The sequence below is a fragment of the Anas acuta genome, chromosome 2, assembly GCF_963932015.1.
Source record: "Anas acuta chromosome 2, bAnaAcu1.1, whole genome shotgun sequence".
Taxonomy (NCBI): domain Eukaryota; kingdom Metazoa; phylum Chordata; class Aves; order Anseriformes; family Anatidae; genus Anas; species Anas acuta.
This window is the reverse complement of record NC_088980.1, coordinates 128,453,908-128,525,313: the sequence shown is the minus strand read 5'-3', so window position 1 is coordinate 128,525,313 and position 71,406 is coordinate 128,453,908. Positions and strand designations below refer to the sequence as shown.

Here is a 71,406-nt window from a genome sequence, read left to right as displayed (position 1 = left end):
TTTGGTAATTATCTATACTAATTGCTAGTAATTTCAAAACCCTGCAGTGGCTGTAGTGTGCCTGTGAATGTTTCTGCAAGCTCTGCCTTGCAGAGGTAGAGCTGGTGACCAGGAATACTGGCAGGTGCTCCAGAATGTTTTTCATATCTCAGGATCCAGCTAATATCCCCAGACTTTTTTTCTGGTGTTCAGTTCAAGTTTTTGCTTGGCAGTGACCAGAACAAAATAGGGTTTGCCTGTGAACTTCCTCAGGTACATAAAGCACTTGTTTATTTGACAGTGCTTGCTTCAGGCTCTACTTACTTGCTGTTGTTCAAAACCACAAGGTGACAGTGACTTGTCTGAGCTGATGGTTTCATACAGGTTTACAGCATCGTAGTAAATGTTTCCAAGAACATGAGATCCTTTTATCTAGCAGAGTGCATATGTGTACATACATCAGTGTATAGCTTTTTCCCTTGTAAAAGGATGGTTTTGACACGTTTATCCTGACACGTGAAGCAAAAATATTCTGGTAAAATACTAATCAGGTGTCACAAAAAAGTAAACGTTCAGTAGAAATGAGGGCATGCTTTCTCGCTTAGTTCAAGGAAAGTTGAAAACAAAGACTGGGAAAAAAAAAACAAAAACAAACACATGAAGTGGCAGTGGGCTGGTGAATCACAGGAAGAAAGGTTGTATTTTCTGACGGAATATCAGCAGCAACCTCGGAACATTTTTGTGAAATGTTTATTTGAAGAAAACAGGGATGCTTTGAAAATCTTATTTTGAGAGTCCATCCTTCTTTTGAATGACTGGCTGTTGTGATGATGAATCACATGTGAATGGAATTTAAGCAAAAGGAGACCCTCAGGTTATCTCTCTGGACTTCACTGCATCACAAGATGTTACGTTTCAGCAGGTTGCCCTGAACTGAAGTAAAGCATCTCGTTGGCTGAAGCCATCAGTGGCTGAATAGCTTCCTTGTTTTGTGTGTTTTTTTTGCTTGTTTTTGTTTTCCCCATGTGTTTAGTCAATATTATTGATAAAGTAGTGATTCTAGTTTGCATTTGTTTGACCTCAGTTTCCTGCAGTTATATGTATTTTTCCCAGATAGATTTAAGCATGTTTTAATACCAGTATTTTCCTTCAGTAAAGGAAATCTTCAATCTTTCTAATAACTTAACAGGTCAAGATCTCTAAGTGGTTAGTTAGTTTTCTACATGTTCTTTGTCCTGTCTTTAGTAGCCCTTAAGGAAAGGTAGGCAGCAAGATACTATACAGTGGTATTGTACCATCCCGTGCTCTGCTCAGGGCAGAGCTCACAATACCTCTCTACATTCACTTTCTGCAACCTTGTGCATACATATGAAGCTAATTTGGGGCCTTTTTGCCCCAACAAGCCACTGTACCAAGCTGTAAATTGCTCTGTAAAACTGTGCTGCCTTTGCCTTGCAAGCAGTTTGGTAATTTTTGTTTAATTCATATTTCCAAACAAGAATTTTGTTTTGCAGTGAGGAGGGTGGTGGTTGCTTTTCTCAGGTGGCAGGTGATAGGTTGCAAGAAAATGGCCTCAAGTTGCATCAGGGAGATTTAAATTGGATATCAGGAAAAAAAATCACAGAAAGGGTGGTTTTTGCGTTGGAACAGGCTGCCCAGGGGAGCGGTGGAGTGCCCATCCCTGGAGGAATTTAAGAGATGTGGCATTGAGAGACATGGTTGTGGTTTAGTGGTGGGCTTGGTAGTGTTAGGTGGTAGCTAGACTTGATGAACTTTTGAAGGTCACAGAAACAAAACCTCTTGACTAATAAATCTGAAAACACATTTTGAAGTTCTGATAGTATGAAAACGAAAGATTTTAAAGCTTCTTATAGCATTCTTTGGGAGCGCTGTGGTTCAACTCTAGCTCTGTCTTGGAGTGTTTTATATTAATATATTTTGTGTAGAAGATAATTTACAGATTCCTTTGATTTCTGTTTTGGAAAGCCGTCATTAGAATGTGTTGGGAGATGTTAAAAAAAAAAAGAAAAGATGCAAAAATGTAAAATAATCGAATTAAATTTCTTTTAATCATGCCCTTAGCATAGGAATGCAAAACCAGGTTTTATAGCTGCCTTCCTGTTCCCTTCAGAGGGGCAGGCTTACGAGGGGTCAGATGGGTGGTGTGGAGGAACGAACGGTGGGTGAGGATGGTTGTAGCGTGCCCTGGATTTATCTTTGAATTTCACCACTTACTGTTCCAAAAAAAAAAAGAACAAACACAACGAAAATGGAAAAACAGTAATGAAATAGAAGGAATATAAGCTAACATACTCCTTCTGTCTTTCAAAACTGCAGCCCTGTATTTTTATGATATGAAATAGAGGATATGTGTGAGTGAATTTTTAAAATGAGTGAGAAATACTAGGCAAGACCTGGTAAGGCTCAAAAATTTCTGCAATTTTATTCTTTTTGAAGCACTGTTCCCAAAAATGAAAGGTTTATTGCTTTGAACTTTAAAATAATAACTTGTGTAGTTTTAATAGAAAAAGGACTGCTTGCTAATTTGTGATCACATGCAGCATTAAACATTGGATAGTTTGACAAAACGCTTTAATGTTTGCACCTGTAATTTAGAGTTTGAATAAAATTCTTCATGCCATTTAGTAATGAGGATGCTTCCTTGACATGTGAAATTGCACACCTGCAAAGCTAGTGTCCCATTTTCATGGTAGCAAATGGTATAATTAGGATCAAAAAACATTTTTAGTTATAGCCTCCTCATTTTTACATGCTCATTGCTTTCTAAGTTAACTCCTTTGGTAAACCTTTTTCTGGAGCCTGAAATGACTTATAATTTAAAAAATGAACATTTCCCCCCCAGCCTTCTTGAAAGTTAGCAAGAGCTGAAATATGTCATTCCATATTCTCCCTTTCCAATCTCATTATGTAAAAATGCATCGTCTTATTTCTTGCTGTTGTTGTTTATACATATGTTTTAAGGGGACATATTAAAATGGCTTACTTTGTAAAAAATACAAGTTGAAAATCTTGACTGTAGAGTTTTGTGGGTTTGGTGATGTTTCATTTAATTTATTAAGATTTTACGAGATGTAAAGCTTCAGTGCAGAAGTGAAAGGATTAGGGTAAAGACCAGATGGCAATAAAAGGGATATAGTCAGTCAGAAGAAAGCTTCCATGTTGCTTAGGTTTGGAAGTGTACACTGTATTTATTGTATGTTCAGGAGAAAGAAAAAAAAAAAAGGCAAAGATAAAAGGCCCTACATTTAATGGAATTTTAATGGAACTTTATTTTTTTTATTTGCTTTTAAAGTTTCTTTAAGCCGTGTTCACAAAGCTGTACTGTATGTTTCTCTGTGCTCCTACGTACTGTAATACGTTGGTGATGTGTGGCTGTATGGACTTGTGGTTCAAAGAAGAAAACAGATTTTCATTGTGCGTCTTCTCAAATTCTCCACAACAGTCCAAATGATGCAAAGAGCACTGAAACAATTATTTGGGTTGCGTCCAACTTAACTGTAAGCCATCTTGTGGAAATGGACACTTGAGAAGAGGTGTGCCATTGTCCCCAGCACTTTGCCCACTTGAGGACAGATGGAGAGAAGCCTGTGAGTAATTGTTCATATGACAGAAAGCTTTTTGTAGCCCATTGATCCTTGGCTTAAATTTAGTCGAAAGTTTCTGGCAGGTGCTCCAGTGGGTGCCCACATCTCTATTGACCCTGTATGGGGTCATGGCTTGGCAGCAGCAGTGCTGGGTTTCCACCTCCAAGGCTGGGTCCCTCCAACCACAACTGGTGTTCCCAAAGAGTTAGAAATTATAGCTCTTGTTAGGAAATGATGAATTAGTGAAAAGAAAAAATTGGCTGCAAGGTCCCGGTGTCTGTTTATATTTTCAAGGATGTCTGTGCAATAAAATTGGGCTACTGCTCCTAGGTGGTTAGGATGTTGATAAAGCATAATTGATAGCAAGGGGATTCAGAGACCACCTGTGCTCTGGGATATTGCCAGTTAGGAGGAAGGAGAGGAGAAATGCTTTCTCACGAGGATGTGTGTTATGTGTAGAAATGTTGTCGAATATCGAGTTTGAATGAAATATCTATCCCAGATGCCTTACCTCCATGAATTCAATTCTGCTACTCCCTTCTGCTGACTGTTTTATAAATAAGGTCTGTAGAAGTGGAGAAAGATTTGACTCTACCTGTAAAATATTTTTAAAAGTTAAAAGTATTTTTAAAAGTTTTTAGAATATTCCTACACCTTGTCAACCAAACTATCTTTGTTTGCTTCAAAGTGAGTTTAGTATTCTTACCTGCCAGTAGGAAGTGGTAGAAGAAATGTGTACACCCTTGACAAACACCATGCTTGGGGGTTGGGCGAAGGTTAATGGTTCCTGCTGATGGTCATGAGATAGGATGATGTTGAATACCAGCATTGTTACTTAAAAATAAAGCAAGTCCTTTTGCAAAATGGAGTAGATACTTTCTTTCCTTTCCCACTAGTGTTCTGTGTCTCCTAAGACACTCTGAAAATAATAAAATGCCTGCTTTGTTTCTGGGTCCTGCTTAAAGCTCTGCTTTAAACATAGGATAATTTTGTCTGTTTTAAGGATAAATACCTTTGTGGATAGAACATGATTACTATGCGTAGAGCAACCTATCATTTCATATTGCTCTAAATGTGGTGGATAGACCACCACTGCAAGTTGTATTCGTGTTTCTACTTTTCCTACATCTTCCACTTCTCGTTTATTCTAAAGTGTTTTAGCTCTAGGGAACATCTGTCACAAAACCAAATGTTTATATTCACACAAATTGGCAGTTGTGTCAGCTCCTTAAAGTGATGTTCTTCAGGATCTCTGTAAGCAGATGTGCTGTGACTGGAAAACTTTCTTTAGTAATTGAGTTACGCACGATTAAAGTTATCTGGAATCATTTTGAGTTACTGAAGCAACATTTAAGAATGTGGTGCTTCCTACAAAAATACCATTCCTTGGATTTTACATTACAAATATATGCTAATGTCTGGAAACTTGAGCAAAGTCCCCAGCAAACTACACAGTCCCCTGCAAACTACAAGAAAGAAAGTCTTCATAATGCTCAAATGGAGGAGTCATGTTTGAGATTAATAATTTATTATTAAATTATTTCTAATTGATAAAATTCTAAATTATATCTAATTTATTAATTGTGAGAAGAACAGTTTTTGCAGATTTCTCTCATTGGCTTTCTTCATTCTGACTAGCACTTTTAGAGGTTTGATAAGAAAAAAATAGTTTCATCTATTCACATGGACAACACTTACCCTTATAGTCAAGCTGCCAAACCCCAAAAGGAGCTGTTGTATGATGAAAGTAATATTTTGTATTTCAGTTGCAAATATCTCAATATCTTCCCCATTCTACACTGTCACATATAGACAGGACATCTAATTCCATTTAAACCTCGTTAAGTTCAATATTGCATAGAAGAGCGTTGGACTCTGAAGAGAGATTTCACAGCAGCATTTTGCTTTACATCATTGGAGAGCTGTTTTTCCTGTAGAAGGTGGGGAGGAAGAAGGAGAGAGGCAACTGGTCTTTAATGCTTGTCACAAGCCCACTAGTTCTAGTATTAAATTTTATTAGGTTGAAAACATGTCCTTCATTGTTTCAAAACAGCACAAAACGTTGTAGGTTGCGGCTCTAAATTCGGTGTTACTCAAGCATTATAGCAGTCTTTATTTTTCAATGATTTTTTCTCTTCTGCAGCTCTCCTCTGTATACAGTTTCCTTCATTTCGGGTCTATTTTCTTACACTGTTTTCAATATTTTCTTGTCACCTGCTTTACCATTTATTCCCTCCCTCATATTTTCCTAAGCCTTCTTTTTGTATTGTTACAAGCTGTCTGCTCCCTCTCTTTTCTGTTTCCATAGCCCATTTCTCCCTCTCAGATTTTCTTCTCTGCCTTTTCTTTTGACTTCTCTCAAAAATATATATATATATATATTTTTTTTAATTGGTCTTCTCTCATGCCCCATCCATTCCTTACACTCATAAATAAAGGCAGAAAAGTCTGGTAATCTATGTCAAAGACAAAGATATGTCAAAGATCATGCTAAGGCAACCCAGCTAGCCAGCAGCTGTCAAAGAAGGTGAAGTTTGGATTCACACTAGAGAATTCTCTGTATATTTCTCCCATTTGCCCAAATGGCTAAAAGTCACTAGCCAGTAGGTATCATTTAAGGTTCTTCAGCATTGGCTGCTGGAAGCAGTGAGTAGCTTTCCTCTTCATTCACCTTATGTCAAAACATCCCGACTTCTTTGGGGAACTTTCTCTTTTAAGTAATACTAACAAATCCCAACAAATGCCTTCCATATTTAATGTCTTGCACATTGTCTTTTAATTCTGTTTTTCCTTTGTATTATTATTCTTAAAAGTCACGTGTCAGCTTTCATGAATTATCATCATCAGTTGTGTAACTGTGCTCTTTTGAAATGCAAACAGAAAAGGAGCAGAACCGATTGTTTCCAGCTATTGGGCTAACAACCCCCATAAGCTGTTCTCTGGTTTTAGTACCTGTGACATACTCTTCACTGCAGCATTTTTCTTTATATTCTGGGCAGATAAATGTTTTCAATTTCATGTTTTTAAGAAAGTGTTTGGGATTTTCACTGTGTTGATTCATGAAGACCATCACAGGATTAATCGGGACTGGGTTTCAGAAACTCTCGCTCACTGAAGTATCCTGTGTAGCTACTTGTTTAGAGTTATCAGATGATCTTCCTTTGCTGTTTATAACATAACTGAGTATTTTACGCAGGATTAAGCAAAATAATGTAAGATAGAACAGTCAGAAAATGAAAATAAAACAAACACCAAAAAACATAGTCAATCTAGCATCTTGGTCCCTCGGTTTGTCCAGCCCCGAGCAGAGCAGGCTGAGGGGAGGCCTCATGGCGGCCTGCAGCTCCCTCACGAGGGGAGCGGAGGGGCAGGCGCTGAGCTCTGCTCTCTGGGGACAGTGACAGGACCTGAGGGAACGGCATGGAGCTGGGACAGGGGAGGGTCAGACTGGGGGTTAGGGAAAGGGTCTGCACCCAGAGGGTGGTCGGGCACTGGGACAGGCTTCCCAGGGCAGTGGTCACTGCACCGAGCCTGCTGGAGTTCAAGAAGCGTTTGGACAACACTGTCAGACATAGGGTCTGATTTTGGGGTTGTCCTGTGTAGAGCCAGGAGTTGGACTTGATGATCCTTGTGGGTCCCTTCCAACTCAAGATATTCTATGATTCTACATATATGACGTAAAGGGCAAAAGAAATTAAAAAAGAGTAGAACAATGAAACCCAAAGCTGTAGGAAGAATGTTTCGTTACAGGTGTTGTACAGCAATTCTGGGGTTTCTTTTTAATAATACATGGTAAAAAACTTGCAGATACTACCTCACTTTGGAGGAGGTCATAAGACAAAAAAAGTTATCTTGCCTGAGGCCCAGAGTTGGGAATATAAACCAGTCAGCTGGCGTTATTCTTCTTTGATAATAGCAGTGTCACCAGTGATCTAATAATGGCTTGTCCTTCTCTTTAATGACGTGTTGCCAAGCAGATAATCATGTGTATGATGCCAGATGATACAGTAAAACATCCTTACGGTAGACACAAACAGTTTCCTATACAATAACTACCCTTCATTGGGATCTGGTGTTATCTGCTCTTCCTTGGATGGGATTACATCAACAAAGATTGGCTCTGCAGTATTACAGAGTGTGTCCCAGCAGATTCTTGCACAGGGTTATTAACATACATCAATTCAGTTTCTCAATCAACTGAGTGTGTAAAGCTTTTCTGTCTAGTACTTGTCTGTCTAGTACTTTCCTTTTGGTGGAAGCTGTTTCAATGGCAAGTAACGTTTGAAGAACACCATATGCATGACAGTAAATGGTTTTAAAAAGATGTAAAACTAAACACTAATGTTTTGGGGAAACTCAGAATTTAGTTTGTTTTTTGTATCCAAAGTTCAGTCTTTTAGTGCTGATGTGTTATATTTCAGTCTTAAGTTCCATCACAACACGTTTTTTATGGGGCTGCTACTTCAGTCTGCAGACAGGAGAGCAGCCATAGAAGATTAGAAGATGCAAGACTGTTGCTTAACAAAACTTACCTTTTTCTCCTTCTCCCCTTTTCTTCACAGCAAATACCAGAAAGGAACTCGAGTACGCCTGAAACTGCTGGACCTTGAGCTCACATCTAGGTTCTTGGGCGCAACAACTGATACAACTTTGCTGGAAGCCGATGCTGTCCTTTTAGGGCTTCTGGAAAGCAAGCAAACAAAGCAAAAGGAGTAAATTTCATATAAATAAATAAATATATTTTGTGCTCTAGGACAAATTAAACAAATGAAATGTTCCCTCAGGAAGTAAATGAAAAGTTTTTTTCTGGTTGGTTATGTAAATAGTGAGATCAATAAAAGACGATAAGCACATCATATTTGCTTCTTACCTTTTTTTTTAATTCACTCATCTTTCTAGCCATTTGCCTTTGTAATTAAATGTGGAAGGTTAACTAAGCTTCTTCAGGTAATAATAGTTGAGTGTTTCCAAATTCTGGCTTAAAGAATGCCAGAGTTAGTCTTCCCATCCCCAAGGCATGTTGATCTAAGGCAGTTTACTTCCATGGAGGAAGTCCAAAGCTTGTTGTTGCAGTGTTCCTTCCACTACAATGCTTCATGCAGAAAGGCAATAAGGATTTCTCATTTCCAAGTTACAGTGCAGACTGTTTAATGCAGATATTAGTCTAGAATCTCTGTTCTAATACATCATGCTTTTATCTCTATCTGCATTAAGTAATAGAGATTTTTCATTTCTTTAATTTGAGCTCTTATTTCCAATGCACGTTAGTAAATTTTCTCTGGTTATTAATTTAATTAAAATAAAAAAAGGCTACGACCTGTTTCAATGTAGTAGGGCAAGTGTAGGCCTTAGATTTCTGTAAATATAATTAAGGTAAATATACCAAGTATTTGAATGTACAAGCAAAGAACCATGCTATGGTGTATTTGATATCTGAGAGCATTTTTAGTTTCTGGTGTATGCAAGTCTGAATTCTGCACAGTCGTTTGTGATCTATATATAGTGTTTTGTAGATGTGTTGAGGGAAGGTTTGCTATTTATCCCACCGAATGACAAAAGAAAACCTGTTTAACCTTAATATATTTTGCCAAAAGGTAGGAATAAAATGAGAATTATTAAGGTGGTACACTTCGTTTGACTGCAGCATAAGTCTAGTGATAATGCCTTTCTAGCTATATCTAACAATTTAGCAAAATGCACACTGGCTTTACCATGTATTACTCAAATCCACAGACACTTCGTCTTTCTGCTGGAGCTTGCCACATGAACGGACAGAGGCACTAAAGGATGGTGTAGCTCCTTCTGTGTCTCATGGCTGGGTATGTTGGTGTTTCAGTCACACGTGGGAAGAGGGGAGAACAGGTCCCTAAACCCCTTTCTTTGTCTGGATCTGAGGGATATTTGGATGAGATGGCATCAGAAAGCAGGAACCATGAGCCATTCTGTTAAATTGTAGCTGGCCTGTGGGTCAGATTTGCCTTCCAAACTCTACAAGTATCCTTATGGTCAACAAAATTCAGGATGCAAAAGCTTTAGTCTTTTTGGAGATCTTTTCCAAAATCTTTGTCATTTCTCTTTCTATAAAGTTTGTCTTTTATTCTTTCATTTGAAAAGAAACTGAAGAAAAATGGAAAGCGAAGTTTTTTTTACATAGGATCACAGCCCCTGTCACGCAGCAGTTTGAATTTTCCTTATGCCCATACCCAAAAAAAAAAACCTGACAAAAGAAAACCACAGAACTCCTTCCTTTGCCTGTTTGTAATACCAAGAAATAGTTGTAGTGCAGGCATCTGCTGCTACAGTCTCCCAAACACATCTCATGCATGATCTGTCAAGAAGAATGTTTTAATATAAGGTATTTATTTGCCCAAAATACTAAGGAGAAATCACATGGAAAATGTGTAATCATTCTGAAAGGAATGGACATGTTTTCACAGGTTGTTTTTATAGTTTTGCAAACTGAAGTCGTATTTCTGAAATAAGTAGGGATCCAAGCAAGAGAGGAAGTAGGCAATGTGAGCTGATTTTGTGGCTTTATTGCTCGTTCATCTCAGTGATCTTACTTAGGGGAGTTTGAACATGAATTTCATTAATTGGATTTTTACCTCCAGGTAAAGAGTTAGTAGGGAAAGAAGGCCTTTTAGAGGAGCCAGAAAGGATTTGAAATATCAAAGAGAAATCTTGTAAGGTGACCCACCTTATATGCTTGATCAACCCTAAACAAGAGCAATTTAGGAGGAAATAAATGTGTTTGTTTTGGGGGTGGGGGGCATGCTATGATGTTAAGATTTCTTTCACAATAGTGTGTCAAATACTGAATTTGTCAAATCTTCCTCCAGATAGTCTTTAGAGAAGTGGCTTGTAAACACTGTAGTGGGGTAGCCTATCCCTTTACATATTGCCTCAGTTCTGTACAACTCCCAGATGAAGAATTACAATGACAGAGCTGGGAATCATGAAATATCTTTGTTGTGGACTGTTTGTATTGCTCTGTATTTTTTATACCTATATATACCAATAACGTGTGTAGACTACGCGTCCTTAATACAACATAAGGAATCAGCAGTGTTGGTCATTACAGAACAACCATGAAGGCATAGTCGCATGGTACTGTGTGTTATAGGAGCTATAAGACTATTCTCACTGTTCACTCCAATCTTTTATCAGAGTAGGAATGGATAATGCAAGCAGGTATTTCTAGTGTCATTCCCACAGAAGAATGACATCAAATACAGCCCCCTTTGTGCTAGCTGCTACCTATCTCCAAGGGTTCCCTCTTTTTGCATGGTCTTTTTGCTACTGCTCTTTGCTTTTACTGTTTCTAAATGCGCTCGAGCATGTGTACAACCTATTCTTCTTCATCAATGCTCAGTCAAGTCTCTTCATCTGCATAGTTTGGATTCCTGAGTGGCCTTCCATGTACCTTTGCTCAGGTACTTGCATGAATCTGAGTTTTTGTTTGGAGGTTGTTATGATTTCGTGTATGCGGATCGTCATTTCTACTAGCTAAAAGGAAGGGTAACAGCCACCCCAACAGCTTCTGTGGCATCATGCCTGGCTCAAGAGTACTGCTTTGAATACTCATCTCAAGTATACTAAATGTATTACCAATATTAACCAAATTAATGCTGCTGATTCAATGTACTGAGGCTTTAAAGTCATGTAGCTGTAGGTATAAATACATAATTCTGCTGAGAATTCTTTTTTGAGGCTGGTAAAAGCAGAGTTCATGTGACTGCCAAGATCAGGAATTTTTCTACAGACCACATTGTGTTTACATTTAAAGTAGTAATTTTGACTTGCTCTGAAGGACTGATCAGATGATCAAAGATAACTACTAAACTTCTTTTTTTGGGATATGCAGCTGCGAAGACATTTGGTGTTAGCAGATCTCAGTCTTTTCTCCTTGATCTGTTTTTCAGAGCTTCTGAAAAAGAGCTTCCTATAAGAATCTTGATTTTCGGGAGATTTTAAGGTTTGTTTTTTTCCTCTGAAAATTCTTGGGTCACAACACAGACCCTGCTTCATTAAAGAGATTCAATTCTCCATTCCCCTCTATCAGATACAGCTTTGTATCATGCATGTATCTCCAAAATGACACATCCGGATAACCATGGCAAATTGCAACAGTAGTAATTCACCCTTGGTGTAGTGTAAAAGTGACACTCAGGGATGTGATGCGCAATGCTCAGAGAAGTGCATGAAATCCATCCTCAGCAGGGAAGGGCTGGCTGCCTCCTCAGCCTCTACGTCTCTACCCAGGCCACGGCTGCTCTGTGATTTAGCACAAAGCAGCTGTGGGCAGGTACGGGTGTTCACTTATACATAACTCCAAATGTTTCCACACGTTTAGCTAACCAGACACTTCCTAGAGCTGTAACTGAAGTGTCCGTGAGCTTCACCCTAGCCCACATCCCCTTCTTGCTCCCCCCAGATGCAACACCTGAATGCAGTGCTTTCTGTTTTCATAGATGTATGTATAAGCAAAGTTAGCTTCCATAAACACTGAATTAGAGCCAGTTAGGGTTTTAGATGAAGCATTACTTTGGCTTCTTTGTTATTTAGGTTTTGTTATGAAGGCCTTATTTTTTTTTCCAAAAGTTCTACTTTTTATTTTAGGAGTTGGACTTCAAAACATCTTACTTGTACCTGGAAAACAAAATAGCTTTACTACAATGTAGATTTGAAAGGAAAATGAAAATAGTTACATGTTCTTTTGGTGACTGATGTGGTATGACATGACCTGGTAAATCCCCCGGGCTTGTCTGCCCTTTTATATTCCAGGCCTTCAGGTGATGAGATGGGGAAAAAGGGAAATGCTGAAGAAATCAGGCCTGCCTGTCGAGAACAAATTAGTGTCTTGCCACCAAAGCTTTGGTACTGAATTCATTTCTAAAGAAAATACTAACATTTTACTTTTGTTTAAGGCTTTCTGGAAAGTTTGGGTTCCTCCTCTTTTCCTAACACTGTCACATTTATAAATGAGGCAATTTAGTGTTTAAGTTTTTCTCTGACATCATTATTCCCTTATGCTGTGAAAGCTTTTCAAGCCTTCTGTTCTGCCTAGAGAGCATTTCTGCTAGGTGCAAGCATGCACTCTACATGTGTTTTTTAGTAAATTATGCATTCTGGGGAAGTGTTTATCACATATGAAGGGTCTAGACTGCTCAAATGAGGCTATTACGTTGTCATCTGGCCGTGACCCAAAACAAATATTATCCCTCCTGTGACTGCATTAGGCTAAGAGCAGTAGGTTCTTAAATACTCCTAAGTGTTCTCGTTTCCTCCTGGGCTGTGTCCTGTTCGATCAGAAGGGAGCTGAAGCACTCTGCGCTGGGCTCTGAGGAGGAAAAGGGCCATTTGTGAGCCTGTCAGCCTGTCTGTCTGCCACGCGCTGCGCCAGGCACGCCGCCGAGAGCCTCGCTGCCAGGGGATGGGGGGATCCAGGACGCACGCAGCTCTGGGTAAACTTCTGGAGCTGGCACTCTATTTAAATTACATCTTTCCTATCTTGCTGGTGGAATACAGTGATAAGGTGTTAATATAGGCCCGATGCCACGTGAGAAACATAAAAGTTTGGCTTACCAAGCAAATTGCTTATGGTTTATTTTAAAAGAGTAAGAAAGAAATCAATTTTGCATTACACGGTTTAGCTGTATAACATTAAAAACCTCATTTGGTCCTAACTAGGCATATTTGTGCTCAGTGTCATCTTTGGAAATGTTACAGGAAAATGCTGATTTTTTTTTTTTTCTCCCATCTTTAATGAGAAATACTGGAGCTATGGAAACAATCTGCTTGGTTAGATAGCAGTTCCTCTTTAACTGCCTCTTTGTCACACAATAGCAGCTCGGGCAGTTTGCATCTTTGCTTTTCTTCTCAGCCTCAGACCTGGTTTGCATTTAAGATGTGACACACACGGGAACTTACGTGTTATTTCATGGTCTTGGTGCAGTAGCATAGAGAAGAGAATTAAGGGCTTAATACTTCTCTCACCAGGCAGAGGAGTTGTCATCTTCTCTTGAAAAATGACTGAACTGAATACAAATAAAACACAATACTAATCAAAGCTGAAGGCCAAAATCCAATGTGCCAATTACCAAAACATACAACTGGAGACATCAGAGAATAGAGTTCTGGATACGCCCTGACCTGCCTCCTGGATGAGTATATGGGCATCATGTTGAACGTCTGTGAATGATCATAGCAGTAAAGAACATAGCATAAAGAACTCCCTGAGGACTGGAGGAAAGCAAATGTCACTCCTGTCTTCAAAAAGGCCCAAAGGAGGAACCTATGGACCTGCACATGCTGTGGGCCAACTGGCTGGAAAGCGGCTTTGCAGAAAAGGCCCTATGATCCTGGTGGACACCAAGTTGAACATGAGTCAGCAACTCATCTCACTCGTGTCTTTAAATACCTGAAAGGAGGGGCCAAAGAGGACAGAGCCAGTCTGTGTTCAGTGGTGCCCAGTGCCAGGACAAGAGGCAACGGGCACAAACTGGAGGACTGGAGGCTACCTCTGAACACCACGAAGCACTTTACAGTGAGGATGACAGGTCACTGCCACAGGTTGCCCAGAGAGGTTTTGAACACTTAGAGCTTCTTCTAAACACCCTGACCTGGAGATGTTCTGCTTCTGAGCAAGGCAGGTACAGTCTTCCCTTTAGGGTCCAGTCACTAAATGGCTGCAGGGAATTAGGGTATTCCAGAGGTGGTGAAGGTAGAAATTGGTATCTTCTGCATACCCCTTGAGACTGGGTTGCTGTTTGCTTGGCATGGCCTTCACTTGTCCTGCAATAGAAGTGCAAGTGTGGATACTGTGTGTGGTGATATCTTCTACTTCCTACTGATACCTTCCACTTCCACTACAGCTATTGTTCCTCCTGGTTTATTCCTACCACATATGTGGGCAAGCTGGGATTAGGTTCAGCCATACTTAGATATCCTTAATTTGGACTCCCACATGATGTGGAAGGGGTATGCATCAACTTGGTGCTTGGCTTCAGCCACACCAAGTAAAAGGACAGTTTTGTCAATGTGGCTGCTCCCAGCTCCTTGCAGCTGGCATGGCTGTCCTCCAAGACTCTTGTGGTAGTGGTGGTGGCCCAAGGACTCGTGTGTTCAGATGTCTTCCCCTGCCGGTCACTGCTAACTCCTGCCTTCACCACCTCCTTCCCTGCATCTCCCCATCCACCAAAGCCCATGGATGAGTTTCCATGGCTTGGTGAAAATTAGCATGGATCCAGCTGTTAAATTGCTTTAAGTGACACAGAAAAAGACATTTAAACAGGCCTGGTGTGGTTTGCTGAGAGGAAGGCACTGGCACGTGATTTCGTTGTGTGCTGCATGGAGGTTTAGGTGTCACTGTCTGTGACTGAGGGGCTGGCTCACTGGTGACTTGGACTCATGCTCATCCCCAGAAATCCCACCACTGCCTTCATCCTGGCGTTTTGGAGGCAGCCAGGAAGGATGTGCCACCCCGAGGCCTGCCGTGAGGGCACGGCAAGAGCTGGGCGAGCAGCCGGGAGGCAAACACAGGAGCTGTGAAAGAGCAGCGCTGGCTTGAAAACCTCCCTCCTTGCCCTTTGCACCTCAGGCCGCGGCCCCTCTGCGCGCTGCACCCCCGGGGAGCCAGCATTTCATTCACCGGCCGAACGGCTCTGAAAAAGGTCCCTGTTCCCAATTAGCCCCACCGGTCACCCGGCAAACCGGCGGGTTAAACCGAGCTCGAGCAGCGGGCGCAGGAGGCCGGGGAGGCCGAGCGCGCGCGCCGGGGAGCCCAGGGAGCCCCTCTCTTTCAAGGGCGCTGGCCTCTTTCAAGCGAGCGGCAGCGCGCTGGGTTCTTGTGTGAAAAACAGCCGCCACAATGCCGGAGTCGTAACCTCCTCACCCCTGACGGCATGGGAAAGTGCACTCCTCAGCTGTTGGTTATAGAAAGGCTGCTGTAGTCATGAGAAATGTTCATAAAAATGCGGTTCAGGGCCTGCCCCGCTACTCTGCGCTTGTCATCTTGCCTATCAAGCTGCCTAATTGGAAAATTGGGCTGGCCTTAATTTAGAGCCCTGGAAGTTCATGCCAATAATTTCCCAGAGACTTTTTTTTTTTTTTTTTAAGTATTGTTATAAATGGTTTCAGCACATTGGAAATCTTTATAAAAAAAAAAAAAAAAAAAAAAAAAAAAGAAAAGAAAGCTCAGATCTTCCACGTCAGACGTCAGATAGATCCTTTGATTTCTGAATCAAAGTGAAGTTGTAGCATCATGTATCGTGTGTGCGATCACTCACACACCCGTGTGAGCCCCCACTGTTTTCCTTGCACTGTTCCTCATCTGACTGCGTGTGTTATCACTTCCAGCACGCTGTAATCCCATCTCAGAGCCTGGTGCCCTGCCTGCTTTCTCCCCTGCTGAGGCTGGGCACCTCTGCAAGCAGCAGCAGGGAGAAGCTGCCATGAGGTGGAAGCACTCCCACACCTGCACCTTTGGTGGGGTAACGCTGATCCCGAGTCCTGTCAGGAGCCCAAGATGGCTCCCCTGGGAAAGGCCAGCAGGATCTGCCCAGTGGGTTGGATACTCCTGAGCAGGGTTCAGCCTTGCAGTCAACCACTTCCATCTCACTGCAGTCTGCATCTTTGTGGTCTCCTTTTCAAACTATTCAGATCACAGGGTGAAGGGCTGTGGATCTTCACTCTGTGCCTGGACACTGTCCATATGAGAGCTCTGATGGGCTGAAGGCCACACACCAAGACTCTCAGACTGCCTTGTTCATCCTCAGCTCTTCGGATAAGGAAGAGAGGTTTAAGCTGATTCTTATTTCGCCCTTCCAGACAGGAGCTGTGTGCTACGAGTGGCTGGATGAGGATGCCAGTGATGGCATGGCAGGGTGTTTGCACTGCTCCTGAAGTGGGCTGTGCTGGGAGCTGACGAACCTTCTCGCCATGCCTCTCCGCAGCAGTAGGAGTGGCCAATGCTCACAGCAGAGACTTATGCACGACTTGATAAACCTGTCAGCCCTCCGGATTTGTGTCTGCTGCTGAACGCTGCACACACAAAGCACGTGAGTACGGGAGGGTTATATCTGAGATGATTCTTGAGGTCAACGTCTGATACCTTAAGACAGATACAGCATGCTAAGGCCATGACACAATCTCTCTGTACTCTGCTGAGCCATCTGAAGAGGCTGCTGCTCTTGGACAACTTCTCTGCTACTTCCCCAGTCCAGAAACTTACTCCCGGGGGAGTTTCCAACAAGCCTTAGCCCAGGCGAGCCTTGCAGTTTGTACTGGCTAAGGCTGTTTGTTCTGGCTGCTGGTTTTGGCAGAAGTGCTTACAGGGTGGAGGGAGCATCTGGGATGACTTTGGGGCAGTTTCCCCTTCATCTACAGAAGAACAGCGCTGCTGAGCACTGGGGCTGACAATGACCATTGTCGAGGCCACCAGACAAAGCCAGAGGTCAGGATTTGGCAGGTTCAGACCTTCTTTCCTTTTGGTGAAGCAAGGTATATGTGTGAGTGGGACCCTATGTCTTCATCTTCCCCTAAAATTGTCACCATGCAGAGGTTGGGGCTGAGATCTAACACTGGCATAAAAAGAAGGGTTCTCCTAATTAATTGACACCACCAATTACAAGAATGATTTTCCTTGAGCTATACTATCCATCCAAGCTGTGACCACCCAGAAAGCCTTGGCTTAATCTCTGGCAAGGCCATGAAATTTAATTTTCTGTGAGTTATATTAATGTCAGTAGAGCTTTGCACATTTCTGTTGAGTGACCAACAAATCAGAAGGGACACAAAGACTGGATTTTTAGAGGTGAAACTCAAAACTTTAGGGTAAAGGAAAATACAGGTATTAAAGTGGAAATGTAAGAAATAAACCTTCTGCTCATCTCGGTTTTATCCTCCCTCCCTGTAGGTGTGTAGTGTTGATCTGAGCATGGTCTCTTGTGCAACCCAGGTGTATACCATACAAATGTGTACAGATATAGTACCAATGGGCATGGTTACTGGGTGCAGAAAATAGGATGTAAAAGACATATTTCTTCAATTTACACAGAAAGAGAAAAGCGTGCAGCTGGCTGTGCCACAGCAGTGCCTCTGGCAGCACTTTGCCGTGTCTCTTTTCAACGCTGTGGTAAGATGCAGAGCTTGGCCACATCCCTCTTGTAAGAGGGCCAGCTGCAAAGTCCCTGACCTTAGTTTGGATGCCTGGCTCGCTGGCAGCAGTGGGACACCAAGCTGGAAGAAGGTCTCACCAAGCACCATGATGCTCTGCTGGTGGAAACCCCGTGACCTCTGCAGAGCAGCAGCTGGGGAGGACCTTTCCCAGTTGTTAGCCCCAGCTGCCATTACCTGCTATTCACTGAAAAGCACAGATGTGCGTACAAACTGCTGCATTCACCCTCCTTCAGACAGGACTTCATTGCTGGTCCCAGCAAGGACGTGCCCCCTCTATCGCTTGTCCTCGGGGCAGCCCCGCGCTGTGCTAGCTGATGAAAGGCAGTTATCCTCCCTGCCTTCCGCAGCTTACAATGGAAATTAGTTCAACAGGATGAAAGGTTGATGGTGGGAAAGCATGTCAGAAAACACAATGCAGAGAACACAACTCTTGGGAGAGAGCAGTTTGTTTTGTTATTTGAAAGGGCTCGGGATTTAGCCAAGGGGGCATAGTTGTAATTTACTTTAAGGGATGCTGACAATTGAATTTGTCAGGTTAGATTATGGTCATACTGTCATAAAGGATCACTCTGTTGTTTTACTGCTAGTGTATATATGCATAAGTACTTTGGGCCTCAATGAGGATAAAAATATGGCTCTGATGTGTGAAAGCCCATACCGCTGTCTAAATTTCCACGCTGCTACATGGCCCTTTGGTCGTGATGGGACTATTCAGTGCATGCATTTGAGCACTTGAATGGATTTTAAGTCTTTGTAGATCTGAAATAGCTTGACCTGCTGGCAATCACACTCTCTTAATTGCTTGTCCTAAATACAGGCAGACTGAATGGGATATACCCAGACCTTTTCAAATAGGTGTGAGCTCAGTGCTGAAGAGATCAGACCGACGCAGGCACCTTGATCTGCCCGTAAGCTCAGAGACAGGTACTTCTTTAGCAAAGTGACCTACTGCCCTTAAACTTAAGTTTTGCTGTTCATTATCATGACTTTTGTACCAGTTTGCTGGATTGTGCCTACACAGAGTATTACCATTTGCCATTCCCCTTTTATTTCTCTTCATTTTAAATGTCAAACTCTTCACATCTGAGGATTGAGCTATGTTTGTCACTATTTTATATGCCTGTCACTATTTATACTTCTTGATGAAATGTTTCCTTTCTGTTAACCCCCCTGCATATTTGGAAAAGCCGAGTACTACCAAGAAAGCTGCCGATACCGCAGTCCAACATGTTTGCTGCGAGGGGGGAGGGAGGCATGTTTAGCAAGGGAAAGGGGACTTAAGGGGTCCTGAGCCACATGGTACAACTCTGAACCATTTCACGCTCCTGACATGAAATATATTTGCCCTTAGGCCGCATACCAGTGAATGCATGTAGGCTTCAGTGTAAAGCAAGTCTCATTTGAATGTAAATGAACAGGCTTTGCTGCAGTTGTCCACACTGAGGTGCTAGTGAAGAAACAGCTTGGTCACTCTGAGACCAGAAAAAAATGCTGCGTTTTGTGCTTGTGTCAGATCCCTCACTCTCCCTTCTCTTCCTGGGAAAACAGGAATGAAGAACCAGAGATGTGCTAGCAGACCACAGCCCATGCCACTTTTTCCCCATCATTTTCCAAATTGCTCTCTTCCTTCAGCCCCTCATTTGTTATTCTTTATGTTCTGCTCCTGAAACACAGTAGTTTACGCTGGGAGAGCTCACAGTCCTCTCCTTACTCCCTTCTCTCCAGCCTGAAGGGTTATTCTGAAAAAGTTGGTTTTTGCGTGTGGGTGGTTACATTAAAATGCATCTCTCACAGGTGGATAGGCAGATGAGACGTTTGCAGCACACACTGGATTTACCCAGACAGGTCTGTGACTGCTCACACCAGGCATCCGCTGTGTGCTCACCTTTGGAGAGCCTGTAGTGTCCTTTGCATTGTCAAATGCTCTCCAGGATTGTTTTTTTGTGCCTGCTGGAGCTGTTGGGTTGCTAAGAATAAGTATTGCTGCTTTATTGCCTCTGTGGCAAGGGGCAGTGTGAAGCAGCTCCTGCCAAGGAACCGTGAGCAGGTTTGTGCACCACTGGTGCCCATCAGAGCCACCTTCCCCCAAGTCCCCAAGTGATGTTCTCTGCACATTGCAAGACTAGAGGTACACAAGAATGCCCTAAATGTTTATTCCCATCCATCTGCTCTCTGCAGAACAACACAAAACTGAGTGGAGGTCCTTTTGGAGCACAGCATTTGGCTCTTTGAAATTCAGATTTAGCTGATAACCACCGAGTTCATGATGTGACGCCGCATCTTTCGACTAGGAATACTTTGATTTTCAGTCCATGTGTAAATTTGCCTGCTGAGAAGCACCTGGCCACGACCACACGTGCAGGTAATAGTAGCCATGTGCAGCAGGATTTTGCTCGCCAGCATCCAGCTTTCCCCTTCCAGCCTCTTAAATTTTTAACTAAACAAGATGCTGGTGGGCTCTGAGGGCTCTCCCGGTGTTTTTTTTTCTCAATGAGCAGCACATGCTAGCTGTGAGCACGCTGGGCACCCTCCCCTCTCGCGGAGGTACAGCTGTGACCAGCCACCCCTGGCACTGGTGTGGGTGCCGGGGCGGGTGGATGCTCCTCGCATTAGCCATGTGGCCAGCGTTTAACCGCAGCATCCCCCGTGCGCGCCTGAGCAGCTGACAGCCTGAATAATTTACTGCATGCAAATGGCAGGACCGGCCGTCTCTGCTAGCGCCGGGGTCCGATTGCCACAGCCCATTAATTGTAATTGCTGGTTTGTGCTGACAGGAGCGGGGCCGTCACCCTCAGAGTGATTAGGCAGCTACCGGAGGCTGCCCCCCTCCCCTCCTCCCTGCACGGGGGCTAGTGTGTGTGGTTCTGTTTTTGTTTTTGTCTTTTAATTGAACTGCAAGGCCAAACGGAGTGACTCCCATATGCTGTTTCCCCCAGAAAACCCAGCAGAGGCCCCAGCACCAGGTGAGCACGGTTGCTTCAGGGTGTAATTGGGGCATGAGGGGTTTGTGCCAGCAGGACCCGAAGGTCAACACCACGTGTTTGCAGAGGAAGAGGTTCCCCAGTGCAGGTCATGTTGCTGGGGATTGGGGTCACCAGAGCTGGCTGTCCTCCAGGGCCTCCCTGTGTCTCTGCGGTGCAACATCTCTCTTTGGTCCAGCTTTAAACAACTGCAGCAAAGTCACATCCTCTCATCTCATAGATCTATTTGCCAAGAGGCTTTGCAAGACAGCCCAGTTCTTCCATTTTCTTTGTTATTTTCACCTTATCATCATAGAATCACAGAATCACAAGATGGTTTGGTTGGAAGGGATCTTAAAGATCTACTTCCAACCCCCTGCCATGGGCAGGGACACCTCCCACCAGACCAAGTTGCTCAAAGCCCCATCCAGCCTGGCCTTGAACACTTCCCTACATAACACATCATCCCTACCCTTATCTGGGTCATCCTGCACAATCGCTCAGGTGCCCTCTGTAAACCCTTCAGATTTTCCTGCCTAACAAATCTGGTCTTTGGAAGAAGGAGGAGGAAGAGGAGGAGGAGGAGAGCTGGGCACAGAGGGGAGTCTGCGGAGCAGGGCTGCTTATTTTGTCTTGCAGTGACAAATGATGGTTATCATTAAAGTCATCTTCTTAAGTGGTGTCTGCTGCAGATTGCAAGCCAAAATGAGCAACTGTGCTTGGAATGGCTGAGCGACGTGGAGAGCAAGAAAAAAAAAAAAAAAAAAAAAAAAAAGAAAGAAAAACACCTCTGGAAATGGTATAATGAGCCTGTTTGGCATCCCTAAGTATGTGAGCTATTTCAGGTATGTTTGCTAAACTTCTCCGTTACTTGCCAGCACATGATACAGCTATCCTGTGTGTGCATGCATGCTGCTTGTAAGGGGACATGGATCCTGGTGCAATGATACAGGTTTTCTTTAGTTCTGTAATGTCAAGATACATGAGGATGTATATCAGAGGAAAATGAGATGTGCTGGCTGTTTTCTGATCCTGTTGATGCAAACTGTATTTAGACTTGATCAGCTCCTGGGCATCTGAGAAGTGAGAATCATTTTCCTTGTTCCTTCTCTCTATGTACTCCCTAGCACAAATCACAAGTAGCACAAATCCCCCCTTATCCATCTCCTCTGTCAATCCACATGCTTGGAATATGCAGTTAAATCTAGGTGCAAATTTTGGAAAACTCTATGCTGAGGGGGAGACGCATCATCTGGCACCTTCCAATATGCTCGATTTCTCTATCTTGAAATGTGAGAGATGTTTGCATGGTAAGGAAATCCTTATCGAAGGCAAATGTGAACTCTGCACAAACGTATGCAGCTCTCCTGCCCACTCACTTCTCCCAGCAGTATGAGCAGGGTGAGGTGCAGCAGCTTTGTGTTGTTCTGGTGCTGAGGAAAGGAGACGGGCAAGGGCAGGTGTGACAGAGGTCTGCAGCATCTCTGTGTGGTAAGGGTCGGTTGGTCTTCCAGTGCAAGGAGCAGGGGCATTCAGTGCTGCCAGCAAGGGGCAAGTTCAGAGCAAATGGAAGAAAAAAGCCTCTCTGGACAACGTGCAGTTAGCTCCTTGCTGTGGGACATGGGGGAGGCTGAAAGTGTATGAGGAAACCAACACGAAAGGAATGAAAGCCGTCAAGGGTTACTAAATGCACAGAAGTCACTGCTGGCTGAGGAGAATCTGAGCTGCAAATGGCTGGAAGCGGGACAAGGCCGGCCTGACCCGGTACAGCTGTTCTGGCCTCAGCCATCCCCCCAAACAGGGGATCCGCTCACGGATGAGGTGTCTGGGCCACATCTGACGTATGTGCTGCATCAACCAGCTGCGGGTGGCTAACACCGAGCGTAATCCGTGACATCCATCTAACCCCACCGTCCCTCCGGATCTGCTTCAAGGGTACTGTGTGCTCCAGGGTGCTGATCGTGCCCACCTGTATTTAACCTAGGGGCAGCGCTGTGCCTAAAAATTCACTTTGCTTGTGTTGGCTTGTGAAGGAGAATACGTATCTTCCTTAAAAAAAATAAAGAAGTCACAATATACTGAATTTGTTTGTCCTGTTTACCTGGACTTCCCACCTTTCTGAGGCCTGGCCTACACCTCTCCCGAGCAATTTTCCCTCAGATCTGCTCTGAGGTCTCCTGGCATTTCCTTGTTCGAGGTTATTATTTTGCCCTCATGTGGAGTAGGAGGCTGTCCCTAAGGCCTTGGTGCTCGGGAGGGCTATGGGGTTTCTGTAGGCCACAGGATCTGCGTGGAAAGACTGGCCGAGACTCCTCAGAAAGTTCCTTCAGAATTGCACTAAAATACATATGAAAACCTGAGGAAAAACACCAAACCAAACCAACCAAACCAAACCAAACCAAACAAAACAGGAACAAACACAACACCCCAAAACCAAGCAGCTTTCTGAATTCGGGTACAAAACATCATGTTTTTTCACTGCTTTGATCTGACATGGCCTACTTGAGAACAACGGAGGTGGTGTAGTTCTCTAGAAACCCCACTTGAAATGCTAGAGCAGTTCACTTCTCTCGAGCCTGTTCCCGTTTTGCCTCCTGCTTCTGTGCAGGGCTGGGACCTGCCGTACTGGCTGAGACACTGGAAGGTCTTTAGCAGCTCCACAGGTCCTCAGCACAAAGGAGCAAATTCTCTGAGGGAGTTTAAATGGGATGTTTTGCTCTCTCCATTAGCTGGCCTTGCAGTACAGCCTCTGAAATGTGGCTTGGTGAGGGCCTGGTGCTGATCTCTGCCCTGTGCCCACCAGCTCTGTATGGTGCCCGTTCCTACCTTTCGGCACCTCACTCCCAGCCTTCCCCTTCGTGCCTGGCTTTTATAAGGAACTGCACAACATAACAGACTGGGGGCTGGGCAGGAAGGAGTGACACTTCCATTGGCCATTTTACATAATCTTTAACAATAGCAGGGTTTTAGGGACTTGGTACAGCCTGTACTCAACATAAAACTGAGCCTGTTATCTAAAAGTGCTTCGATGGCAAGATAAGCTGCTAATGCTGGTCGAGGAACATTACTGAATAATACAATGATGATATATATATATATTTTCACTTCCACTCTTTTTTCCTTGTTTAAAATGTTCCCTTGAGCATTACCTGATAGACTTGGGTCTTGCATCAGGTCATTGTTTGGGTTGGACACGCTGAGATCTTTTCCTTGTTTTAGCTGATGAAATGGTCACATTTTTTCCCTTCTTTTTAAAGTAACCCAAGATATAAGCTAACCAAGGCACAATTGTGTTCCAATCTGATAGAGAGAGGCTTTTACATCCTAAGAAGTAAACCCTTGCTCTAAATTACAGGGTTGTGTATTATCTAGGGATATTAATACTGAAGTAAGACAAAACTTTACATAATGAAATCCTCCTCCCTCCCCTCCTTTTTTTTTTCCCCCTGATTTTTTTCCTGAGCTAGCAAACATACCAGGATGTATGTTGATGGGTGTCTAAAGAAAATTTGCATTATGTAAATTGCAAATAAGAATGACAGTAAGACCATCTACTTCCAGAACCACCTTTTGGGGCTTGTGGTGGAGGAACTTGGAAGAAACTCATGTACAATTTTCCCCCTAGGTGCCTGCATGTGCTGAGTGTTGGGAGAGCAGGGAGCAGGGCTGTCAGCTTCCTTGAACTCAAAGTTGAGGGGTACTCAGTCAGGATCCAGCATCTGTCCGTTCCATGTGTGCCTCAGTTCTCAAGTCTGCTGGTTGTGCTATGGGCCTCAGCCCTGCAGAAGGAAGACATTCTCCAACACTGAGCTCCTGGCCTGCCATCAGTGGAGGAACCCTGCACTGGCCTCACAAAGCTATCTCTTCCCAAAGAGCCCTTCCATGGGGTCAGGGATGCTTGTCCCCATTCAATAGTGAAGCTATCACACCATGCATCCATCTCCTCCATGGCTATCAGGCCCATGCAATGCGGGAGGCACCAGGGTGATTTCAGTGGTGGACCTGGGTGGGAATTTCATTTCTGTGGGACAGAATCCTGCCTAAATCCCCAGTGCTACACAGGTTATGTGGGGAAGCATCTTGTCCCAGCAGCTCCCCTATCCTGTGAGGTGATGAAGTACAGATACAGGAGAGATGACAGACAAGAAAAGCATGACAATGGGTAAGAATTCAGCATTGTCATGTAGTGGCAGAAAAGGTGAGTGTTGTACAGGGACACGTAAAGGGAGAATAGCTGGGTAGGATCTGTGATCTCAACCTTCCTCCCTGCTCACACTTGTGTGGCCTCAGCTGGAGCACCATTTCCAGTTGTGGGTTCAGTGCTTCGAAAAAAGGAGGTGGACCAGGCCAGAATGCAGGAGAGAACAGTGCTCAGGGTCCTGAAATATGTTTCTGAGAAACCATTGACAAATCAGGGTTGTTTGGACTAATGAGAATAGGAAGGGCTTCAAATACCTCCATGTCAGCTGCTGGGAACAGCATTCTCCATGTCCGTGGAAGACAGAAAAAAACAGTAATGGCTTGAATTCAGCAAGGAAGCATTGCAACAGACTTCATAAAATAATTTGTATCAGTTAGGAAACTGAAGGAGTAGGATAAATTGCCTGAGGGAATTTGTGAAGCTTCCATTACTGGAAATCAAATATCTACCCCACGGCGCTCCTGCCCTGAGAAGGGGAGCATGTGAGATGACTTCTTGAACTCTTGTCTGCTCTGGGACCTCCTCAATGGAGGGCGTTAAACGTGTGCTCAAATCAGGCTGAAGTCATTGGCTTTGTCTTGGCTGGGATACAAGTGTTGTAAAAAGTGTTAAAGTTGATCCATATTCAGGAAAGCATTAAAACATACGAATCATTTCAGACATGTTTATAACCTGGTGGGTTTTGTCCTGCATAGGAAGGAAAGGGCTGGTAACAGAATGTCTTAATTAACACATTTCAAAACTCCAGTGTGGCTGCAGCAATGCAGCTTTCAACATCTCCTCGCCGGCCAAGCTGAAACCAACACTGCCAAAAACTTTCCAACACATCTCTAAATCCCAGCCGAGGACCAGCCCAGAAGGGTTTAAGCACATATTTAAAACGAAGCATTTGTTTAGTGTAAATGCTCCCTGCGAGGAGGGGATTTTCATGTCTAGGGTGGGTGGACACGCTGTGATGGTCAGCATCCCCTGGGACACCTCAGAACAAGTGACAGGATTTCTGGTCTTCTGAGCACAGGGGGCCTGGCAAAGCATCACCCCTTATGCTGATGAAGGTTTCATCCATCAGCCATCCTTCTGGGGACCACCAGGACGTGCAGGCTTCAGGTGGGCTTGGCCACCAGCTCTGCAGGGAGCTGGAGCACGTGTGGCTGCAGCTCTGGGGGCAGCTCCTCCTGCCACCAGCACCCAGCCCCAGCAAGTCGTGCACCCCAGAGGCACCTCTGCTTCGTCTGCTCCTCTTAATTGCACTGAGCAAGCTGCACTGTGCTTTTAATTCACCTCCAAGTTGTAACTTCTCAAAATTATTAAACATGCCACTGCGGAGGATAACATTTCATAGTGAAAGCAATGCACAGACGTTGTTATTCAGGCAAAGCCTAGTGAATGATGAAATCAATAGTTTCCTTTGAAAGTTTTTTTTTTTGTGCAAAAGTCCTTTTCTAGATCCTGAATAGCTGGATTAAAATATTTGCAGCACAAAGTTAGAGGAAGAAACCACATATATTTGTATTTTAAAACACAGTATTTAGAGGATGGGGACTTTGTGAAACCTTTGGCCAGCTTCTTTTAAAAAGGAGATACAGTTGATATACATGGAAAATGCCTTCCTCCACCTGTGGAATGAATAGGAGAAATTGCTTCATACAGATTGTGCTGGTACTTTTCATTTCCCTGTCAAAATATGATTTGTATGCAACAGTTGTTATATTTGTGTCGGAGCTGATTTACTACTTTTCATACTTGCTTTCCATACTGGAGACTGTCATCTCTCTTGCTTCATTTAAAACCAAAAGAATTTTTTCTTGCTGCAGCTTGTGTGCCAGATCTCTGTGTGTGCCACCAGTATCTTTCCCGACCTCCTGGATGCTGTAGGATGTATTCATTTCCTCTGAGCAGTTTCAAAACTTACTGTTTTCAGTGGGGCTTTAATGCAACATGAAATCCGCATGTCCAAGCAGAACAAATGTGCTTCTGTTTAAGTACCTGGTGGGTTTGCTTCTTTAAGCTTCCAGTTGCAACGTGCACCCTGTTTTCAGCCTAGTGATTGCACATCAGCCTCGGAAGACTTTTAGATAAGGATTTTGGCAGCAGCTGAACCTATTTTGCCGTAGATCAATGCCAGCCAACTTCACCACTGTGTGCGGGGTTTCCTGTGTGCGTGAGGCTTCGCAGTCTGCCATCTGATCCCACGATCAGGACCCAAATGAGCTTTTCCTTTTGTCTCTGCAAAATCACCGGTGAAATCCCAGCTGTGTTGTAAGGCAAAACTTGTGTTAAAATCACTAGAACCAACATTTTTCCCTGCGCGTTTCCTATGATGCGTGCAGCGAGGGAAAGCGTAGGTAATACTGTAAATACTCAAGTGACCCTCTATAAAGAACGACTTTGGGGATGAGTCAAAACTTAATTCATTTTTAATTCCAGGGCTGGCGGGCAGTTGCTATTCTGTTATCAACCTCTCTTCACCCCTCAATATTTTGATTCCAAAAAAAAGAGACTAAAAACAATAACGGCTTGGTTAGCAGCAGTTTCTTTATAAACAATATGAATAGATGAGTACTGCACTGCACTATACTGCGGGTTTAAAAAGGGTATTTAGAAGGCTCCTTAAGTTAAATGAAGTATAAGATCTTTATTGGTTTGTGGGCTGTAAGCGCCTGTGGCAATTCTCCCTGCTCTGAACCAAGACAAACAGAAAAAAAGTACCCTTTGATAAATAACCTTTCCATATTAAATACACATCAATCTGACATAAACAATTAGCTGTCAGGTGCTTGGCTTTGCTCGCAAAGGCCAATTTTCAGATTAGCGCTAATTGCAGGGCGAGCTGACACATCAGCTCAGAGCCCCGGTAGCTAACGGCGCTGGTAGGAGCGGGCTTCAATGGTGGGAGCAGGGGAGGGCTGCGGCTGCCTGTCTCCAGATTGCTGGCAGTTTGACTGTAGGCTAAAGTAATGGAGCTGGCAGGGTGGAATCAATTACTGGCCAATGAAGATTTTCCCACAGGTCGAGGCTTGGGAAAAAAAGGACGTTCCTGCTGCCGAGACAGCTGGCATGGACTGTCCACTGGGAAAGGAGCCTGTAGAATGAGAAAAAGAGGGACAGCTCTCTGTGATAAACTGGTGACAGACTATAAATTATGAAAAGGGGATTTGGCAGAGGATTTAGAGCTTGCTACCTCTGCTTTTCCCTCCCCCAAGATTTTAATGCCAGCCATGTTCACTGAGTCATTCAATTATCTTAGTTAGAAAATAAGAAGTGTTAAGGAAAAGGACTCGGAATATATTTTGCCTAGCAGGGTATGCGCACATGTGATCTGAGCTTTTAAAATCTTTAAAGCAGCACTTTTTCCTCCAAATGAACCTTTGGACCGATCTGCTTGATGCAGAGCTTGTTAACGATGCCGTGTCTGCTACAGGCTTACGAGGCGGGTGCATTTCTGCAGTGTCATTTCAAAGGTCACAAAACATTTTGCCCTTCTGATCAATTCAGAATTTCTGTTTCTACTTCTTTTCTGTAGCAGCTCACTTCAGTCCAGAAGAAAACAGTAGCACTGCATGAATGCAGCACCTACCTCTGCATTTCGCTGCATCTGGGCAACAAAGTCAGCTATGTGCTTGCTCTGAAAACACCGTCCTTCACTGGCATCACCCAAATATTTGTGGCTGGGAACAACCAGTTCTTTCGATACTGAAAATAAGATATTTGTGTTTTCAAAAATAAAATATAACAGTTTAAACATGCACTGAAGTGAAATCTGTATGTAAAAAATGATGGCAATACCAAGCTAAAGCTGCAGTCCCTATTCTTTCTGCTCCTTTTTGCATGTGTTTCCACATTAGCATGAGGATTAAATTCTTTCTATTGCATTTTTTTTTGTACTTGGAAGAGTTGAGTGTTTATAAAAGTCAGGAAGCAATGTGTAAGCACATTTTCTTTTTTTTTTTCTTTTTTTTTTTTTTTTTTTCTCTGCATAACATTCCTTCCTATTATTGTGATCAGAAAGCTAAAAATCTTCAGATCTTGTTTTCGTAGCCTTATTGCAACTGAACAATATCTGTAGTGGTGCTCTTGTGCAGCTGACAAGTTTGTCTCGGTTTTACATTGGTGTAACTGAAATGATGATTGTGCCTGGTATTTGACCTGGGTATGTGTCTGTGTGCCTGAGCACATGCCTGCAGAATCACAGAATGGCTTAGGTTGGAAGGGACCAACCCCTTAGGGTTGTTTCAACCTTTATGCACCCCAAAATACAATAAAATGAATGCAACCAACAATTACCAAGCAATATTTCATACATTTTATTTTGCAATTCTGGCTGTCACATGGTGGTTCCTCCAAGAACAGAGTCATGGCCCCATGGGGACCATGCTGGTGGCCCCAGCCATCCAGAACCAGGAATGGTGCTGAGCCATGGGTACAGTAGTTACCACGAGCTTCTTTCTGCTCATCTTCTGTTTTCCAAGCCAGTATGACTTGCTTGATTCACAGTTTTGAGCTTTCTTTCATGATCCTGTGGGAGAGAAATGTTCTTTATAATGAAAGCTGAGATTCTCACATAATGATTTCCATTCAGGAGCTGGAGCTTTAGGAAAACCACCCATTATCATCAGACATCGAGAAAATTTCAGGAGAGTTAGCAACGTTAAGTTTAGGTTAGGTTTGAAAGCCTTTGTGGGAGGTTTGTAGAAAACAGCACTGCGGTTTGCATCAAGTTTAACTAGATCTTCCTGAAATTTCTTTCCAATTGTGTGTGTTAGCAGATGGATAAAAAGGAGCTTGATTGATACTTGATTTCTCCAGATATTGCAAAATCTGGAGAAAGATTGCTCTAGGTTGTGCCCAGGAATTAGGAGAAAGAAGAGACACATCCAGAAGCCCTCTGGGCTCAGACAGAGCCCCTTTATCCTTCCCAGCTCTTGGTGTGGCTGATCCTCCTCTCACCTGTTTTTCTCTTTTCCCATCTACAGATACCATAACAACTCCTACTCTCACCCCTTACCATGACAGGGTGCTCCCAGTGGCTTGGATGGTTGCTTTACCATCTCTTGTCACCCTTCTTGGCTTCAATTTTGGCATTTGTGCCAGTCCTGCTCTTCCCTCCAGAACACCCTGGATCCCATGGCAGCCAATGCTCAGAAAACGTTATACCATGGCCACCACCACTGCCACCAATACCACCCAGCAGGAGCTAAAGCTCCCTCACAGCCTTTTATCCTGAGCTTGCAGACCTACGGGGATTTCTTGCACTGCAGGATTGTTCCTGGCCTTTGGGTCATGACCAGAAGACTTCAAGGGACAGGGCAAGGCTGTTGTGCCAGATGAGGGCAGATGTGGGGATTGATCTGATAGGTCATGTTTATCACCTTTCTCCTTTGAACTGTGTTTTGGGCTGCAATTTGGCAGCGCGTGATACTGTCCTGAGGCTCTGAAATGCTCTCGTACTGCATCCTTTTCCCAGCCTCAAGCACTGCTCCAGCTCTGGCTGATGATCCCTTCCCTAATTCACAGTGGGTGTGTAGGGGTGGAGAGTGAGGTATCGCTGCTCAGACAGGTAAGGCAAGTGACTTTAGTGTCAGATAAGGTGGTTGCAGGAGGACAAGTCCTTGTGGTGCTGCCATACCTTCCCTCCTGGCTCTCCCTTTCCCTCCCTGGCTCCCTCACAGCTGTACCCACATGCAGACCGAGGCCAATACAGACGCGTTAGTGTGAAGTACACATCGTTCTTGGAAAAAGGTCATGCAGTATCTACTGTTGTTTTCTCTGTGAAGGATGATATGTATCCTTGACTCTTCTTGGAAGGAAACTTGGATCTGGTCATTGGGATTAAATAAGAGGCACAATGGTGCTCCTGTTTGGGAAACCAGCCTGCTGGTTTCGTTGCAGGGTTGTTCTTGAGATAAAAAACAAGGACTACGGTTTGTAGAGGTACCAGCTGAGACTGGTTCAAACTGTTAAATTTCCAGAATGGGGCTGATCCAGCTGCACTGAGATCTATTGTGAAATTTCCTTTAACAGAGGAAAAAAAAATCAAAGAAGTTATAAGGATAGATTCTGCTTTGAGCCCAGCCCTGTCTGAGCCTTATTTGTGGCAAGGTGAGACAAGCTGGGGGATTTTCTGGCAACAGGCATGTCCTTCCACAGGACTATAGCAAGGGCCCAAGGCGCAAGGAAGGGCATTTGTGGCCAGAGGTTGTAGCTTGCAGAGGCATTTCCACGTGTCTTCAAGAAAAAGGCAGATGGAAGGGGAAGCAGGGAGCCTGGCTGACCCCTGAGGGAGTCAAGGTGGAAGCTACCAGCACTGCTGTGGATCCATCTCATGTCTGTGGCATGCTGGGCTCTAGTAAGACCTGGCTGTGTCCTAGCCTCACTACTGCTTTTTGTATTAGATTCTGGAAAAAAAATGATCTCCAAGTTATATTAGACATTTTGGGGCTTTAAAAAAAATAATTTAAAGACTTGCCTCACCCTTCCAACAGGTCTGGAGTCTGAACAGTTCCTTTGCCAAGAGAGGCAGATTTGGCAGTGCTCCTTGTATCCAGCTACAGAAAGCCCAGTGTGAAGAGCAGTGTGCTCGGACTTCTCCTGGTCGGTGCCCTGAGGGGTGAGGAGCCCTGGTGCTCCTCAGGTTAGCGTGATGGAAGTGGTGGCTGTGGGATGGGCATGGCCACCTACCACACGGGGAGCTGGCAATCAAGTGACAACGTGACTGGGCCATGCCATGCCTTTATAAATTCAGGAATTGTCCTCGTATGGCATGCAGATTGAAAGGGTTTGAGTGTGTCACACAGACCCTGGGCTGGCAGTGAATTGGTTTGACTGAACCGAGCTAAAATGGAGCCTCACAGGGTGCCCTCCTGGCTCCGCTGAGCCCTGCAGGCCGTGCAGGCCTGACAGCCATGTGAGAACTGGGGCCTTGCATGATATGATGCCATGGCCACAGAGCAATGGGCTGAGATTAAAGGAGAGCAATTCACATTTGGCTAGTGTCTTGGCTATGGTTTTATATTATAACTGCTGAAGACTGTCTTATGTTGGCTGCATCTTGAGGCCATTGCTTGTTAAGGGAATCTCTCTGGCTTCTGCTTGGTCTTGGCTGTTTCATGATTCACGTTACAACAGAGTCACCTTCCTCATGTGACAAGTAACATTTGGAGCAGGAAAGGGGCTCATTAGTGTATGTGAATATGTGGTAGATGTGGGACCAAGATGTCAGGAACAAATCAAGCCATATGCTGGTGGCTACAATGGGAGAAATGTGTCTGAAGGGCAGGACAGCCTCTTCTGAGCGTTTCTGTGTTGGAAATATGTCATTAGTCATATTCAAAGTGCGCTGGAAGGTGAATGGGTGGGACAAAGCTGATTTTAGTATAAAACGTGCAAAGCGGGGCTATTGTACTGACTGTATCATTAATTTTTATATGCTTTTCAATAAAGTCCTCAGGGATAGCCTTGCTTCCACATCAGGCCTGGATTGTAGCAAACTGTCAGGAGTTTTACTGACTCTTATTCAGCCTTGGCAGAGGCCAAGCAGGCCAAAGAGGAGGTGCAAAGCTCTCCAAAGCATCCAAAGTGCTGTCTCCAAAGTCTCTGGTTGAAAATTCCTCCCTTCTCCCCAGAACAGCACAGAGTGACCCTGATAGTGTAAGGAAAGCAGTCAGAGCAAGTTTTCTGTGGAGGCTTCTCCGTTTCTCAGGCATGGCTCCTACTGATAAGAGGGAAACATGTGAAGTGATCCAGAAACCCTGTAACAAGACCTGTGGCTGATACCAGTGCTCCTGGAGGCTTTTCCCATGTCTTTCCCCCAGCCCTCTCAGGGCATGGATGAGGAAGTGTTTTTGGTTGGTAGAAAGCCAGCTAAGAGGCCTGCAAAGCCTCCCATTGCTTCTGCTCTCTTCCATGCCCCCACCCCCTCAGACAACAGTTGCCCATGAACAGCCGTGACAGCCTTAGCAGCTCTGGGAAGGCCTGTGGGGTGTCCTAGCAGACATGGAGGGGACAGGGCAACAATACCGTGGCCCAGAGGATATCTCCACCCAGAGACGTAAGCTGATTCTGATCTGGAAATGTTGAGGAAACAATTGAAATTTTTCAGGCTTAGGTAAAGGGACTGAAAAAGGCTCTGAAAACGTGGAATGGTCTGAATTAAGTGTGAGCATCCTGAACAGATCCTGTTTAAATGCTGGCACAAAAGACTTCCCCAAAAGGAGCCACCCTCTCCATCCCTAGGGATGTATTCTAGACAAAAACACAATGTAATGAAAGAAAGCCACCCAAACACCCCAAAACCTGTTGCTAGCACCAATAAATCTCCACCTCCTTGGATGGGCTGTTGTGTCCTTGCTCACATCTGAAAGCTGTCACTTTGGTGTGATGCAAGCAAAGGCTACATGCCAGTGTTAAAACTTCGGTGGTGGCAATGGCTTTGGTGTCCCCAGTGCTGGTAGAGCCATCTGGGACAGTGCTGCTACGGCTGGGACGGGGTCTGTGGCAGTGGAAGAGGCTGCGAGTTTTCCTAGCTCATGCACATCCTCAGAGTGATTCTAAGAAACCTGACTTCTGACAGAGGCTTTCCATGCCCTGAGCCAAAACGCGAGGCGTTTAGAAGGACTTACTAAAACCAGCTATGACTCATATGAAAATAAAGCATTTCTGGATATGAAAAGACCATTTATCCCCTCTGCACACAAAGCCACTTTTTTTTTTTTTTTTTTTTTCCCTTCACATTGTAAGCTCTTTGGGAAAGGGGACTTGTTATCTCTCTCAGTTCAGGTCTTTATGGCCATGTGGTATCTGATCTTCTCCCAAAAGAAAATAATGAAAAAGCACCTTTCTCCCTCTTTATTTTTCTTTCTTTCTTTTTTTTTTTTTTTTTCTCCTCCGCAGCAATTCCAGCTAGAAGAAGATTAAAATTATCATAGGATTTTCTACTTCATGTTTTCTTATGTAAATGCATAAAATATCTTGACTGGGAGGGCTGAAAAGTTGCCTATGAAACACCGGTAGCTGACAGATTAAAGCTTCATACCCTAGCTTGTCTTCTATTAACCTGCTCATCTGCCCAGTCTAAATACCATTTCGAAATATTAATAAAATAGAAAATAAATCTATTTTATCTCTCTCTTTTTTTTTTTTTTTTTTGGTTATAATTCTACTATAGGTCTTTCATTCAGATGAAATCAAAACCTGAATGCTTAGAAAAGCCCGTCTCCTGTCACATGCCCCTTTAGCCAAACTTTTCCAGCATTTATTCCTTGGGAGCTCACAAAACCTCCAGCATGTGTGCAGCACTGAGCCCCAAACCCCAGCCTGCCCTACAGGGATGCCAACCTATGTCTCTCTCATCAGCCAGCACTGGCAAGGCGCTGGGAGCCTGTGCCGGGGCAGTGTGTCCTTCCCTGCACGCCCAGTGCCACGTTACGGTGCTGCTGAAAAGCACTCTCTGTCGGACTGCGCTCAAGGTTTATTTTTGCTCCTCCAAATATCTTTTTAAGTCCCTTCTGCTTATTTGTACAGCTTTCCCAGCGCCCTCTTTTCCCAGCTTGTTTATAGCTGGGAGGCCTTCTGCTTATTGCTCATCCTAATCTCTTACATCTTTACTTAGCAACACTGAACCTACTGCCCTCATCCCTGTCTCCATTTTACTACAATTAATTTCTTTTTCTTTATGTATCCTCTCTGTCTTTGTGTATTTAGCTTTTCTGACTATTCACAATGTGTTTTCAGTTTCCAGGAGGACCACAAACATGCTCCCACTGTTAACTCTTACCTTTCAGGAGGATCCTTTTTCCCAAGACTGGCTCCAAAGCCAAAGCTGTCTCTAGCTATGCCCTCTGGGCTGCCCAATCTGCCTTAGCTGTCATAGAATCATAAAATTGCAGAATACCCCTAGTTGGAAGGGACCCACAAGGATCACCGAGTCCAACTCCTGGCTCCACACAGGACCACCCAAAAATCAAACCATATGTCTGAGGCACATATCCTCCTGTTTGCTCCTCAACAAGGCAGCATTTTTTTTTTTTTTTTTTTGTTCTGTGAAGATACCACAATGAAGTTTGTCTCTAGGAATCAAGTCTCCATGCTTAGTCCTCCCATGACCTAAGGGCTTCAAAAGCTGTGGAATTGGTTTTCATGCTGAAGCCTTCCTTCTCGCTTCCTCCCTCTTCCCCTCCAGCCAAGGCAGTTTCAGCTAAAGCTCCCGGAGGCTGCATGACCGTGCCTCTGCCCCATCATGCTGCAGCCCACAGGGTATGAGGCTGGGGCAGGGCTAGGAAATGGGCATCTGAAATAAAACTCCAAGGACAACCACGTTAGGACAGACCAAGAGGCCATACATCCCAGTCTTGTTGATAGTAAGAGATGTACAGGGCAAGAAGATAAACAGAGAAAGAAAAGATAGAAACCCTTGTTGTATCAACACTGATGGTATCACATCTGATTCCAAAAATCAGCAGCTCAGGAAAAACCCAGACCTTCTATTGAAGAGTTTAGCAACTTCCCAAATCCTTTCTGAACATTTTTTTTTTTTCTTTCTTTTCTAGACATTCTTTTGATACCCTGTTACATGTTCTCAATCTTCCTTTCCATGGACCTAAAGGCTGACAGTCTTACACTGTTGGTGTAAAAACCATCTCCTAAACTTCTCTCTTCAGCATCCTTGGAGGTCTATATAGCATCCCTCCTTACATATCTTGATGACAGCATTTCCCTACTCTCTACGCTTCTTTGGTTTAGCTGAAATACACGTACTTGCTTCTCGTTTCAGCCTCAACACAAAGTCATTGCTCCCACATTTGTTCAGTTTTATACAAGCAGCAAACACAAGCTCTCTAGCTCCTTAGATTTAAAATACCTCAGTAAATTTCCCACTTCATCCATTCATGTCACCTGCACAGATACAGGCATTTTAATGAAGACAATAATGCTAGCTCAGCATTTATTTTATATATTCAGGTAACGTGCAGTAAATCATGTTGCTAGTCTTCATTCTCCATTACAACACATTTTCTTCTCTGCCAACCGCTAATTGGGGAGCACTTGCCCTATCATTATTTTTTTTCATTCCTTACAAATATCTAAGGTGCCAACCAGGTTGCTTTTCTGTAGTAGCAGGTAATTTATTTGTCTCCATGGAGATAAACGGTTGGAACTTTTATTCATGCTGTTTCATCATTAAAAATACTAATTATCTCAGAAATCCTTAGAATCTTGCCTGGCTCCTCAATCTGCCCAAGATCCTTATGAATTCTATTAGATGTAAAAAAAAAAAAAAAAAAAGATTTTTTTTAAAAAAAAACAAAGATAGTTCTCTGATTAGGGTTACTTACTAATGATATCTTGCAGAATAAAATTATTTAGTATGTATTTATATGGTGTCTTTCCTTATAAAATGCTTTTGAAACTTAAATGGCCAAAATAAGTCAAGACAGGATGCCATATATCACTGAACTGTATAGCCCCCCAGACACAAAAACATTGCAATTTTCAACATTTTATCTTCACAGGTTTCCTCTTGAATGAAAGGAGAAGAAAAAGAAGAGAAACTCTGACAATGCCAGTGACCGGTTGGTTTTCAGCTGTTCTTCTGGAAGCCAGTATCTCACCAGTTTTCAAAGAAGGTGATGTGAGCTCCAGGACTACCTTTTTCTACAATTCCAGCAGTGTCTGTATGAATATATTTCTGTGTGGTCATATTTCATTATATAAATAAGAGTCAGCACTGGGTTGAATGGCTTGAATGTCTCCCTGAAGGTAGTGGAGTTAGCAGGAAAGCATTCCTTGCCTTGGGTGATCCTCTATCATGGAAGAACTGTGGACTTGGGCTGAATAAAGGCATCCCAAGATGGAAAGGTGCATTGCAATAGGTTTTTATGGCTGACTTAATAACTCCTTTGTATTATTGCTCCAAGTTAAAAAGCAGTGAGTTGTAATTTCTTCAGCTCAGTAATGTCACACATCCCTCCAGCTCCCGTTTGCTTTCTCCATTGGCCAGATGAATGGTCTTTGCGTGGTGAGTCCCACACTCTTTTCACAATCAAGGCCACACCATGATACCATCTTTGCTCATCTGGACAACGTAGAATTACTTGAATCCCTCAGCTCATATGATGTCTGTGCAAAGAGGAAAAAACATCTATAAAAAGAAGGAACGCAAAAAGATGATACCATAAATTCCAAAATTTTATTCAGTAGGTTAAGTGTTGACCATACTCTAAGATGGAGCTGTGTCTCAGCCTTATCGAGGGAAAACTTGTATACTGTTTTGCAGCCTTGGTTATTTTCCATTCAGTCAGCTCCTGGTTTATGCCCCTCCTGCCAGCAGAGCTTTCTGACATCCTGCTCTCCTTGACTCAAGCCTGGCTTGGCACTCCCTGAAACCAGGGAGAGTCTCCAATGACCTACAGGGACGTTGGCTGCATCCTGGATTCCTCACCCTCACCACAGATGCTTTCAGAGAAATGCTACAGAGCCTCGTGGTTCTACTTCTATTTTTTTTCCTAGAATTAACCTTTTTTTTGTTGTTGTTTTCTTCCCCATGGCTGAAGGAAGCCCCAGTTCAAAGTGGCTTAAGGACAACATCAGAGGGAACATGCTGTATTTTTGTTTTTCTCTTCTTTGGAAAAACATATTCTCCGGGGCTTTTGGATGGCCTTCCTTTCACTCCCATCCCCGCATGGGGCTGGTGGGCACAGGCAGCTCGGCCCTGTTGGGCTCTGCTCTGGGGTCCCATGAGGAGCCAGTGAGGTGACTGGTACCGCAGCCTCTCCTTATGTGCACAGACCCTTTGAAGTCACTTCAAAGGGGTTGTTTGCAAAGGGGCTGCAGGTACAACACAGTTAAATATGGCCAGTACCGTCTCTACTGTTTAATGATTCAAACATTATTTCTTATGAGCAAACAGAGGCATTTTTTTATATTGTTGACACTGATCCTCTAGCTTAGCAAAGGGCACTCGTGCAACATTTTCTGACTCAATTTATCATCTGCCCTAGGCATTCGTTGCACTTTTCTCATCATTAGGGAAGAAATAAAAGCCATTCACTAATCCCCAAACCACTTTGTTCCTCTATGGCCCTTCAAAGAGCAGGGCCCCTAAATGGTGATTAAGGACTCTGGAGACCTTTCTCAGGAGAGATTCCTTTCCTTCCCCATATCATGCAGAAGGAATCAAATTCTCAAGCTGGGTAATGTTTTTTTAATTAATACCACGGGACTTAAAATAAAATAAAATAAGATAATTATATGGGGCTTTTAACCTTTTTTATAGGCTTTTTATGTTGCCTTTAAATAAAAACAACTCTCCCTGCTTAGGCTGTGGATTTAGGGTGGTGGTGTTAATGTGCAGGCCGGGGCAGAGATGACTGGAGTGGGGGGTTAGGTTAAGCTCCACTAGGCTCCTGCTGAAGAAGCAGGATCTCCTTCTGTCCTCCTGCACTTCACCCCGCGATGCTCTCTGCACACACACAGAGGGACCTCAGTGCCCCCAGCAACACGGGGACAGGATGGGATGAGCTCTGGCTCAACAGCAGCTGCCAAATGTGGGGCTTCGTGGTGGGGTATGCTGCCCTCCGGGGAGCAGCTGCCCTCTTCTCCCATGCCTGCGTGTTTGCTGATGGACACAAACCCGCAGCACTGGCAGCTGTGGCAAACACTTGGTTTCCTGCCCCCTCGGCACTAGACGAAATCTCCGATGTCTGTGCAGAACGTAGGGAAAAATACTGGCACCTGTGGTCATTTGCACGGCTATGAGTCAGGTGCTAGGCAGGCGAAGTTCAGCAGAGGTGTTCCCAAAAGTTGGAAAATTTAAAGGCCTCCGTTTCTATTTTATGGTGCTTCTTTTTTTATATATGTGTGTGTTCCTCTCTGGAGCTCTTTCCAGTAGCCCAGACCCTGTTAGCACTGATTTAAGACATGACCTGCAGTTATAATTTTTCTCTGTCCCTCCCAGGCTGGATGGTCACATTTCTTATTCTTCCTTGAACACAGCGAAGTTTTTTTTTAACCTCTGATGCTGCTGTTGGAGGCTTCGGGACACAGGTGCACGTGTGGGAGTGTGGAGGCGCAGCCACAAGCTGACCAGCCTTTGTCTCACTGCGGGAGGACTTTCCTCTTTTACCTCTGTCCCCAACCATCTGCAACCAGAGAAAACCCGGGGGTTCAGAAAAAGCCCTGCGTGACAGAAATAAAACGTGTTTCACCTCTTACGGCTGGCTTCAAAGGCGCAGTGCGCTCGAAAAATTTAATGAGTCAGTAATACCCATGAAAGAAAATAAATGGCACGGTCCTTTCTTCTCATGACAGTGTTTCCAGGTCTGGTTTGTTCTGAGCCTCCGTTTTAGGAGAAGGGCAGGAAAAGCACTTTTTAAAAAGCTCCCTCTTGATACCAGTGACACCGTGACCTTTGTTTTAAAAAGTCATTAAGCCACTTCACAGGTAAGTACAGCAAAGCCACTGGAAGTGCAAGCGGGCCGTGGGGCATTCGGGCAGTGCCGGGGCTGGGGGCTCTGGCAGCGGGCTCAGCCTGGCACTGCTGGATGGAGGCTCCCAAAACGCAGCCCCTGGATCCGACACAAAGCGTGGGGCTCCAGGCATAGCATATCCCTCCAGAAACCACCCCAGGGTCCTCCAGGAATTGGTGGTGCTGGTAAGGAGGGCAGATCTGCAGCAGTGAGCGAGCTGGAAAGCTTCGTGCTCTCGGCAGGGGACATCGCGGCGCTTTGCCAAGCTTCTGGGAGCGGGGCTGGGTTGTGCCTTTTGCTCAAACCACTGGCCAAGCTACCAGGCTATATTCTCCTCTCAGGTCCAGCCCTGTGGTGTAAGTCGGGAGTGATATAGTGCAGGCAGCACTAACCGAGCAGAATTTGTCACCTTGATTTTTCTCCCCCCTCCCCGCCCCGGCGGATTTGTCTGTCAGTGGGAAGGGGCCGAAACTTATAATTAACGGAGAAGCAGGAAGCGAAAAGCGGAGTTCAAAGCCGTCTGCCAAAAGAAAACGATCCCGGCCGAGTCTCCCAGGATTGTGTCTGGGATGACAATGACAGCCCGGCACTTCCAAGGACGGCTCATTGTTGTGCCGAGCTCCCCGGCCTCAGCCTCCCCTATTGTCCGGCCGCCTGGCCTCACTCGTTGCGCTGCAAGTTGCCAGCCCCAAATTAGGACTCTTCGGGGGCTAAAGGTCAGCCGGCAGCTTGGCGATATTTGGGAGGATGTGAGTTATAATGAGATCAGAGAAAAGTGCTCAGACGGCAGGCAGCGCGGCAGCGGCCGAACGGGTCGGCTTGGCAGCAGGGAGCGGAACAAAACGGAGGGGGTCTCTCCATCCCTCTGCGTAAAGTCCTATACAAGCGCCAGCCTCGTTTCATCCTATTTTTAGTTTAACCTATTTAAGATGGGGTTAAAAGGGGTCATAAATCTTTACGGGAGCCGAGCATCCACGGAAACCCCAGGTCTGATCTCTTTTACATCTGTCCCAGGTTCTCAGCCTTATCTGCCTCAGCTGCCTTCACCCTTTGTGGCTGCACACAAACGCCATTCAGCAGAGGTCCTTTGGCAGGGGCTGAGTGGCAGGTATAGGGTAACTGCGCTGCTCTGGGGAGGGGGCGGCGGGATTTCTGGCTGCAGACAAGCCCCCGAAGCCCGGCTGATTGACACGGTAAACCTATACAGAGGGGTTGTTTGAGGGGAGCCTGCCAGATTGACAGTGTAAATGTGTAACACACACACAGCCTGTGAGAGAGGAGCCTGCCGGCGGGTGGGAGAGCGCTGGCGGAGCGTTGGTCACACGGAGATTGAATTACAGTTGAATTAGATCAGAGCTGTGGGAAACGGCACCTCCTAAACACACACGCAGCCTCCCCGGGGGCCGGGCGGCGGGCAGCAGCGCGCCAGGGCCGGGGGAGCATCCCGCAAGGGCTCCCAGCCCCAGAGCCTGGTGGCTGCAGCGAGCGGCTGGAAAGGAGGGCAGAAGACAAAGGGGAAAATAAAAAAAAAATAAAATAAAAAAAAAAGGACTGGGATGGGAAAGGCTGGCATGGCAGGATTTTCGCCCCGCAGCTGCAGGGGTCGGACTCCAAAGGGGATTTTGCTGGCTTTAACCGATGCCTTTTAAGATTTGTGGTTTTACGGCGTTTCGCTAGCGCTGTGGGGAGGAATCTTAATACCCCAACGGCCCCCTCAGATACCAATCGCCCTCCTAATCCTCTTGATTTGCCATATACTCTGATGGCATTTCACAAACCTGCAGTATTAATGCCTCCGAGCTGTGGGTCGGGGTGGGGTGGGGGGGCTCGCTTGAAAACAGACCCATTTTAAGCTCTATTAGAAAGGGCAAAAAGTCAGCTGGCTTGGAAGCGCACTCCCCAGCAGGCGTGGGGAAGCATTTCTTCCAGCAAGCAGCGGGAGGAAGGCACTGGGTGCCCCGCCAGCCCCATGCCCTCCTCACCCTCGCCCTCCTCTCCTCCTCCTGCCTCTCTTCTCCCCGAGGGTTGGCTGAGCAGGGGCCAGAAAACGACCATGAAGGCTCCCAACCAGTATTTTTTTTTATTATTATTATTATTTTTATTTTTAATTATCATTATGCAACTCGCTTTTCAGGACAGTTATTTTTCTCTAATTTGATTTTCCAGTGTCTCCTGCTTTGCATAATCCCCTCTCCAGTGAACTCTGCTAACAAACATTGGCCAGCCCGCCTGTAATTTCTCAACCTCCAGGCTAATTCTCATAAATAAAGTGCAAGCCAGAGAGAGACACAATGCCTGACAGTGGAGCCGGGGCTCCGCAGACTCTGCAGACGCAGAGGGCAGCTTGCTCCCAGCCACAGGGCAGGACCAGACCGACGCTTTGCAGCTCTTGCAGTCTCAGCGCCTTACTGTGGAGCGTGTAGTTTGCAGTGAGTGGCCGTGCAATGCCTAAACCGGAGGCATTTTCCTCTTGCTCTTCCCAGCGATGTGCAGCCCGGACTGGAGCCGTACCCCCTCCACTGCCAGGATGCTCCCGGTGAAGGCAGACCGCTGGCACCTTCATGGTTGGTCATGCTGAGCTGCAGATTGGGTCTGGCCACTCAATCATCCAGGCTGTCTGGTTGCTCACCAGCAGGGCTTTCATCCAGTCTCCAACGTGCAGAGAGGATGGAGCCACCCTCTTCTGAAGGGGACGGAAGCTCAGCTGTATGGATTTAATCTGTGTTGTGGCACTTGGCCTCATGAGGCCTGACCTGTTTATTTACTAGCACAGACATAGTCCAGGGACAAGTAAATCCAGAGCTGGATGCTGTGCAGCAGGGGGTTGCTACTCCTCGTTCACATTCACAGGCAACCTGCCTCATGACAGACCCCCTGACATTGCTCTGGGTCACAGGAAATTAAATCTCAAGGCAGAGCCTGGCAGACTCTGCAAGGAAAGTGTCCCCTGCAGTGCATCCTTTGCTCAGTCCCCTTGCTCACAGGCCAGCCAAGGTCGGGGAGAGGTACATGGGGAGAGACAGGACTTTCTGTCTCCTTCTCTGAGAGGGGAGCTTTGACCCCCAGTTGCCGCAAGCCTCATCCACACCGGGTCTCTTTCACTTCATCCAGAGCTCTTTATAGTGTTGTCTGCTACACCATCTGGGGATGGGGATACTTTTAATTTCATGGCTGTTTATAGTTTGTTTACTTTCAAAAAGAGTGTGAGAATTGTTCCAGAAATTGTTACTGAACAGAAATCCCTGAATTTATGGTTTGGCTTTGCTATTCATGCCCTGTTATGCTTAAAAATGAGAGCACAAAAGGTGCACGGGGCAGCATCACCCAGTTCTCTGCCTGCAAGCTCCAGTAGCTGCTATAGGCAGAGCTGTGCTCTCACGGATAAATCACTGCCTGATCTTGTCATTTTGCAGGGCCTGATCTTGCTGGAGCAGATCGGTGCCACTTTCTGGTGAAGCTGTTGCAGCCTTGTGGGAGAACAGCGAGGTCTTGACACGCAGGTTTTCGGCCAGGCCTCCTGCAGCTGGTGCTAACCACCGGAAGATATTTCTTCTTACATATGCACAGACAGCCTCTCAGGTCAGCTGAGGACTCCCAGGAGCTCTTACTCCTTCAGGTTAGCCTGGACCTTCCAGGACTCCCTGGAACTATTTGTCCTTCAGATTGATCCCCTTCATAGGACTAGAAAACCTTATTCAGTGCTACATTACTCAAAATCTGCTCCACCACCAGAGAGGATATGGGAAGAAAAGTGTTTACTTAGAAAAATGTTTACGTAGAAAATGGGATGTGCCATAACGGAGCAAAGCAATACGGTGATAAAACAAACAATCTGCTTAGTAAGATAAAATCAAACTGTAAGAGTCCTCCCTTGTCATTCCAGCAACTCAGGTTGTGGTGGTAGGGGTGGTAGTGAGCACCTTCAGTGGGGATGGTCAGCCCTGAGCAGCGAAGACATGGACCAGGAGACCCATGGACCATGGCTGGAGAAGGGATGTAGGGGTACCCTGAACTGCTGATGTCTGGGTGAAGTGAAATCTCAGCGGGGCTGGCAGCTGGTCCAGCCCCACTGCCCATGGGTACCACAGGACCATGGACCTCCACCAGAAGTGTGCCTGCCTTTTCTCTCATGCCTCAGCTATCTGATGGTCTGATAGAAGGTTTATAGGGAGAGGGAACAGCTGAAGACCTGCTTACTTCTGTAAGACCTACAAACTTCTTCTATAAGGCCTTTTTTTTGTCTGAGTGCAAGGAGGGGAGGAGGTGCCTTCTCCAGCTTGCCGACTGATGTGGGGTTTGCCACAGCTTGCTTGTGGGAAAACTCACTGTCTGTGCCCCTGCTGTCACTTGGAGGTAACCTGCATTTGGGCAATCCCACCACCTCGAGAGGGCTGCAGGGTGAGGCGGGGTTGCTTCCACCTCCTCACAGGTGTAGCTGAGCAGTTTGCTGTCGGGAAAAGGCAGAGGATAGTTCTTCAGGAGAACCTGGTGGTTGTAAGCAGCTCATTATGGAAGAGCTTTTCTTGTACAAAACAACAAAGGCCATAAAAAAATAAAAAAGGGGAGTTCTTTACTGTGTAAGTTTTACAGTCAGAAAACTTTTCATGCCTTTATGAGCCTTCTTCATGGCCGCTATGAGAAGCAACCGTCAGGTGGGAGGTGGGAGGCTGGAGCTCTAGATGCATTTAAGCCTCAGACATTTTGACAGGTTTTGGCCTTCGGGAGAGAACGTGCCAGCGCTGTGTGGCAGGGCAGGAGGCAGCACGGGGCCCGTGCACGTCTCTGTGGAGGATGGCCGAGGCGTGCAGCACAAATAACTCACCTTCTTCGATTTTCCAGTGTTGTCAGTGCTGAACCGGTGTAAATCCACAGAGACTGGCTGTCAGGACCTTTCTGTGGAGGGTTTTGCACCAGCAAGCAAAAATTCCTCAAAGCAGAACTCTTCCCAGAGCAGGATTTTGGAGAGAGAAGTACTTCAATTTATTCAAAGCTTGAAATTAAGATGCTGTGATCCAGCAGAATTTAGTTTTGATATTTTAGTTAATTTACTCTAGAACATAATTTAAATAAAATTGCTGTTAAATAAATTGCTGTGAATCTTTCTTTTGTTATTGACTTGTCTACATTTCTGAGAATTTGGTTTGGAGCCTGAATGCTCAGAATGGGGTCCTCCAAAAGATTATCCCATAACTTCAAAGAAGAGCCACCAAATCAGAATAGCACAGAACAGGATGATGTGGTCCTTCGGGCAACTTGAATTTTTCACGGGTTGTTGGGATTTTGGCTACTCATTTACCTGGAATGGATAACTTTTCTCCTCATTTGCTGTGTGGTTGCAATATGATTTTTCTTTTCATTCTGATACATTGAGGATTGGCAATTATGTTTTGTGTTGGGGGCTTCTCTGGTTTTCATGACAGATGCAGCAATTCAGCTAGGGAACAGCCCTGTTCTGTGGCTTCCGTGCAGGACTCTCCCATCTCACATAACCATTGATCCCTTTTGCAGCTGAAAGCAAACCTCCGTGTGAAACGCATTGATTCAGTCACCTCAGCACACCCCTTTCTTTTCTTTTATTATTATTTTTTTGGACCTGAATTCCTGCAGGCGCTCGATGCAAATCGCTTCAGCCCTGGCTCACAATGGAGCAGGAAAGCCTTCCACTGGAAAAGCACTTGGTTTTGAAAGCGCTCACGGCACTGGGGAAGCTCATGGGTTGCAGCCAACCAGGGCAAGATCATGCTTCCAGGAAAGTATGACTAACCTAATTTCCACATTTACTTAGCACACAGGATGCCCCAGTACATGCAGCACTTCAGAGGTCACAGGGATGGGGTGCCGGGGGTAGAGTTCACCGAATTTATGGCTGAGCGGCTCAAATCAGACATGGAATTCCGCCCTTTGATGTCAACCGTGTTATCAGGCCAGCCGGGTGTGTGAGATTAGCTGCAGAGCAGGTCACCGTTTCCTCAGTGGGCAAGAAGGTGCTGCAGAAGTGGCCTGGTGTGCGTGGGGCAGAGGCTGGCACTGGTGGGCTCTGCCCGTCACAGCCTGTGGAGGAAAGTGGGTCGTGGAGGTGGTGGGGAGGCCACCAGCGAGGCAGTTTATGAAGGTGGGCATCCTCAAACGCATGCTCCATGAGCTGTTTAACCAGCCTGGGTCTTCAGAAGCTGTCTATGGATGAGCTGCAAGTGTGGGCCAGCCAGCATTCCTGCTGTAGGTAACAGCAGCTCCGGCCTGTGCTACTCAACACTAGCTCCTCCAGGGCTTGTTCAGGAAGTTGTCTGGAGACACAGGAAGGAGATAAGTGCTCTTCTCCTGTCTGCACATGCCACCCAAACAAGAGGTCTCGTGAAGAGGTGCGGACACAGGAACTTGAAGGACCTGAAAGAGCAGTCAAGTACTGCTGCTGTCACCTCCACAAAGCTCCTCTGAGCATCCTCACACAGCCGCCATTTCCTCTTGTATTGTCCCTCCCCTCCTAACAACCCGGCTGGAAAGGCCTTCCTTCAAAGACAGGGCTCTCTCTTTTTGCAAGAGCTAGTAATGAAACGTCTCAGTGCTCTCAGATAAATCAAAACTTGTTTCCTTTAAAACACATGTTGTGCGCAGATTTGGGCGATGTCAGGCTGGGGACTGCTTCCTCCTTGTTGCACCTACCCGACATCTCCATCTCATCTACACATGCAATGGATGTGGACGCCTCTGCCACTTACTAAAAGCCTTCTGATGCACCCCCTGGCACCCATGGCACCTCTCCTTCGGGGACTGTAGTTTGTAACGTGGGAGCTACCACATCACTCTCATGTACACTCTCCTGCTGGGTTAATTAAAAAAAATGGAAGATTTACAGGAGCATGGAAAGCAGTGTAAGAAAAGTTTTTCAAACTTTTTTTTTTTTTTTTTTTCAGAATTTTGATTTAGTTCAAAGAAAATACTACAGGGATTTGTGTCTGAAAGCGTTCACGTACACCTAAAAGAAACAAACAGTGTCCTTGTTATTTACAATGCCTGAAAGCCACTGGAAACAGAAGAATGTCCCACTGAAAATACCAAATAAATAAGAAATCTTGTGTAACGGGCGAAGCAAAGGAAGTGCAATCTAGTGATTAAGGCAGGAGCGGGATTGCCAGGAGGTCCTTCTGGCAGAAGGGCTATTCCTGGCGCTACCGCAGACTTCCTGTGTGACTGGGCACGAGCTGAAGGGCCTGACAGTATAAGCATGTCCCAGCGCACACCGGGAGCCATGCCCTGGGACTATGGCCAGGGTGTTTGTGGGGTCAGGGCTTTGCTTTGTGCAGCTTATAAACTGCCGTTGAAATCCAAGCCCAGGCAGGAGCATGAAGCCATTGCACGGCCTGGGCTGGGGCAGGACCCAGGGAAGAACCTGCAGGGAAAGGTCTTCCCGTGCTGGAGGGGAGATGGGCATCACCTTGGCTGTGGTCGCACCACCTCCAGGAGGTTTGGCTGGCCCTGCTGGGTGGGAGCCCATGGCACGGCTCCTGCAGCTGGAACAAAGCAGGGCTTTGAATTATGACTTTCTTAGCCCAAATCTGTGCTGCTCAAGGGCAGCCCAGCAGTGTGCAGCCTCCTCCTCTGCACACTCAGTCCCTCCTTGTGCGGTCACGGTGGAGACTACTGGACTTAGGAGACCTCATAAAGCTGCCCTTACTTAAGCATGCCTTTTTAAGGGAAAAAAAAAAAAAAAAGAAAAAAAAGAAAGAGGACTGAAATGCAGGGGGTCATTTGTGGTCTAATCAAAAGGGCTATGCCTTCTGCTCTCATTACACTTTTGATGAGCTTCTCCTCTGTGGGCAGGACAAGTGAGGTGGGTAAGAGAGGGAGATGGATTTGGAGGCACTGGCTGCCCCATTTATACATGCCACACATTAAAGGTGACCCCGACGGGGTGTCGTTGTCCCCCCCCCCCACCGACCAGCTCCCGGGGCTCACATAACAAACACAGCCCTGGCTGCACAGCCGATCTGTCGTGGGGATTATCTGCTCGTTTGAAGTGAAATTTAGCTGGTCTTAATCAGAAATCTAGCCGCATCAGGTTCACATTAGCTTGCGTGGAGGTAGTAGTTTCACACAACGACATGGTAGCAATTAAGCTAGTTGCTACTGGTTCTTACCCTAGGGTACAACTTTGTTTTGTTCCTTGCAGATTAGTGGGACCGCGCTAGTTTCCACATAGTTTTCTTTCCTGTAGACCCCAGCTATTCCACGTCAAACCCTCTGGGACTGGTTATTAGACCACACAAACTGTAATTATTTCCCAAAGAAGCGGTCAGCGTTCCAGATCTTGAGCACGGCCAGTTATAAAAAAAATGTTATGAATCTGAGAGAGGGAAGGGATTTCACTGAAGCCAAAGGAGCCTTAAAACTACACAAACACTGAGAATTAAATATTTTCAAATGGCAGGAACTGAAGACGCATATTCATTTCAAAAAGCGTAATTATGCCTTTCTTGGCACTGGAGGTGAGAGTGAGGGAAAGTCCCTTCTGGGTCCCCCTTCATTTCCTCCCTCGACTCCTTGGCATGGGTGAAGCCACAAACCTCATCTCCACTTCATGTAAAACCTTCCCGGGAGACCCAATTACAGCCCAGTTACCCCTCACGTGAGCCCATTTTCTTTCCACTGGGAAAACCTTTGTTTATTTTGGGACTCAAGCCGAAGCCTTGATCTGTGGGAAAGGTTTGGATGTGTACCACCCTTGAAAACAGCACTTTGCCTGAAAGGTAAAAGTTCACATTGAAAAAAGGTGAGATACGTACATTACAGCTGATCGAGGAGAACATGCACACAATTATCAGAAATTAGACAGAAATGGCGCCTCTTACTCTGGAAGAGGTAATTTTTTACGTAGGATAAGCTTTTCTCATGTGGATTTTTGACATGTGGCAATTTCTCATTTTGAGGCCCACAACCCATCTTTTCTTGAACAAACCTATGTATTGTAGACACCGCAATGAAAAGACGGCTGTCTGTTACTTCCTAGAGTTCCCTCCTACGATATTCTGAAGCAGTCATGCAGTGTAGGATCCTATTGCAAACCCATTGTGGTTCTCTTGGCATTTGCATCAGTCAGGAGTGAGTTATTTTCTTGTGAATTGAGGGACAAAATTAACATCTATTACCTCAAAAATGTGATGGGGGATACAGTAGTGAAATTTCTTGGCTAAAATTTCTTTCACCTTCCAAACCAAAGCGTAAAAGCACAGGAAGATGTAACAACAATAAAATAGAAAATTTCTGCCTGGCCAAAGGCTATAGATGACCACATTGCCCCAGTGTTATCTTGTTAATGTAAAGTAACTCAATCCCATTACATCATTTTATAAGAAGGTGACGTTTATTCATCCCCAATATATAGAGTCACTTATTGGGAGAGAGAATGGACCTAAGCTAACATTGCTGCTGGATAATTTGGGCAACCCCTCTGCGGTCTTTGAGTGAAAGCTGTTTTAGGGGCCATCGTTGCACACACACACGACTGGAGCCAGCAAGATCCAACCCTGCCACAGCTCAATATTTAGTGCTCCCACGAGCTTAATAAAGTGAGGAGAGGGCAGATGCAGGGAGGCCAGTGTTAGTTCTCTAGCTCTGAGTGTCTGCATTTCGGAGGGGCTGCAGTATACAAAAACAAGTAGCGCATGAAGTGAGGAGGCCTGTGTTTCTAGGAAGCTCAGCTTGGCTCTTCCCAGCAATTGCCGCAACAGCTGTTAAGTGCGTAGAGCTTTTAAAAGGCAAACGTTAATGCAAAGATGATGGCAAATCCAGCTGTAAACCACCAGCTGAGGATTTTCTTGAGATAGCAAGCGGCCTGCTGCGAGGCCTGACTTCTGTCACGTCTGTTCTGACCGCTGCCACTTGTGCTTTCTGGTGTGGCCAGCCGGTGAGGGCAGCACGCCGCTCTCCTTGCCTGGCACACGGCCTCCACAGGTTTCTCTGGCACCATGTGGATGAAGGGTCTGGGTCAAGGCTGTGTTTCCAGATCAGAGACCTGATTCTGGCTCCATTAACACGTGTGTTGTTTAGAGGGGGTGAGCTACACCTGGCTGGGAATTGGCTGACAGGTTTGCTGTCTGGGAAGGCACACGTTACCCGGTCCTGCTGCCAACAGCAATGTTGTGGCATGGACGAAGCTTCTGGGAAAAAAGCCATGGTCTTTGGTAGACTTGTCCAAATGGCAGCTGGTTCTTCCCAGCTGCGGTTACCTGCACAGTCTGGATCAGATGTGGTGAGCACCTCTTTGCACGCCGCTCCACCCAGTCTGCATCCTGGGGAGCATGCCATGGCCTTTCCTAGCTCCATGGGATCCTGCAGGCTATTTGTCTGTCTCTGCAGTTAATAGGACGATCTCTTTAGCAGGGTAACGCTTGGATTTATTTTCTTACAGTATTTTAACTAGGCAAGTATTGTAGATTGCCCCAAGGAAGATGGTATGCATGTGTGCCAAGAGATTTTGTGGATAACGTAATAGTTATGGATTTTAATGCACTCCTCCAAGGTTTCACCAACAGTGAAAAGCAACACAGAGCATTTTCCACGTTAGTGCCTGCAAATCCGAACAGACTCCCTGTCTTTCTCCTGACTTAAGTTTAGATGCTGTGCCTCTTTACAGAAACACAAGTGACAAAGGCTCCAGTAAGCACAGTTTCAATGGCTTTCTAAACATATCCCATAACCAAGCAGGCGTGTTGTATTTTGTCGGGTTTTACAGAGTATTAAGACAAAATCAATGGACAGTTCAAAGGAGGCTGGGAACAGAAATTTTTACTCCATGCATTATACCATCCCTGATGGCAGCTACCCCTTACATTCTTGCTGTTTACTCTCCAAGAAGTCAACAACCAGTGTCTGCAGGGAGAGTTTGCCTTGGAGTTATAATAATCCAGCTGTGTTGTTCCTTTCAGCAGCTCCCATCTTTTACTGGTCCAAAGTAATAACCTTCTTTCCGTATTTTAATTTGTTGTTGTTGTTTTGCTGCATCAGAACTGCTCTCTTAAATTATACACATATATATGTGTATTTCTCATTAGCCAATATCCCCCCTCTCCAATATTTATGAAAAAGTATAGCAATGAAGATATTGACTTCCAGTTCTGAGCTACAAGATTGATATTCCTCCAAAGTAAATACTGGCCTTGGCTGTGCCACAGTCAATATTTACCTCAAGCAAAATAGATCTTGATGACAACCTAAACCTGAAGTCAATATTGGCTTGCTGTAATCCAGCTGGTATAAAGTAATCGGTTTCCTTTATATTACCTGAATGCATGCAAATATTTCCAGTGTAAAGGTGGGCTCCACATTCTTACCACTGTAGACGCAGTATTGGAACCATCCCCCATATTTTTAGTCATCACAAAACTGAGAGCTCTCCAATGTCACAAATGTCAACATGTACGCTACGAAAGCTCGCCTATCTCGGAAACAATCTGCGAGTGACTGATTAACTATCTAATCTGTGTACTTACTCTGAGGCCCATTTCTCCAGTGTCTAAAAGCCTTCCAAACCCTTAAGAGAGGCAAAGTTTGCAAAGAAAGGGAATATCCTTTACTTGGCCAGGCGAAATAGTTGTGAAAGTGGATAAGGTGGGCACACAAGCCCTAGATCTGAAGATACTGACTCTTCCTAAGACACCTGAGTCTCTCATTAGTTTAGACCATCAGGTCTACAGCAATATTGTTGTTGCTACTACCTATAAGGAGATAAATAATTTCTCCTTCCCAGTCCACGGGGAAACATTTTAGTACTCAAAAGGCTCTTTTTAAATGTGTCTCCTTTCGTTCATCAGTCACTCCCCACCCTATAAGCCTGGTGGCCAACATGTAGCACCTTTGACAAACGGCAGACTCAAATTAATGACAATTCTGTGGGTTTTCTGAAAAAAATCATGAATGGGTAGAGGAAGAGAGGCTTGGATTAGCCTTCCATTGGCATGCCAGAGGACAGTCAGCATGGCTGAGCCTTTGTGCCCATTGCAGCGTAGTCTGCCTCCTGCCTGTGTGCAAGCCCATGGGCACGGGTAGCAGCAGGAAGTGAACTGGTGGGTGCAGATGTTGGGCTACTCTCAGGAGGCAGAGCACCACTCCACAGGAAAAAAAGGTTTGATTATTCATTCTGCTGTCTGTGGAGAAGCATCAGCTTGTAAGCAGTGTGTAACTAAGTATGCTGCACCAGCACACACAGAAGGAAAATAGAAATGAGGCCATTCAATTTGTCGTTCCAGAAGGGGTGGACATCTTCCACAGAGCATTTTGCAGTACTGTGACCAACACACCCCAAAGTCTTTCTTTTAGCTGGTGATATGTCATTCCATTGCAGTGGCTCTGGAAGGCAACTGTGGCCAAAAAGTCTGAGTTTAACTCCCTCAGGCAGCTAAACCAGTCTCAAATAGGATTTGCATATCAGGACAGAAATCATGAGCCTCTCTCCATATTCAGTGAGAAAACAGGAAAAAACAAAACAAACCAAACAAAACAAAAAAAAAAGAAAAAAAAAAAGAGCTTTGAAGCTGATGGACTTTTTTTTTTTTTTTTTTTTATCTTTTCTGGAGCTTTTTCATCTCTCTATATAAATAATGAATTGAAAGAACTAAAAAAAAAACTAAAAAAAATCATTAACTGGATTAAATCCTGGTGAAGTTTTGTGATTGTTACAAAGTCGGCAGTGCACAGAGTTGGTTTGCTGGGTTATTTTTCCTTTGGTTCAGGTTACTTGTGCAAAGATGTTGGTGGTCCTAAGAAATCCTTAAAAGGTATCTGAACACAGCACTCACCACTCCCTGCAGTGCAATTTTGCCTGATTAGCAATCTCTCTGGGAGGTCAGTGACTGGAACAGTTTGTGAATTGTATTATAAGAGAAATAAATAAGAATAAATGATAATGTTTAATGCTGGTGGAAGACCACAGGTGCAAAATACTGCAGACTGGAATAGTGGTTATTTAGTGGAAGTACTGAAGTTAAAAATGCACATGAGAATGCTGTCCTTGCTTCTACAGGGTGCTTTCCTAACTGAACAACTCCTTCCTGAGTAAAACAGGCTGCTATCTAGGAGGCACTCAGTGGGACCTTGCCTCCTTAAAACCTCTCCACGTTTGCAGCAGGTGACCCTGACCCCAAGGCAGACTGTGCTTCGGGACCCACTGGTGCACCAGGAGCACTTGCTGGTTTTCAGAGGGGGTCACCCCTCTGGGTCACCGGCTACTTGGCCACATCTGTCCCGAAATTCTAGCCCCTTATCTCATCAAAAACTACATTTCAAGTATTTCCCCAATTTACCTGCCAAAGCAATTGGAGCTACCGCAAGGATGTGAAGTGTTTGTGAATGCCAAAGGTGGAGTCACTGAATGGTTTAGGTCAGAAGGGACCTCTGGAGATATCTGCTCCAGCCCCCTGTGCAGGCAAGGCCACCTGGAGCGGGTATTGAACAGGAATCAAGGTGTGCATGGTGGTCTGAGACCTGTGGGATTCCAGCTCTGTAGCCTTGCACGGTGACTCTTGAAACCTGCTCTTTCCACTGCAGGAAAAATACCCGGCCTTGTTCTGGACCAGTAAGCCAGCCTATATCTTCTGTAACTCAACATATTTTCCAGAGCTGAGGAGGGAGTCATGAGATGGGTAACCCAGAAAGGGGGGGCAGTCTCTAAGAAACAGCTAGGTTGGGAAAGGACATAAATGACAGCCTCCAAGTAATGTGACACTGAAAGAGATGCCCTTTAAAGCTGAGCTGACTCACAGGGAAGAGTTTCACTGTTTCCAAAACCTAGGACTTGTTTTCCCCACAGAAAGGACAGGAAAACCCCAAACCAAACAGACTTAATATGCTTCAATTCTTCCTTACCCAAGCAAAAACAAAACAAAAGTGTAGAAATATTGAAGTTTCCCATGGGATGGAAATTTTGATTTTCACCTAGCTGCAACCCCACGACGGCAGGGCAGCCTGATGGGCGCTACTTCGGGCTTTTCCTTGGGCGTTGGGAGAGCAGTGTAGGAAAGTGCAGAGCATACTCACACTGAGCCTGGCTATGGCTATTGCCATAGAAGAGAAAAGCCCCAGCTACGATTTTCTCTAGATGGGGCCACAGACTGCAAGCATCCCCATCCCTTCCTGGTGGCTGAAACTGGAGAGCACGGAGGGCTTCCAGGGACAGGTAGGACAAGGGGGTTAAAGCCAGAGGAGCCCGGCCCCAGGGCTTGTTGCTTGAAAGAGGAAGGTGGGTTCTGGGGAAGGCCAGTGGTGGCATCAGGGGCAGTGGGACCCTGGCAGCTCCAAGCCAGAGGGGCTCCAGCCCGGTGCCCATGTGGGCTGCATGCAGCGTGCATGATCTGGGGGGGGTCGGCATTTGAAAAGCATCGGGGCAATGGGTAGGGGGATTTAACTGGAGATCTACATTAAAAAAGAAAACAAAGCAAAAAACAACACCAAGTACTGAGTCTAAAACTTGATACCTGCACAGGTACTTGGTCTTGCCATGTGATTTGGACTCGCTGCCCGATGCTTGCTTTAATAAGCAAATGCCATGACTCAGGTAATTCTCCCTGTCTCTCTCTCTGCCTCATTTTGTTTTGCAAGCCATGGCATGAGCTAGCTTCAGCCTTGCCATAAAAATCTGACTCACTTCCTAAGGGCAGTCTAAAATAACCTGAGGATTTTTTTTATTTTTTTTTAAATGCTGCTTTTTACCTCCTTAGACACAACAGAAATACATCGGGGATTTCTGAAAATACAACACGGAACAATACAATACAATCAGGTTTCTTAAGCGCAGATGAGAGGTCCTTTTCAGCCCAATTTTCTTTGACCCTCTCAGTTGCTCCTTTTAAGAAGAGAAAATCTGTGCCTCTCTCTCCGGTGGCTAGCAGTCGACAATCAGCACTTCTTCTCTCTTCCCTGAGTGGGCAAAACCGGGGGGAGGGAGAGGGCTGAAAGTAAAGCGGAGAATTGTTCAGATTGCCCGGATCCCTCCAGGAAGTGATCTTTTCTGCTTTTACTCCAGACACACGCCTCCCAGCTAGCCAGCAGCTCCAACTAATTAGCACACGTGATGGGAATAGGAAACAAAGTCACAAACAATAGTAGCGTGGGAACGCAGTGTAAACGGCAATTACACAGCCCCCCCCCCGGCCGCCCCTCGCTCTGGCCTTCCCCGAGTAAATAAATAAACGAATAAATAAATAAATGAGCGCATAAATAAGAAAGCGCCGCTGACAATGCAGCAGATAAGCGTGGGAGGCAGCGCAGACCACGCTGGGCGAGAGGTGAGGCTCGGCGCTGGCTGGCCCGGCCGCAGCCCGCTATTATTTTCATTCCATACTTCAAGTATATCGAGGCCGCTTCTCTCCCTTTTGTTCAGCGTTGGGGCACAACAGAAAAATGTGTTTGGGGAATTTCAGCACTTGCCAGGTCATGGGGGAGGTCACGGCGCTTTTGTTGGGAGAGAGGCAGAAGAAGAAAGAGGGCAATCAAATATCCTCCTTGAGACAGCTTACAAGCACATGTCTCATGCTGTCAGGGGGCTCGGCTCCAGCGTGACACTTCCAGCTTCTTGTCTTCGTGCCAAGCTGAATATGCTTGGTATACGTTATATATGTGAGAAGTGGTCACCACTTCCCCCGCAGACCACAGCTTTAAGACGTATTATAACGGAGCTATTGTGTGGGATTAAACACATTTGCTGTGGTTTAAGCATTAAGAGTGTGTGACTGTTTGCACTTGCTTCAGAGCACCCTTATTAACACGGCTCTGGAGGTGTTCATGCGGAGGTCATCAGCGCGGCGTCGCGGTGCTGGGGCTGTTATGCACCGAGAGCCATGTGCTGGTGATTTTGTTTTGTAACAAGTAAACACAAGGGAGTTTTATCGCAGCTACATCAGCATGAATCAAAAGAAAGGCCTGGGTATGCATGGGAAATTACTGTCAGAGCTATTCAGCAATGCTGCTTTGATAGCTCCTGTTCCAGCACAACTGAGTTTTTCTGGAATAAATCTTTCAGATGAGTGCTACTGTGGAATAAAAACTATTTCTCCCAGAATAATTTTTCTTCCTTAGGAGCAGACGAAATGAAGGTCACTGAGAACAATGGATCTGCACAGGGCATTCATTCTGCACAGATATGCTGGTCAGCTCTGCAGCATCCCCAAGTCCTGAATTCTCTGAAGCCCGTAGGAATGCTGCAGTTTCAAAGCACTGTGAGCAAGACTGAAAGAAGGCATCTCACAGGAAAATACCCTCAGTGCCTATGCAGGCCACTGCTATTTTGTTACTTCAAAATAGCATTTTCAAAATGTGCTTGAATCTCAGAATTAACTGCTTTATCATCCCTCAGTTTGGATTAAAAAAAAACAGATGCTGATACACATTTACATAATTTAAGAAATAAGTTTCCTTAGCAGAAAGTAGGTTCAGTGTCTAACCTTGTTCTGGCAAAACCAAGACGGCACTTTTCTTCTGTTGCTTATTTTTATCCTGGTATTCCATAATGCAATGGATGAGACAACTGATGGGATTTGATTTTGATCTCCTCTCCAGAGGACAGGGTTTAGTGGTTTAGGCAGCAACATTCAAATATGCAGCCTATATGGAATAAGGTTTCACATCCAAACCAGTCAGGCTTAGTCTTTAACTTATCTAAAGTAGACAAATGAGGTTGCTTTGCCAGGATCTCCCAGGTAAAACCTCAGCCAAAGTCCTGACTGCTCTGTGGCAATTAAAACTCCCTGGCATTTTCTCACTCTGCTCACACATGCTAAACATCCCTCCACAGCTCATTACACTGGGGCCTGGGGGTGCCCTACGTGGTGGCTGCTTCTCCATGTCGAACTTGTGCTCAGGTGGCTGGTGGCTGCAGGACAGCAGGGAAATGCTGCAGCAGAAAGGTGTGAAGTGAATGCAAGATATCCCCTGAGAGAAAACAAAGATGCTTTACCAGGAGCCAGTGCTCGCTACGTCAGATAGGTAATGTGCAGCACTCATTTAACCTGTCTGTGCAGTGGTCATCAAAGCTTTTAATAGCTGGTACCTTCAAAAGCAATAAATTGTTGCTTTGATTTGCTTTATTCCAAACTGTATTCATGGACAGCTACGGGGCATGCTCAACTTTCATTTTTCTTTTTCCATGATGAAATTGAGTTCAAGAAAAATTGTTAAGAAAAATGGTTGCTTCTATTTGCCAAGAAGTCACGTTTCCCCTTTTAAAGAACATACTTTTACATAACCATTTGCATGGTGAAACAGAAGGTCTGGGAGTTGTTTTCCATCCTATTCGTCCTAGCAAGAACAAATAGCACACACATTTTTCTCAAAGCTGCATCTTACTGACAAAGAAGACTGAAAGCAGGACTTAGACTCTCTCTTTGGAGCAGGGCCTCCCTCTCCAACCATCAGTGTACCACATGAAGCATGTTTTGGTCACGACTCTTACAACATTAAAGTTGCAAAACTGCACAGGAAAACCTGGCTAGTTAGATTGTTCCTTGGTGCACTGCTAGGATTTTGACAGCAGAAAATAAGAACAAGTTTCTGTATTATTATTTCTTGGCCCAATTACAGGAAAAGTACTGCAGGAGCAGAAGAAAACTGTTTTGGCAAACTACAAATGACTTGGTTGAAAAAGTTCAGCCAAAAGGAAAACACGTTTTTACTGTGTGGAAGCCATACTGTGTGATTTTGAGGAATGAAGACAGGGGTAAATAAGCTGCCCAGCTATGGTGAATTTTCCCCCTCTTGGGAAGGTGTTTGTAGCTGCCATGTATCTGTGGCCATTGACCTCTCTACAATTTGGCAAAGCTGATAGAAGCTGTCCTGCCAACAGCACATTACTGAATTCCTTGTGCTATTTTACATACACTCTTATACACATGGACACTACGGCATTTTCCTATAATTAAGAAGGGGGCTGCAAATCAAACCAACCAGCATTTTCTCCTCCCCCACAACATACTCTGTCCCCTTCAGCGTCTTCTGCAACCTGGTGTTGTTCCTCCTGAAGGAGCTTGGCTTCCTGCAGCACACAGTGCGGACTGTGCCTTGTGAGTGGGAGAAGGGAGGTCTCGTGGAAACAGCTGCTGCCTGGAAGCACCTTGCACGGAAAGAAAAAAGGTGTTGGACTGATTGGAAAGGAAACCAGGCGGTAAAATAGCCAATCTGCCTGCCCCCACCTCAGTCAGAGGGCTGACTGAGTGAAAGGTAGCTCTGCCTGGGTGGCTTCAGTGTGTGCTCGCAGATTGGCCTTGTGTACAGTTACATCCCAGGTCTGGTTCTGGAGATGAGCTGAAGCCTCCTCAGGTGAAAGCAAAGACTACCTGCACTATTCAGGGCTGTCCAGAAGAGAAATGAAGCTCTGCTGCTGCCAAGATGCTGACAGTGTGACAAGTGACAGACTTGCTCACTCATCACTATACACAGCTCCCCTAAAGTGGGAGCTGAGACCAGTGCTGCAGCACAAGTGGTGCAGCCGAGGCACTCAGCTTACGGTAGGGACTTTAGTGTGGAAGTCATCCCTGTCCTTGGCCAGTCTTAAGGCAGAAATGCATTCCCAGCACCCAGCACAGCGAGAGCTCCCCAATGAGCCTCTGTGTGGGTGCCTTGGCCTCAGAGATGTGCAGGTGTGAACGTCGGCAGCCAGCTCCTGAGAAAACACCCTCGCACTCAGAGTGCTGCTCGCAGACCACACAAAAAGCCTGAAAAGCTCTTCTGCTGTTTCCAACAACTTCGCAGGCACTTCCACGCGACCTGTGACACAGCCCTGAGCTGTGTCGGTGGCATGGACAAGCCACACAAGTTCAGCAAGAAGCCAGCAAGGAAAATCACAGGAGCTGGAGCAGCAACTTCTTGCTTGCAGGGCTGACACCGCAGCTTGGTATGTGCTGGGGGGCAGGGGGGGGCGTCGATGCTTTTGCTGGGCCGCAATGAGAGTGCCAGAGCCACTGGTTGAATTGGGCACCGTAACCATAGAAACGGCAAGTTTTCGGGCGGGGATGACAGGTTGATGGGATTACTCTTCAAAGCACTTGCTGCCTTGGGAGAGCAGGCCGGGAGGGAGGGGACCGGAGTTAATTTAGCGCACGCAGCAGAGCGGGGGGCAGCGGCGGCAGGTCCCTGCTGGAGTGAAGCCTGCAGCAGTGACAAGCGGTTCCTGTTCACCATGGCTTGGGATAGTCCTGAAATCAACCTAGGAGGCACACAGCGATGAAGAATGGGGGGGTGCAAACAAAAAAACCAAGGCCACCCCCTTCTGAGTGACGGTCATGACCAACAGGTGCTGTGCGCCGTACTGCTGAGGCTGCACCTCGAGTATCTCGGTCAGGTTGGGGCCCTCACTACAAGAATGTGGAGAGGAGGGCAACAAAGCTGGTGAAGGCACTAAAAAACAAGACTTAGGAGGAGTGACTGGGCGAATGGGGTTGTTCAGTGTGGAGAAGAGGAGGCTGAGGGCAGACTGCATCACTGCCTACAACTACCCGAAGGGAGGCTGCAGTGCCTGGCCCTGGTGAGGAGGTGTGAGGGGAACCAAGGGCCTCAGTGCGTGTGAGAGGAAGGGTGTGGGGTGCAGCTGTGGGGCGCAGCGGCCAGGGAGGTAGCAGACCAAGTGCCATGGCACAGTATGGCATAGTATGGCACGGTCTGACATGGCATGGCACAGCACAAAATGGTGGGGGTCTCTGAGAGGGAAGGCTGCTGCCTTCTGAGGCCCATCGCCACAGTGCTGCGGAGGCATTGCTGAGGTGCGAGATGAGGCTCTTTCAGACGTGCCCTTCTTGTGCACACTCTCCTTTTAATTCCCTCGGCCTTGGGCATGCAAAAGGCTGCTCTCCTGTCTGCCCTCCTGACCGCTGCAGGCAGAGGTGTGAGAGGTGCACGACGGCGCTGTCTCTACACGTTAGCAATTTCTGGCTAATAAAACTGCCCTTTGGGCCATGGTTAACAATTAGACCAACTCTGAGCGCCGGGCCCTGCCCAGTATCACAGAGGCACAAGGTAATTGAAAGCTGTTCGTGCTGCTGTTCCTCCTCGTGCCGGACGGAAAGGTCGAAACAAACAGACAGGCAAACATTTCTTATCTTCCCCTTGCAGCTGACAGCCAACTGCAGTTATTGCCTCCGAGCCCCAGCCACGCTCTGCCTGATGGCTTCTGCAGGTCGCCTGGAGAAGGCAGCGCCTGCAAAGAGCTCCCAGAGCATCCCTGGGGGGCCTGGCCCCAGTGCTTTGGGGAGCTATGGGTGGGTGAGCTGCAGGAGGCGACTGCTGGGACCTGGAGGTCAGACCCCACGCACATGCAGGGCGTGCTTGCTGCCAGGTAATTTCTCCTACCACGTTTTATCCCCGTGTTAAGAAGGGGTTACATGCACCTGGACGGGAGATGTCAGGTGCAGCATCTGCAAGCCAAACAGGCAGAAACGTCACGGCGCCTGCCAGGGACCTGCTTCTGGTCCTGCAAAAGTGAGCGAGCGGTGCAGGCAGCTGTTTTCCAGCAAAAACACACAGGCTGGAAAGGTGGATGCACTGCAAGTGCTGACACAAGCTTAATTACACAGCACCGCAGAACAGACAGGCTTATGAAAAATGCAGTGTGGGAACAGAATATTTCTACCACCTCCTGTTAGCTGCTTACAGGCAGCTGCAGCACTGCTCTGGGTTTCTCAGCTGCAGCTCCTACTGCCTGTAGCCTGGTCCTTGTTCCCTGCTCCTTTCCCAGAAGGGGTGCTTGGTGAAAATACAGGCAGCTGACCGAAATGTGCAGCAAGTGCATGCTGATTGCTACCTCAGCAGCTGGGAGGCTGAAGGATGCTGTTCCAGGGGCTCGTCGCTCTCTGCTGTGACACCGGGCACGTGCCTGTCACCCTCCTGCCCTTCGGCTGCGACACTCTGAGGGATCAGCTTTGAAAGGGAGCCCTGCTGGAAGGGCTTCGTGTGCACGAAAACTGAATCGTGGCGAAACCGTCTCAAACAGCACAGCCTCATTTCACCTGTGTTTCTTAGTAATATTATTACTTTTTATTATTTAGTGCTGTTTTTATTTTTAATTACTTTTATTATTTATTTTTATTATTTAGTACCCCCTTATTATTTTTATTAATTTTTATTATTAATTTTTATTATTAATTTTTATTATTTATTTTTATTATTTAGTATCCCTTTATTATTTTTTATTATTTATTTTTATAATTTATTTTTATTATTTAGTACCCATTTATTATTTTTTATTATTTATCATTTATTTTTATCTATTTTTATTATTTAGTACCCCTTTATTATTTTTATTATTCTTTTTTATTATTCATTTTTATTATTTATTTTATTTTTATTATTTATTTTTATTATCTATTTTTATTATTTATTTTTATTATTTATTTTTTATCATTTAGTACTCTATTTTATTATTCTTGTCATTATTTTTATCATTTTTTCCCTTCCTGCCCGCACCCTCAGCTTCACAAAACAGGAGGCAGCGGCTGCGTGCGGCGAACACACCCAGGCCCGGCGGGCCTTCACGTACAGACTCCACACACACCCTGCCACCACGCCACGACACGACACCACGACATGTCACGACCCCCCGACATGCCACCCCCCCACGCCACCTCCAGCCCCACACCGCAGCTTTCCCACGGCGGCGCGCGGCGGGGGCGGCACCGCGGCGGCTGTGCCGGGCGGCGATTGGCCGAGCTCCGCGCGGCGGCGGCCAATGGGCGAGGCGGGGGCCGCGCGTGGCGGCGGGCGGCGGCTGCAGCTGCTGCTGGTGCTGCTGCTCCTGCTCCTGTTGCTGCTCCTGCTCCTATTGCTGCTGCTGCTGCTGCTGCTGCTGGCGCGGCGCGGGGCCGCCATGGGGGAGACGGGCGCGGGGCGTGCACCGGGCCCCCTGCTGCCGCGCGCCCTGGTGCCGCGCGCCGCCCGCCGCCTGCCCAACGGCCGCCCTCGCCCCGCCGCCGCCATGAAGCGGGCGCACCCCGAGTCCAGCTCGTCGGACAGCGAGGAGCTGGACGAGGCCGTCGAGGTGGAGAAGGAGAGCGCGGATGAGAACGGGTGAGAGCGAGGAGGGGGGGGTTTATGGGGTGTGTGGGGGTAGGTGTGGGGGTGTAGGGGTGTCCCGTGTGCTGCGCTGCCCGCTCAGCCCCGCTCCTCCCCGCAGGACACCGGGCTCCGTGTCGCCCTCAGCCACCTCGCAGATCCTGGCCAGGAAGAGGCGCCGAGGGGTGAGTGAGGGATGGATGGGGGGATAGAGGGATGGAGGAGGGGGGAGTGCCCTCCTCGCAGCCCCTCACCCCGCTCTGCCCCGCAGATCATCGAGAAACGCCGCCGAGACCGCATCAACAACAGCCTGTCGGAGCTGAGGAGGCTGGTGCCCAGCGCCTTCGAGAAGCAGGTCGGTGGTTCCCAGCCCCGCACCGGGTTTGCCCTCCCCGAGCTGCTCCAGGAAGGGCTCGGGCATCCCCGGCCCTGCCTGGAAAGTTTCCCGCTCCCCCTTCCCTCCTAGGGGTCGGCCAAGCTGGAGAAGGCAGAGATCCTGCAGATGACCGTGGACCACCTGAAAATGCTGCACACGGCGGGAGGGAAAGGTACGGTGCAGCTCTTTAGGGCTTTCTTCTTCTTGGGGAAGATTTACAGCCCAGACGTTTTACAGCACTAGCTTCGGCTTGTTGTAGGGAAGAAGAGCTGCAAGTCTAGCACTGTGTCAGCCCTCTGAGGCGAGCTGGCAACTTGGAAAACACATATTTCTTGCTGTTGTCGGATGTTTGTTTCTCTGGCATTCTGAAATTTCAGAGCAGAAGCTAGAAAAAATACAGCTTTCAGCGAGTAGTGCAGAGAATGGGCAAAAATGGTGAAATGTGCTGTGCAGCGAATAAACAAGTTGCCTGCAAAAGTGCCCCTCTCTAAGTCAGGACTTGTGTTTCAAATGAATTTCACTGTGCTGTGGTTTAGCTTGCACTGGGAGACGTGAAAAGAACAAAAGTACTTTCCTCCCAGTGGTAGCGTGCAATTTCAGTTTAAAAACAGCAGTCTGTGACCGGTCTTGGGACTTGCAGCATCACAGCACAGAAATAAAAGAAAACCTTGTTAGCCTAAAAAAAACTAAAAACAACAGCAACAACAAAAAGAAATAGAAAGGAGTTTGGCAGCTAATCTATGGTTGGGAATACTAACCACATCCAAGTGAAATATGCTTTATAGGGCAGGGTGGAGTGGGGAGGCAATGTGTAGACAAGGACTAGAAAACAGCATCTTAAGACTCCATTCTTTTCTCATAGGTTATTTTGATGCTCATGCTTTGGCTATGGACTACCGGAGTTTAGGGTTTCGAGAGTGCCTGGCTGAAGTAGCTCGATACCTTAGTATTATAGAGGGTCTGGATGCCTCTGACCCTCTGAGGGTTCGCCTCGTGTCTCATCTCAATAACTACGCCTCTCAGCGGGAAGCGGCGAGCAGCGCGCACACTGGCATTGGACACATTCCCTGGGGCAGTGCCTTTGGACATCACCCTCACATATCTCACCCGTTGCTGCTGCCTCAAAACGGGCATGGTAACACCACTACTACGGCGTCTTCCACAGAACCGCATCACCAGAGCAGAATCGCCGCCCCACACGCTGAAACTTCCTCACTCAGAGTGCCCCCAAATGGCAGCGTCGGACCAGTGCTCCCCGTGGTCACATCCACGACCAAACTGTCTCCTCCTCTTCTCTCCTCCATGGCATCTCTGTCTGCGTTCCCCTTTTCGTTTGGCTCCTTCCATCTGCTGTCTCCCAACATGCTGAGCCCGTCTGCACCAACGCAGTCAGTGAACCTCGGCAAACCGTACAGACCGTGGGGGACTGAGATTGGAGCTTTCTAAGGACTAACCCTTTAGTAAGGGTGGGGAAGCCTGCAAACCTAGCTGAGCTGGGTTGTGCCACGCTTAAAATTGAAGTTTTTAATAACTGGGACAAAGGTACAGCTTCAACTTAACTAAGTTTGTCTAAAAACTATCTCTTTGGATTTTTTTTTTTGTTTGTTTCTTTTCTACATTTTTGTATTAGCTTTTTTTTTTTTTAAATAGTTGCTGAAGTTGTCCGAAAATAAAATTACAATAGTGGATGTTAACACTTGTGTTAGATCTGTTCTGAGCATTTAAATCACTTTTGTAAACAGCTTGTTTCCAATGTTCCATTTTTCCTGAGTACATCAGACCGCCTTTTTATGAAGAGATATCACCTATTAGTATTAGCAACAGCTTAGTTTAGCTATTAATTTTTCCAAAACCACTCTTCTCAGCCTTAACAAGCTGTGTTTTTGTTAGTATTTTGACATTGAGATGTTCTGTAACGAATTACTCTTTTTGTAAACTATATTGGAGTCTTATATTTCTGAACAAAGCGTTGACAAATCAGATGGACCAGCTTGACCAGCTTTATCTCAGAGCCCGATTTCTATTTCTTCTGCAGTGATTTGGTATATCTGGTGGTCGTATTCTAGTCCCTAGTGGACATTTATTCGCATCACAGAATCACTACATTATTTCTTCTGCCCAAAAGAGCAGCATGTGCTTTAGAGCAGACTCTGAAATGTGGAGGGTGCAAAAGTGAAATTACAAACTACACTGGTGGTGAGTTTTGTTGCGGGAGATGTGAAGGAGAAAAAAAAATTGTCACCCACAGTAGTCTTCCAGCCAGAGCAGGTCGTATGCATATTCATTTCACAGGGCCAGATTCTGCTCTGAGTTACAGTGGAACGATTGTTCTGTTACCCTGTGTGCTCGGGGAACTGAAATCAGGCTCTTTCCCTCTGTGAGCTCCAAATTTGCACCTGAAAAAAGTTATGCTGGTATTTAAATAGCCAATGGGATGGTACAGTGGGAACCTGTTCAGTGCCCAACTTTATTGCTTAACAAATGTATCCTAACTGGTGGATTCTTTATTTTTTTTTTTTGGTTGTATTTTACTTTTAGGTGCAGTTCAGTGCCACTCCTCATTTTGTAAGGGCGCTGCTGCATTTTTGTGTGTGTGAGTGTGTGTGTGTGTGTGCGCATTTTGTTTGTTTTCCTGAGAATCTTAATCTGAACAGGTTTATCTAGTGAGTTCCACTGGACTGAGTTTGACTGCTCTTGTATTTGTGTTGTGGCTAAATAAAGGAGAAAGAACAAAGTATTTTAAATGACATGTTTGTCTGATACATATATATATATCAGTGGACAATTCTGTGCCTCTGCTATCATATACAGTGTTGAAGAATTGCTACTGAGTGTGTCTGTGGGTATATGTGTTTACTTTTTCCTTGCTTGTGTATTACCTATGCTAGCTGAGTGTAGCTTAAAATGCTGCTGTGCCTCAGAGTAACAGCCAAGGCAGTGAAAGTTAAGGATGCATTTTGTGTGTTACTGCTACCTGCCTGGCAGCGTGTGGGCAGAGGGTGAGGAGACCTGGGTTGCTGCTAAAGAGGAGGTTGAAGCTGCACAGCAACTAAATATTCGTACTGCTTCATCTTAATATTAAAAAGTGATCATCTTTACCAACGCGGAGGCCTTTCTGGTCACTCATGAAATCTTTAACTGTCCTGTAGCTCTAACACAGGCCCGTACTTGGCAGCCTAGTTGTGTTCAGATGTACCCACGGTCTCTGACAGGTCCTGTATTTGTCACTGAGCAGTGTTATCATCACGGTGTGCTGCTTTTTTGAAGCACCAGCCTGACAGCCTTAAACACGGAAGGTTTTCTCCTTGAAAGAGTTGTGAGCGGATGGATCCATCCTACCTGCAAATCTCTACCTGGAGAACATCGACAACTTCTGGAAGTACCTCACTTCTTCCCTGTGCATTTGAGTTTGTAGTACACTTGCGCTGGTACATGCTGTATCCTCCTCTGGATTTAGCTCTGCCAGAAAATAGCAGAAAGAGCTCGGTCCTGTGGGAGAAGACTGCTTTGTTTGAAGAGGGGCTCTCGGGCCAATTAAGGAGTGGCGTTGACGAGAGGCTGAGAGAGGGCTAGGCTTTCTCGGAAGGATTGCCATGAGGCTGGAAAGAGTGGGAGGTTATTTGAGTGTGTAACCTTGTTCTACCTTCCGTCCCAGGCTGCCCGGGACCACTGCTAGATATGAAACGCAGAACACTGTGGGCAGCTAGAACTACACAGGTGTTATTGAGGAGAGATTAAAGTGTATAGTATTTCATGTATAAACATGAAACGGGAGGCTGTAAAATTCCAAATCTAGTTTCCTCGTCACGGTGTGTATTGTCTCCTGTTTAATTATGCTCTGCCCTGTCCCTAATAGGCTTTTATATTAAATTAGCAACTCCAACGTAGAAGATTGCTATAGTGCATGCAACTATACTTTAGATCTTCTAATCAATGACAATGCTTCTCAGCCTTTTAATGGTTATTTCATTGACATTCAGATGACTTTGCCTGCCTCTAAATAGCTGGCTCTTATATTTAGAAAGACCTCTATAACTATTTCTGTCCCACTGTCCTAATTTTAAGCAAAACTGAGAAGCATTTCACAATAAATATTTAGCTGCTGGTGTTTATCTATATGCAGTCTTCTCTTTCCATTCCCAATGGCAAAAGTATTAAAGACAAGTACCAATCTTACTCAACCAGTGCAGTAAAACTATATTAACTTCTAGAGACTGAAGAAACAAGTCCAGGGCTATACAGCGACTTGTGCTGCTAACTCAGTATTTCATGCCTGGCAATCACTTAACGATATCCGTTTTGTCAGCAGGGAAAAAGCAATGGCATTGTTTGTTCTCCTTTCTTCAGGAGACTGGTAGCTGGAAATTTTCTGTGTAAGTGACAAATGCTGTTGTTTCTTAAAAACTGCAGTTCTGAGACATTCTGCTATTTTTATTTCCTGTAGAATACCAGGTTTCTGCAGACAGACTGAGAAAGGCAAGATAAGCTTGCTCCCATAGGCAGCAGATAGCTCCTGAGCCCAAAATATTTACTTGTTTACCCTAGTGCAAAAAAAGCAAATTCAGGAGCAAAAGCTTAGCCAGAGAGGTAGTGGAGAAGAAAGGAAATGCAGATGTGGCTTGATCCCGTGACCCCCAACTACCTTAAATCTCTTTGGATGAACCCTGTCTGTCCGGAAATCCTCAGGCTAGCATTTTGTGTGGGATGTAAGACGACGTGGTATTTTATACAAGCAAATATTGTCTTCCTTTCTTGAGGAAGCTGGATTCAAGTGCAGGATGAATTTAAGAAGCTGGAAATACTGCATAAAATTAGATACAAACCTTTGGAAATCCACTCCGATTTGGCATAAAGGAATAGCTCATCAAAGTGATATTTTTTGCTTTTGGAAAGAAGCTGTCACTAGTTCTTAGGCCTGTTTCTGTTCAGCGCTCCCACCTTACACTTGCAGCGTGACACAGTTTATTAGGATCACGCTAAAATACATGAATCCTGACTGTTGCCCTCTTCACTCACACATCAGCATGTGAGTCCCCAGGTGACAGGAGCCTTTCCAGGCTATTACTTAGTGGTGGGAAGCCCACGTTTTTCCGAGAAACAAACAAGCCCAAGCGAGCGCAGATAAACTGAAACCCTTCTTCCTGTTTTATATTGTGTGCCTATTCACAGGCATTTCTTGCCAGAAACTCCCAGTTTGGATCACAATATACTCCATACTGAGCTGAAGCCTGCAGTGAATAATGTGCAGGCCATTGGCTTTGTGCTGGAAGGCAACAAAAACGATTTACAAAGCCCTTTTCTGAGGCCTCACATGAAAGGTTGTAGAGACGGGCTGTGGTGCTTGCCAGGTGACTCAGCACACGAGGTGTGAGCGTGCCCATGTATTAACCGGTCTACCTGGCCCCGTAGAGCAGCCCATGCTTTGCCAGTAACCGAATGCCTCTCCTTCCACTTGCCCAGCTTATAAATAAAAATGAGGACGGGCCCTTTCTTCTGGAGCCAGAAGATGCAGGCACTGACTCATGCTTGCAATATAGTAGCTTGACTGCAGTAATAAATGTTGAAATGCCGGTGCCAGGCAAGATACTGAAATTTGAAGGTGTCTTTTGGGAGTCTGAAGAATTCATCTGGATGAAGCCTTTATTAAGGAAGTACTTGGGTATTTCATGTTGCTCTCTCTTATTCCACCTCATCCCACGTATTTTTTGTTTTAGCAAATTCTACTTATTATTCATATAGCATGAAGGAGTTGACCAAACTGCCTTGTTTTGACCCATACTGTCTGCAGCCCGCCCAAGCCTTCCCAGGACCCCAGAGTTCACAGACAGAGGTTCTCTTCCAGCTGTGTCTTGTTCTTCAACAGATCCTGTAACGCAGCTGTCTGATGCAGCAGCGGCTTCTCTAAGTGCTCAAAACAGCTGACCACTTGGAGCATCGTGCCCTGCTTATAAAGCCCTTAACCACATTCCATTGCTTGGACCTTTCCAGAGGCTTTTATCAGGCTTCTTTTTTCAGGAGAAGCCTCCTGGAAAGGAAGAGGAGATATCTGGAGCCATTTTTGCATATCTTTTGTGCTTCTGCTTGTCAGGGCAGCCTCAGCATGGGGAAACACCTGCAGACCACTCTCTTCTCTCTGCATTGGAAAATCTTCATGGAGTATTCCAGGCAGCTTGCATGGTCTCCAAGGTAAGCTGTAATATCCAGGAGCGGACAGTAGTAATGGGTTAAATCCTGGTGATGTGTGCGTTTCTCCGTCTTGCCCTGTTTCACCGAAGCAAGGATGTTGGAGCAGAAAAGTTGGTGGAACAGCTCTGAGAAGAGAATGGTAGAGAGCAGGAAGGAAGGCTAATGTGGATCAGAGGAAAGCGAAGGCTGTGAGCAGATGAATGAAGAGTTGCATTGTTTGCATTGCCTGTTGCAAAGATACGGAAATAACTGTCGTCAGATGACAAAATAAGCTGCATGCAAGTACGTAAGTGATTTGGAAAGGGGAAGGGAATAATCCTAGTAAATCGCAGTTTTGCTCAGTCAGCCAGAATCAGATGAGCAACACACGAGAATTGAGGCAAATAATTTAAAAACAGTAAGGTGCTGGAAGAAATGTGTGTGGATATGTTTGTCTACTCTGGTGGGTCATCTCCCCAGCTGGGGAGGAAACAGGGCTTGGGTGACCTACTGCAAGAATGCATCGCAGCATGATTTGCTGGTTGTGTTTGTACAGTTTGGTCAAATGACCGTAAGAGGGTGAAGGAATTAAGTGTGGCCTGTGAATGAGAGTGGGCTTGTGGCCTGACATGATAGAGAATTGGATATATCGGGATAACTGATATAAGCTCCAAATGACTGGCAGCCATTTCCACGAATTTCTCAGTTTCTCACCTGCTTAGCTCCCAAATTTTGGTACATTGATTTTCGGTATGTGTTAGTCATCGACATAGGTGTGAGGTCTCCTTCACCATGAAGTGAAGAGGGCAGGTGCGTGTTCTGGTAGAGAGAAGCTAGACCTAGTGAAAGTGAGTATGGAGCCACTTCTCTACTCCTAGCAGAGAGCACCAAGAGCACCTGACTTGCTTTGCATTATATGTAGGCTATTTATAGTGCAGATAATAACTTTGTAATACTGGTTCCTATTATCACCGAGCCTGTCTTCTTTATCAGAGAGGCCATTTCAGAGACTGAATTTCAATATCAAAAGATGAAATGAAAATAATTGTCATCTATTGTTGTTCAGTGATGGTTATGTAAAAACTTGTGGGATTTTATGCTGATTTGAAAAAGTAGCGAAGGGAACTGAAGTGGGTGCTGTAGGAACTCTTTCACATGCTACACAGCAGGCAGATCTATTTTTTACTTCGTAAGGGAAACATCAATTTGATTGAACAATGTTCCCTGTATAATGTCGATGCCTAACTGTCTGTAGATTGCCCCTTTGAATTTCTCTGGGATTCATTGCGTCTTCTGTTAAGAGGAAATTATCAACAACAAGAGGAAATCCTGTACTAGTACTGAATAGTCCTTATTTTAAAGGTACTTCCCTTCTTGTGGGAATTGTATATAATCAGAACAACACTCCATAAAACAGACGAATTATTTTAGAAGGAGACGGGTCAGCCTTTTATTTAAAAGGTCTGACGTTATCGTACAGAAGAAAATCAATTGTTAGAGTGGATGACATTCTTCCATGAGTTGCTTGTGCTTCACAAAGGTGGGGCAAAGTTTAAGGCATTGGTAACAGGAAGTTTGGGCTCCTTAGAGACTTGTTTTTTGGAGCACACAATGACAAAAGTACTCTTTTTCTTCCCAAAAGCAGCACGAGGAATAAGAATGATTAAACTTTACCCTCTTAAGAATTTGCATGGGTGGGGATGTGAAGGGTGCGCGTACCTGCTGGACAAAACCAAATACCCTTCACATTTGGTGGGTAAGGGGGCAAGATGCACCAGTCAGCAGCGTTATAAAGGACATGCAGAACAGCAGCTCATTAGAAAACAGACCCTTCCCTTACATTTTGGTTCTGAGGTACTGCAGTTATGACTACGCAGTGTGTTTTTTTTTCCACCACATCAACTCGCACAAGTTGAGCAAGAGGCAGGTGCAGCCCCAACCTGAAGCCAGGGGCTGGACTGCAGTGTCCCAAGACTCGGGGCACCAAATCAAACAAGCGCACCGACAGGCGTGATTGCAGATCCCGGGCCAAGTTGCTGTCACTCCCTTGCCTGTTGCAAAAGAGAGGCTTGAAACCCCACATACTCCTCTCGGCCCAGCCAGCCACAAGCCAGACATGCACTGAAAGAAGTTCAAGCAAAATCTGTTACAGAGCTATAAAAATCTGTGGGTTGTTGTTGGTTTAGGCAACGTTTGTCCAATTTTTATCTCCTCTCTGGGAAGGAAGAAGGCTCCCTGCTTTTCCACGGTGCTGACAGAGGTCTGTGTGACTCCCTGCACAGCCCCTCAGGAATGCCCTCATCCTGCCTGTTAACAAACTGAGGCCTCATTTTCCGCCCCGGCAGCACAGCAGCATCCCAGGCTGAAAGCACAGCTTCAGTGACAGAGCTGGCCGAGAGCCACAGGGGCCCAATACTGGGAATTCCCATGGTCTGCCCCCAGGGACAAAGCTGAAGGAGTGACGCATCAGGTTTCCGGTTAGAAAAATCCCTGCTTTTCTTTTTTCTGTTTTACACAGCATTAATATCCTCGTAATGTGCTAGCCAGACAGTCTGACTTTATGCATTTTTTAAGCAAAAAGGGAGCCGTAATGAAATTGTTCATTAGCTTTCATTTTGGCTGTATGCTTTCAAGTGAAAAAAAAAAAAAAGAAAAAAGAAAAAGAATCCCCTCTTATTGCCAGCTCCTATGCTAGGAAGTGCAGCCTTCCCTCCATATTATTTTCATTGCCTTGCATGAAATAGAAACCCAGTCTGTATCAAACAGTTGCTGAGAAAGCTGTGATTCAAGCTTTATATAATGAAATACTTTTATACCAAAGTCTATTGGGACGCAGCCTGTTCAGCTCAGCTATCTGCATTGCATTAACTTTTATATCCCCAAAACTCCCATCAGAAAGGAGATTTTTATGAGATTGCATTTGACACACCCCGAACAAGGTTCCTTTAATAACTATGTCTGAAGCTTCTGACTGCAAAAGGCTAAAGAAGACTTTGCCAGGGGCTAGTGCCACCTCGTATTTAATTTTCTGGTGACACTATCTGCTCCTCACTCATTTGCAGCAGACAAACTGTTGCAACAATGCTGTTAATCCTAGGGAACCGTGAGAGATAATGAAGACAAATTTGTATATGCAACCCATACTCAGCATCTTTGTTGAAAGACTGCAGAAGTTGCAGAATGAATTGTATTCAAGGGGAGTTGGTAGGGCACAGCAGAAAATTTCAGACACTTATTTATATTTAAATCTGACTAAAGAGGGGATTTTTCTTATTAATCCTCCTTCTCCCAATCACCAGGGCTTTTCAGTTTCAGCAGTGTTTTGTTTGCTCCTCCAGAGTTAGGTGATCTTTGCAATGTCCCATGGAGGTGTAGTTCTGCGTAGGGACCTGGGACTCAGAAAGGTGAAAACAAAACGGCTGGTTGAGGTGCTTGGCTGAGGAGTATGGACCTGTTG

At 45.6% G+C, this 71,406-nt stretch overlaps 1 protein-coding gene across 1 annotated transcript; it reads left to right on the top strand.

Annotated features, from left to right (window-relative positions):
- The first annotated feature begins 60,853 nt into the window (after positions 1-60,853).
- HEY1 (hes related family bHLH transcription factor with YRPW motif 1) lies at positions 60,854-64,531 on the top strand. Its single transcript, XM_068672153.1, has 5 exons — positions 60,854-61,423; positions 61,530-61,593; positions 61,680-61,763; positions 61,875-61,956; positions 62,647-64,531. The coding sequence occupies exons 1-5, from the start codon at positions 61,086-61,088 to the stop codon at positions 63,228-63,230; spliced, it is 1,152 nt and encodes a 383-aa protein (XP_068528254.1). The 5' UTR covers positions 60,854-61,085; the 3' UTR covers positions 63,231-64,531.
- Positions 64,532-71,406: the final 6,875 nt, after the last annotated feature.

Excerpts from the sequence above, each read along its gene's own strand:
- HEY1 (XM_068672153.1), top strand. The coding sequence starts at position 61,086 with ATGGGCGAGGCGGGGGCCGCGCGTGGCGGCGGGCGGCGGCTGCAGCTG. Across the intron at positions 61,764-61,874 it reads CCAGCGCCTTCGAGAAGCAG|GGGTCGGCCAAGCTGGAGAA; the intron begins GTCGGTGGTTCC and ends CTTCCCTCCTAG. Across the intron at positions 61,957-62,646 it reads GCACACGGCGGGAGGGAAAG|GTTATTTTGATGCTCATGCT; the intron begins GTACGGTGCAGC and ends CTTTTCTCATAG.